At 33.4% G+C, this 69,845-nt stretch overlaps 3 protein-coding genes, 1 long non-coding RNA gene and 1 pseudogene across 8 annotated transcripts in view; 3 read left to right on the top strand and 2 right to left on the bottom strand.

Annotated features, from left to right (window-relative positions):
* Window positions 1–9,586: 9,586 nt before the first annotated feature.
* Window positions 9,587–12,020, top strand: LOC116403910 (annotated as a pseudogene).
* A 6,817-nt stretch (window positions 12,021–18,837) lies between these two features.
* On the top strand, window positions 18,838–22,852 carry LOC116404119. 2 transcript variants are annotated; one of them, XR_004217042.1, is made up of 4 exons: window positions 18,838–19,066; window positions 19,517–21,353; window positions 21,587–21,924; window positions 22,035–22,852. It is a non-coding gene; the product is annotated as an uncharacterized LOC116404119 (long non-coding RNA). The 2 variants fall into 2 exon arrangements; XR_004217041.1 differs by lacking the exon at window positions 18,838–19,066 and having other exon boundaries at window positions 19,080–21,353.
* Window positions 22,853–32,808: 9,956 nt separating this feature from the next.
* Window positions 32,809–38,527, top strand: LOC101222671 (protein STRICTOSIDINE SYNTHASE-LIKE 10). The gene is made up of 4 exons (XM_004150082.3): window positions 32,809–33,131; window positions 35,429–35,692; window positions 37,580–37,769; window positions 37,920–38,527. Exons 1-4 carry the CDS (start codon window positions 32,893–32,895, stop codon window positions 38,277–38,279), a joined length of 1,053 nt encoding a protein of 350 aa, XP_004150130.1. The 5' UTR covers window positions 32,809–32,892; the 3' UTR covers window positions 38,280–38,527.
* Window positions 38,528–39,416: 889 nt separating this feature from the next.
* LOC116404040 lies at window positions 39,417–41,641 on the bottom strand. The gene is made up of 6 exons (XM_031886209.1): window positions 40,990–41,641; window positions 40,503–40,856; window positions 40,213–40,425; window positions 40,036–40,128; window positions 39,845–39,961; window positions 39,417–39,761 (listed from the first exon to the last, which is right to left on the bottom strand). Exons 3-6 carry the CDS (start codon window positions 40,324–40,326, stop codon window positions 39,597–39,599), a joined length of 489 nt encoding a protein of 162 aa, XP_031742069.1. The 5' UTR covers window positions 40,327–40,425; window positions 40,503–40,856; window positions 40,990–41,641; the 3' UTR covers window positions 39,417–39,596.
* Window positions 41,642–62,126: 20,485 nt separating this feature from the next.
* Window positions 62,127–69,845, bottom strand: part of LOC101204821 (carbon catabolite repressor protein 4 homolog 4-like) — a 14,543-nt gene continuing 6,824 nt past the window's right edge. For 3 of the 4 annotated variants that reach the window (XR_004216784.1, XR_004216783.1, XR_004216785.1), the window contains exons 7-8: window positions 69,535–69,629; window positions 62,127–62,434 (exon numbers count right to left, since the gene is read on the bottom strand). Coding sequence is in view for 1 of the 4 variants with exons in the window: in XM_031885729.1 (XP_031741589.1) it covers window positions 62,890–62,935; window positions 69,535–69,638 (150 nt within the window). In the remaining 3 variants the exon portion in view is untranslated. Of the gene's footprint in view, window positions 62,435–62,465; window positions 62,936–69,534; window positions 69,639–69,845 lie in introns of those variants that run through there. The other variant, XM_031885729.1, reaches the window with a different exon arrangement.

Genomic DNA, 69,845 nt, shown 5'->3' with positions numbered 1-69,845 from the left:
TCCTTACTTCTTCTCGCCAAACTTCATTTCGCAAAGAACCTAACTCGTCCAACCTTTCTCGCGAACATCCTTATTGCGTAGTTACACTTTTACTCCAATAAATCTTCCACGCAAACTAACCAACATTTCCTCGCATAAAACTCTTACCGCAAACTTACACTTAAACTTCAAGGCTACCTCGTAGACTTCTTAAGACAACTTATTAGTTCACAACCTTAAATTTCCTATTTTTCTCGCAAAATCTTTCTCCACGAAATAGTTTATTCTTCTTAGGACCATTCTAAAACGTCAATCCTGAACACTTAACCAAAACTTTCGTTTCTTAACTTAAATTTTAGGTACAGGTATTACATCGTTGATATGAATCAAGAAACGTATCATTGCTATGTCTCAAGGTCTAATCAAATAACGAAGAGCAAAGACACTTTAAGAAACTTCCATTTTCTCGTGGTCAATCTTTAGTATGGATACTTAATTAGAAAGATATCATATAGCTTCATAATGGAATTATACTAATGCACTTCAACTTAATTGAACTTAATTAATTGATGATGCACTTCAAGTAAGTGCTTCTCAAGTTTCATTTAATTTAATTAAATCTCATCCATCAATGGAAACTATACTAAGAAGCTGAAATAATGGATGCATTATTGAGTTTCAAATTTAATCCCCTCTAAGTAAGTTTTTAGAGAGCTAAAATGAGATTATAAGATAAAAACAGTAAAAAAAAAAAATGGTTGGATTGAAAGATGGAGAAACAAAATGAGTTTGGTATGTTTTATTTTATTGTCTTGAAAAATGTTGAAAAAAATGAGTTACATATTTTTTATTGTATTGTTTTGAAATTTCATTAAAGTCCAATAAACACCTCCAAATGTGAGATATTCTCTTGAAGATATAGGTAAGGAGTAAGCTATAATAATTTTTGTTTCAGGTGTTAATAATTTTTGCTCCAAACGAATTCTTAGGTGATTAATTTAGGTTACAGTTTTGAAGGTTATAAGAAGCTAACTTTATTGTATCACAAAGACCATATTAGTTTTGAATGAAAATGATATATCTTTGCATTCACAACTGAGATTTATTTATTTATTAACTTGTATAATTAGATTTGCTTGCTATTTTAATTAAACTTGTATTTATCTTGATGGAAGAAAAAAGCTTTCTTTTTTTTTTTTTTTTGCTTTTTCTTTTTTTACTCTTTCGTCAACGTAAATTTCATTTTAACTTTTCATGGAGTTGATAGAATTTTAATTTTAACTTTATATTGTATTATTACTTAAAGTTTCTTTTAATCGACTTTCGTTTATAGTGAAGTATGCATCTTGTTTTGTTAGACTATTTCATTATATGAAATTTTGGATCTTTCGATGCAGCTTCACACAGTCGGGAGATAGGGCCTCTCTACAGCGTCGGGAGTTGGAAACCCATTTAGAATAATCCCTCTTCTAATATGTTTCACATATGCAAATAGGGGTTAAAAGAGAACGAAGGGTTTCCGAAGAGGAGATCGAAGAGAATGAACGACGTGATACCCACCACCTCGTCATTTGCCTCATCTCTTATGGTAAGTTTAAGCTATATTTAAAATTTTCCCTAATTTCTCTTGGGACATTCTTGTACATTTGATGTTTTTCTTTGTTCATCGTGGAAGGGTCCGTCATTCTTAGGTTTTACAAATCGGCATTCTTACGACAATTACTAAAATCATGCAAGGTAATTATTTCTTGATATATGGAGAAAATATCTAATCTTGGAAGTTTTAAATCATCATTCTTAAAGGCTATAAATTGTGCAGTGTAATTATCATAACAATGCTACTAAGTGTGCAGTGCATGGTTTGTTTGCTTGAACTATTTTTTCAAACAAGCAATTAATTGAAAGAAGAACCAATTCGATGGGAATTTTTCTAAAAATAATAATCAAACTCCCGTCGTTTGTAGTGTCGGGAGATCATAGAACTCTTACTCCCAACCTTGGTCCCAACGACCATTTTTCGATGCATTTTTTGAATATCTTCCATAATTATTTCATGAGATCTCTCATTTCTTATAAGGTTTGTTTTCCTTTCACAAAAGTGCAATCTCTGGTCTCAGTTGAGTTGTCAAATTAATATGTACTTCACGTTGAATTATAACTACAGTCTCACTTTGTAGCTTGCTTTCACATGGTGGTCACATCAATCATTCTAGTTTGATTGTTAATTTATTCATGGTCATTGTCATGTGAAAGTCGAACAAAAAAATACATCACACTCACTGTCAGACAAGACATCTACTTTTTCTCCTATTATTGATTTGACTTTAATTTCTCCTTTTAAAATCAAAGTTTGATTTAATCAAATATATAATAAAATTACCCAAAAGTTGTAGTGCTTTTTTTAAAATCATATCAATCCAGATTTTACATGTATTTCAAAACAATATACATATTTAAACTATAATTTAGATATGGTTTGCTATCCATTTTGTTATTTTAATTTGTTTTCATTTTTTAAAATTAAATGTACGAAAACTATTTCTAAGTGGAGTTTTCACCTTCTAAACATAATTTGGAAATTCAACAACCAAATTCGACCTGATTATTAAAATTAAAATCTATACCATATACAAATTTGCTAATTGTTTGAAAATACTCTAATTTGCAGAATTTTGGTTAACAATAGCAAATACTTCTCAATATCAAGATTTTCATTAACGTTTAGAAAATAATCAACATAGAGAATAATTAACTTAGAGCTACATGTTTCTTAGCTTAAAAGGAAGTGTAATATTATATGTTTCTTGCTTGAAAATTAAAAGGAAAATAAATATTTACCTTAAAGTTATTGCACAGATTTTATTTTATTTTTCTTCAAATTTTTATTCTCTAACAAATAAGGGAAATATCTTTTGTTTCATTTTATGTGTTTTTCATTATTGGAAAAAATAAATAAAGATATGAAATCAAGCGTTAATTGAGTAGATGATTCATCAATATAGCCTATCACCATAAGATTTTTACTACTTCAATAATTTTGTCCAATCTTTGAGCACCTATTGTCAACCTTTTAATAGTCTCTTTAGCTTTACCAGGATCTTGGAAAACATTTAGTTCATTTTCTTTAAGCACTTTAATCAAGTTATTTTTTTCACAACTATCTTGCTCAAGAAATCTAACTTTATCAAGCAAAGCATCTTTCTCAATACAAACATGTTTATCACTAGAGACATTCAATTCTTCAATTTTCTCAACATTTTCACTCTTTAAAGCAAACAATTGGATCAAGTAAAGACTTATTTTCACTAATTAAAACATTGTATTTCTTCTTAAGCACAACATACTTATAACTATGTTTTTCTAAGTCATTTTTCATGCTTTCAAAATTTTCAAATAATTCATCAATAGAAGGAGGTTCTTGAGTTACCTCATCATCATGTTCATCTTCTTTGTCACTATGAGCCATGAGACCAATGTTTTTCATTTCTTCAACTTCACTTTCACTTTCGCTACTATCATCCCAAGTAGCCTTCTTCATTGCCTTCTTCTTGGATTTCTTAGATGATTTAAGGAGAGGACAATATGTTCTTATGTGACCCGATCTTTTGCATTCATAACAAATCACCTCATCCTTTTTGTTTTTCTCACCTTTTGACTCTTTTTGGGTTGAAAGATGCTTTTTGAAATATTTCTTCCTTTTTATAAAATTTTTATACTTACGTGAGAAATAAGCAATGTCATCTTCATCAAGGCCATCCTCATCTTTGGGATGAACTTCTAAAGAGATAGTCTTTAATGCAATGCTCTTCTTCTTTTTGGACTCATCCTTCAAGTGCTCCTTCATAATGATCTCATGAGTCATGAGTGAGCCAATAAGCTCCTCTAGTGGAAGCTTGGTGAGATCCTTTGCTTCTTGGATTGTCGTTACCTTAGCTTCTCATGTCCTAGGTAGAGACCTTAGAATTTTTCTAACATTTTGGAAAGTTGTATAAACTTTACCAAGACTCTTCAAAGCATTTATGATGTTAGTAAATCTAGTAAATATGTTGGTGATAGTCTCATTAGCATCCATCTTAAACAATTCATAATTATGAACAAGCATGCTAATTTTAGACTCTTTAACTTGATTTGTTCCTTCATGAGTAATTTCAAGAGTATTCCAAATTTCTTGAGAAGAAGAACACATTGATATTCTATTAAATTCATCTTTACTCAAGGCACAATACAAACAATTAATAGCCTTAGCATTAAAAGAACACTTTTTCATTTCATTTTCATCGTACTCTTCTTCTAATTTAGGCTTATCAACATCATCAACCTTTTTCATGGGTACATAAGTACCTTTAGCAACAATTAACCACAAATTATAGTCAATAGATTGCAAATAAATTTTCATTCTAGCTTTCCAATAGGCATAATTTGAACCATCAAAATAAGGAGGTCTAGAAGTAGAGATGTCTTCAACAATCCCATTTGCGCCAATAGATTTGTCATAATGCTCTAACAATAAAGTTTGTCAAGAAATTAAAATTTAAATATGAGCAACCTCACTCTGATACCAATTGTTGGATCAGTATGGCAACTCTAGAGGAGGGGTGAATAGGGTTTAATTAAAGTTTTTAATTAAATAAAAAGTAAATTCAACTAATTAGATAATTTTTAAATTAAATAAAGAATCTTTGTAAAATTTGTTAAATAACAAGATTGATAAAAAGATATGAATGGGAGTATGCAACCAAACTTAACCAACAAGAATAATGTAACTAAAATTAAATGCAAAAATAATTAAAAAAGAGTTAGAGAAGAAGACACCGTAATTTTATTGTAGTTTGGTTAAACTCAATCTACGTCTACTTTCTCAAGCACCTCTTGGGATTTTGATTGAAGATTTTCTTTTGACTCTTTTCACGGACTTGAGCCAAACCGATTCTTGCTCCATTTTCGAGTTCAAGAGCAAACTCGATCCTTTCCACGGGTTAGGATGCAACCGTTACAATTACAATATGTTAAAGTTTTAAATCACACAAAAGAAAACTCTCTAAAAAAGTGAGTATACAATTTGAAGCTCACAAATTTAATCCTCGCAGCACAATAAAAATTCTCTCAAGAATAAGATGAAAATAATAAAAATTTGAAGCTTTAGAGAAAATAACAATGTTGGTTTTTTCACTTTTTGAGGATGGTAAAGTTTTAATAATGTTCTTGAAAATTTGGGAAAAATTAATATTTAAAAAGAGAAAAAAAGATAAATTCAAAATCATTTCGGACCATTGGATATAAGTAAAAAAAAAAGAATGGTTGAGATTTAAATTCAATTAGCCGTTAGACACAACACAAATAATAATATAATAATATATGTAGATACCGTATTTTGTATTGCATTTTTTATTTTTTCATTTATTTATTATTATTTTTTAAAAGAATTTGAATTTAAATTTAAAATTTAAATGTTAAATCTAAAATTTTAAATTTATGTTTTAAAATAAAAAAAAAACAAAAAAACAAAAACATATTTAAAAATAAAATGGTTTTTTCTTTTTCTTCCGTAGTCTGCACTCCACTTCACTATCTAAAAAAACAATCGACATTGCACTTCAATTACTCATTCAAATTATTTGCATTCTGCATTAATTAATTAATCAGCTTGCATCTTGCTATAAATATTTGATATACATTTGGCTACTGTGTTATTTATTTACATCTTGCACTAAATCTACTTTAATTACTAGGCACCCCAACATTTTGCAGTTAATTATTTACATTTGTATTAATTAATTAGCATCATTTTAATTACTTTGGCACTCGTTTGGCATGCTAGTTTAATTATTCATTACTTGGTCTGTGTTATTAATTATTTTGCATCTTTGTACATTAATTAATTATTTTGCATTTTTTTGCATTAATTAATTATTTTGCATCCTTCTATATTAATTAATTATTTTACATCATTTTGCATTAATTAATTAATTATCTAGCATCTTACTCCATTACTTAATCATCGTGTACATTTTGCATATTGCTTATATTATGTATGTATTTATTTTATCTCAACATATTACCCTTCAAGTATTTCTCAAATTTCATTATATTTTGTCAGGGTTATTATTCATTTTTCAATTTAAATATAAAAATATAAATTAGAGAAAAAATATTGTTTTTTATAGATTTTATAATTTAAATTCCATTAATACATGAAATTTCTCTGTTTGAAATTTAATTAATAGATTATTTTTAAATAAACACATTTCGTAGTGTTTTTTATGAATTTATTCATTCTTAGATACATGAAATTTCTTATTAAACACCTATGATAGAGATTAAAATATCAAATTTTGGTATCTTAATATTCTTGAGGTGAATATAAAAAAATATATATCTTTTGAAATAAAAATAAGCGTTATTTTTTTAATGGCTTCTATGCCACCCATAATTATCAATTCAGTCTTAAATTTTATTTTCTTCCATGTGAATTGAAAAATATGGGACATTAAAAAAAAACCTAAATAAAAAACCCCTATAATTTAGTTTTAAAAGATAAAATTATGTAACCATTTTATGAATGTTGGAGGGTGCTAACACCTTTCCGACACACAACTTACTCTAGAACCTAAATTTCATAAATTTACATAGACCATCTTTTTTATATTTGTTTTCTTTGGGTGACCAATCACACTTTAATATGGTTGGTGGCGACTCCAAAATTATTTATTTCTTGAAATTAAATAAACGATGGAGGTCGGCCGCTCCGCGTAGCGATCACGTCGCGACAGCTTGGCGACTCCACCGGGGACATTGCAATGTGTAAGAGAGTCGAGTCAGTACAATTTTATCTTTTAGTCTTATTATATTATAATATGTTGGTTCATAAAATCATTTATTTTTTATTTGATTCATATGTAAAATTTTGTATTATGTTATCGGTACATTTTTTTTTCAGCATGCATTTACACACACTCACAAGCCCTCTACGCGGGCTACAACCATATAGGACTAGAATTGAGGATGGAGTAGTGTTGACCTTCGAGTGGTTTCGACTTTCGTGCAGGCACATGAAAAATCCTCGCTCATATTAATTCTTTTGTTGTTTCTTAAAGAACATTAGAATAAGTTTGAGAGCCTTTTTCTTCTAAGAGTTTAGATGATACTAATATCATGTCATTTTCTTTCTGGCATATTTTATCCAAAAGTCAACTGTTCGAATTATTTTTATTTATTTATTTTAACAAAGTTTCATATTTTCCTAAAATTTTAAATAATACATATTTATTTTTTTTTTTAAAAAAAGTTCAATAACAATATTTTCTATATCATTATTATTTTGAGTTTGATTTTAAATTTTATGTATCTTGGTTCCCTAGAAATTGGGTCATTTGACTTCATGCATACTTTAAACGAAATAATGTTTACCTTGTAGAGGTACATAAAAACTTTTACATTATCTAAAATTAACTAAATATTAAAAATCAATCAAGTTAAAGTACATCAAATTCTTATTTCTTTTCTTTTCTTGTATTTTTTTTTTTACTTTTTAATTTTGATTTTTTTTCTTTTGATTTTTAATTTTTATTATATTTCTTCCCTTACTCTTTAGTCTTCAAAGTTTTCAAAATAATCAAAGGAAAACATAACTCGCCCACCTCACAATTCACCATCCTTACAATATGAGGCATAAAAGTCGAATCATGGAAGAACATGATAAAGACATGGATAAAATGAGACAAAATATTAATAATCTTAGGGAACAAGTTTAAAAAATACTGGAATTGCTTTCAGCAAGAAAAGGAAAAGTTGTCGTAGAAACAACACAAGCAAGCAATCTAGTTCAAGACACCGATGATCTCATTTATGCCACGCCACATGAATGTTGTTCCACAATCTCAAACCACTCAACACTATGTTGCTATGAATTCGCTTTTTGATATTCCACCTCCTGTCCCAGATATAGAACAATTGGAAGCTTAGGCTAAAATTCAAAACATGGGACAATATGAGAGCACTCCGACTAAGCAAAAAACTAGATGTTTTGGAAGAAAGATTGCGAGCAATTGAAGGGACTGACGTTTATGGAAATATAGATGCAACACAATTGTGCTTAGTGCCAGGCTTGATCATTCTAGCAAAGTTTAAAGTTTCCGAATTTGACAAATATGATGGATCATCGTGTCCAAGGAGTCATCTTATAATGAATTGTACAAAGATGGCAGCGCATATTGGTAATGATAAATTGTTGATCCATTGCTTTCAAGACAGTTTAACTGGTCCAACTACTCGATGATATATTCAATTAGATAATGCACACATCCATGTTTAGAAGGATTTAGCTGATGCATTTCTAAAGCAATACAAACATAATATTGATATGGCTCCAGATCATTTAGACCTCCAACAGATGGAGAAGAAAAGTTCAGAAAGCCTTAAAAAATATGCTCAATGATGGAGAGATATGGCTGCAGAGGTTCAACCACCATTAACAAACAAATAAATGACGTCTATTTTTATGAATAATTTGCGGGCTCCATTCTATGATCGAATGATTGATAATGCTACAACCAATTTTTCTGACATTATTGTTATTGGTGAAAGAATTGAATATGCGATAAAGCACGGGAGGTTAGCAAAGCTTCAGCTGAGTATGCAAGATTAAAGAAAGGAATAACATCTAGGAAGAAAGAAGGTGCGGTTCATGCAATGGGTTTTCCTAATTCAGGAAACCACAAATCGATTTTTGGCCAAAGAAAACATGACCAAAATTTTTCTTCATCTATAAGCAATGTTTCTCATGTCCCTCATAACAACTATGTACAAGCTCACTCTTTCTCTAGAGCCCCAAAACTTGTTAATCCAAACTCTTCTCAACCATTTGTACAAGGTCAGGGTAGCGAGACCAACTCAGATACATGGCGATTTGATCCAATTCCCATGACATATATATAGCTTTTACCTCAGCTAATTCAAAATCGACAGTTAGCTCCTATCTCAATAAATCCTATACAACCTCCTTATCCAAAATGGTATGATGATTCAAATGTTGGATGTGATTATCATGCCGGATGAGCGAGACACTCAACTGAAAATTGTTTGGCTTTAAAAAGGAAGGTGCAATCTTTAATTAATGTTGGATGGTTAAGCTTCAAAATAGCTGGTGATAAGCCGAATGTCAACAACAATCCATTGTCTAATCATGAAAATTCAAAAGTGAACGCTATAGATTGCTTTGTTGAAAAGTGTAAAAATGAAGGTGAAATAATTTATGCATGTCCACCTGATTTCGAGCTTAACAATTGGGATGTTGTATATCTACCTATATTTTCAAAAGAATTTCAAGAGTAATGATTAAACTTTTATTTGTCAAATTTCTTTAATTTTCGAGGGGTTTCACGCAAGGCCACAATATTTTGTTTGCTTTACAATATGAATGTACTTTTTTTTGTTATTTAATGAATTTTTTGCATTTTCCTTTCATTATTTCTAATTTCTTCTTCTCTCTGCTTTCTTTCTTGCATTTTGCAAATTAAACACAAAAGTTCTAAACTTTTTCATAGACAACATTCATAAGAACGAAGATGTTAGTAATTCAAGTTCTACTCTTGATACCTTAATATACACTATGGAATCTAATAAAGAGAGTGACGATGAAGATGTCAGGGAAATATCCTCAGAATTGTTGAGAATGGTAGAGGAAATAAGATAAGGTCTTAGGTCCTCACCAAGAGCTAGTTGAAGTAATCAGTTTGGGTTCTCCAGAGGAATCAAAAGAGGTAAAAATTGGTACATTGATGACCAGTGAAACTTGGAAAAAAAATGATCAATTTGTTACATGAGTACTCAGATATTTTTGCTCGGAGTTATCAGGATATGTCGGGGTTAAATACATATATTGTAGTACATCGTGTTCCTTTGAAGCCAGAATGCAAGCTTGTAAGACAAAAGTTACGTAAAATGAAGTCTGGTGTATTGATTAAAATAAAAGAGGAAGTACATAAACAAATTGAAGCAGGATTCCTCACAGTCTCCAAATATCCTGAATGGGTGGCAAACATTGTTCCAATATCCAAAAAAGACGAAAAAGTGAGAATGTGTGTGGACTACAAAGATTTAAATCGAGTCAGTTCAAAAGACAACTTTCCTTTACCTCATATCGACATGTTGGTGGATAACACTGCAGGATACTTAACTTTCTCCTTCATGGATGGTTTTTCAAGATATAATCAAATCAAAATCGCTGAAGAAGATAGAGAAAAACCAACATTCATATCCCTTTGGGGAACATTATGCTACAAAGTAATGCCTTTTGGTTTGAAAAATGTGGGGCAACATATCAGTGAGCAATGGTTACACGTTTTCATGATATGATGCATAAGGAAATAGAGGTGTATGTTGATGATATGATTGCAAAATCCAAGGCAAATGGAGATCATACAACTATACTCCAAAAATTATTTAATTGGTTGGAAAATATCAATTGAAATTAAATCCATCCAAATGTACATTTGGGGCAACCTCGAGAAAGTTGTTGGGATTCATTGTCAGTGAAGAATGGATCAAAGTAGACCTAGATAAAGTGAATGCTATCAGGAAAATGTCATTCCCTGAAACAGAAAAAGAAGTTTGAGGTTTTGTTGGAAGACTGAACTACATATCCAGATTTATCTCGCATTTGACACCAACATGCGAACGAATCTTCAAGCTTTTGCGTAAAAACAATTCAGGAAAATGGAATGAGGATTGTGAAGAAGCTTTCAACAAAATTAAGCAGTATTTGCAGAGCCCACCTGTATTGATAATAAGCCATAGAATTTTGACATCAAACAATGCATAAAGTGTAGAGAATATCCATATGGAGCTTAAGAGAATGACAAGCACACAATAAGAAGGTTGGCCATGAACTTTTTCATAAATGGTAAAGTTCTTTATAAAAGAAACCACGATATGGTGCTCTTTCGATGTGTTGATGTGGAGGAAGCAAAACAAATTATAACAGAAATTCATGAAGGAATATGTGGAACACGTGCTAATGAACATATGATGGCTAGACAAGTACTTAGATCTGGTTATTATTGGACAACGATGAAATCAAATTGCATAAAATATGCAAGGAAATGTAAAAAGTGTGAAATTTATATGAATAACATCCATGCAACAACATCTCCATTGCATGTCTTGTCAACACCCTGGCCATTTTATTTGTGAGGAATTGATGTTATTGAACCCATTGATCCTAAAGCCACAAATGATCACCATTTTATTCTTGTGGTCATTGATTACTTCACTAAATGGATAGAGGCGACATCTTACTGCAACGTCACAAGAGGAGTGGTGCTCAAGTTTATCAAGAAAAAGTTGATATGTCGTTATAGTCTCCCCGAGGGTATTATTACAGATAATGCCAAGAACCTTAATAACAAAATGATGGACGAACTTTGTGAGCAATTCAAGATCAATCACATAAATTCGACTTCATATCACCTCAAGATGAATGAGGCAGTTGAGGCAGCCAACAAAAATATTAAAAGAATCATTGAAAATATGACAACGATATATAAAGATTGGCATGAAATTTTACCATTTGCGCTGCATGGATATCGCACATCAGCTCGTACTTCAACAGGGGCAACACCATTTTCTTTGGTTTTTGGTATGGAAGTTGTCCTACCTTTAGAAGTTGAGATACCTTGTTTGAGAGTTCTCATAGAAGCTAACTTAGATGAAGTTGAATGGATACAAGGTCGTTATGAGCAGTTGAATTTTGTTGAAGAAAAACGTTTGACAACATTAAGTCATGGACAACTTTACCAAAGAAGACTAATGCATGCATACAATAAAAAAAGTGCACCCTCGAAGTTTTTGAGAAGGAGATTTTGATGTTAAAAAGGATACTTCCATTTCAAAAGGATCATTGACGAAAATGGACTCCTAATTATGAAGGTCCGTTCGTGGTGAAAAAGGCTTTTTCAAGAGGAGCTTTGCTATTAACCAATATGGATGGCATTGAGTTCAAAAATCTTGTGAATGCAGATTATGTTCAAAGATATTATGCGTGAGACCTTTCCATAGAAAGTTTCATAGTGTTGAAAGAAGTCAGGGGTATTTCTAGGAAACTTACATTTAGTTCTTAGAATGTTATTTCCATATGTATAAACTCCCCCTTACCTCCTCTCTTTGTACTTCTATTCCAAGAATCATTTTCATTTCTTCTTATATTTATCAAACAATTGTTTATTTGTCAATCCTTTCTTTCATCCTTTTTGAAATGTCATCAAATTATAGTAAACATTCATTATTCATCAGTCCATTATTCTATCTATTGTTAATTGACAAAGATTCAGTACAACTTATTGTATTTACAAACCAAGTAAAAGTTATGATTTTCTCTTGTTAAGACTTAAGGAAATATAGGTGTTTACAAGTCCAGAAAAATTTCTCTATGATTATGAGTTGCTGCAATTGGAAGTCTACATCCTAAAGGATTCATGTTTTGTGAAGTCCAAGACTAAAACAACATTAGGTCTTTACAACATAGTACAATCTTTCGTAGTTTGGATTCATTTGTTTGATATGAAGAGTGGCGAGTTTGACAGCTTAAAAAGTTCTCGCGATACATGTCTTATTCTATCCTATGACGACTATGCATATAAATTGTTAATGGTATTGGTAAAATGGAGTAGTGAGCTATTTATTTCTTTGAAAACCACAATATTTTCAAATTAAATTTTAACTCAGTTTCAAAAGAAGGATGAGTCCACTTTATCAAACCTAGTCCTAGAGCTAAGGTTGATGTTTTATTCAAATTTGGTTAAATCGAGCCCAGATCTGAAGCTGAGGCCGAAACCTGTCTATCAGGTCATTTCCCTTATTTATCAAACCAAGTCCTCAGCTAAGGTTGATGTTTTTTTTCAAATTTGGTTAAATTGAGCACAAATTTGAAGCTGAGGTCGAAGTCTGTCTATCAGGTCATTTCCTTTATTTATCAAACCTAGCCCTAGAGCTAACGTTGATATTTTTTTTTCAAATTTGGTTAAATTGAGCCCAGATCTGAAGCTGAGGTTGAACTCTGTTTATCAGGTTCTTTCCTTTATTTATCAAACTTAGTCCTAAAGCTAAGGTTGATGTTTTTTCAAATTTGGTTAAATCGAGCCCAGATCTGAAGCTGACGCCAAAGCCTGTCTATCATGTTCTTTCTTTTATTTATCAAACCTAGTCCAAGAGCTAAGGTTGATGTTTTTTGAAATTTGGTTAAATCGAGCCCAGATCTGAAGCTGAGGCTGAAGCCTGTCTATCAGGTCCTTTCTCTTATTTATCAAACCTAGTCCTAGAGCTAAGGTTGATGTTTTTTTTTCAAATTTGGTTAAATCGAGTCCAAATCTAAAGTTGAGGTCGAAGTCTGTCTATCAGATTCATTCTCTTATTTATCAAACCTAGTCATAGAGCTAAGGTTGATATTTTTTTCAAATTTGGTTAAATCGAGCCCAGATCTAAAGCTGAGGCCGAAGCCTGTCTATCATGTTCTTTCTTTTATTTATCAAACCTAGTCTTAGAGCTAAGGTTGATATTTTTTGAAATTTGGTTAAATCGAGCCCATATCTGAAGCTGAGGCCAAAGCCTATCTATCAGGTTTTTTCTTTTATTTATCAAACCTAGTCCTAAAGCTAAGGTTGATGTTTTTTGAAATTTGGTTAAATCGAGCCCAGATCTGAAGCTGGGGTCGAAGCCTGTCTATCAGGTCCTTTCCTTTATATATCAAACTTAGTCCTAGAGTTAAGGTTGATGTTTTTTTTCTCAAATTTTGTTAAATCGAGCCAAGATCTGAAGTTGAGGCTGAAACTTGTCTATTTGGTCTTTTCCCTTAACAAACCTAGTTTTAGAGCTAAGGTTTATATTTTTTTTCAAATTTGGATAAATCGAGCCCAGATCTAAAGTTGAGGTCGAAACTTGTCTATTAGATCCATCATTTATCAGGCCTAACTTTGGAGATAAGGCTGATATCATTTTCATTTTATAGTTTTTTTCTTTCTTTCTTTCTATCTCTCTCTAAAAAATAAAATAAAAAATCGACCCAAATACTTTACCTATTTCCTTTGTCCACCTTTAAATATTTACAGGATGGACAAAGGAGAGCAAATAGATATCGTATTCTGTCCTGCATTTTTATTTTATTTATTTATTTATTATTATTATTTTAAAATAATTTAAATTTTAATTTAAATTTTAAATTTATGTTTAAAAAAAAAACAAAAAAACAAAAACATATTTAAAAATAAAAATATAAATAAAAAGGTTTTTTCTCCTCCCTATTTTTTCTCAACCATCCCTTATTTTTTCTCAACCATCCCCTATTTTTGTTTTTCTTCGTCTCCCACTCTCTCATTTTTCTCCCACTCTTCCACTCTCATTTTTCTCCCACTCTTCCACCTTCTTCCATTTCTCTCTGTAGTTTGCACTTCACTTCACTATCTAAAAAATAATCGACATTGCCCTATGAAAAAGAAGAATGAGATTCTTTCAAAGAGGATTTTTGAAAATTCTAGGGTACACGTAAAAAAATATGTTCATGTGTTTGTGATTTGGGGGATTTTGAGAGGAAAGGCACACATAAAAAAGAGAAATCTTTTCATCAGTTTGTGGTTTGGAGAGATTTTACAGAGAATGCTGTTGGAATTTTTTGTCTTAAAACTCGTAGTTTGTAATCATATTCTGTTCAATAAAGTTGTTATTGAGAAATTAAATATTATAATTCTAAATCCAATAAATCAAGTTCCAAGGCTATTTTTTGAATAAACTTGAACTTTATGTGTAAACATAAACGTGGATCAAGTTCGAGTATATATAGTCTAAATAGTCTATAGTATGTGAATAAAGGTTGGACGCCTTATTTAGAGAAACTATGGATGCGACCCACTTTGTAGTACAAACGAGGTGATCCTGAATCGTTCATGTAGAGACATGAAAGTGGGGGCATCCTATGTAAAGTGTTTACATAAGACTGAACCATGAATTAGTCTGTTTTTACGTTATAACATTGTTTACTGTTTAAAACTGACTATCTCGATTATTGATGACCTAGGTAACTTAATCTTAATCTTGAGTTAACTATAAACTCCTGTTCACACGAGATTATCCTCAAATGTCTATAGGTGAAGACAACTCATCAGCATTGGCCCAATAAGCATCCCATTTCAGGGGTAAGATCGGGTGGATAGCTGGGAACATAGGGTACAAGATGGAATTCACTCCTACCCGCTTTAGGATTAGTAGATAGGTTGTTCTCTTAAGCACTGAATCCAAGTCTTGAACAAGGGGCCTCACCATCTCATTGGCTCGAGAGGGATTAAGTTTATAGGTTGAACCTTAAACCAATTGTTCAATAGTGGATTAGTGGGACTTAAGGAGCAAGATGTAATATTGGGGGTAAAACGGTATTTTGACTCAGCCAAGGTTACGAGCCACCTTTGAAGGATTAACTTACTTATTATGATTTTATCAAATGGACACAAATATATCTATAGTGAGGGGAGTGCAACTACGGGACTTTAGTGGAATGACCCGTCAGTTAACGAATGTTGATTAACTCGGTCTAAAAGAGTTTAGCTAGTTAATCTTGAATCGTTGGAGCCCATGATCTATAGGTCCATTAGGTTCCCCTGCTAGCTCATATGGATTAAACTTAGAACAGTGTGATGAAATAAGTCGAATTATTCAAATGGGGAGAAGAAAAAGAAACCGACAAATATAGTGATATAGTCGTCGGTCTTCTAATTAGAAATAGAGCTTTATGTTTTACATATTATAAGTATGAATGCATATTCATACTAAGAAGTTCGGAATTGATGGAATTGGTCAAAAAATAGTAAAAAGTCAAAAAGTTGACTTTTGACTTTGAAAAGTCAAACTTTGACCGGCCTTATATTCAAATGTGATTTGAATTTTGGAAAAATGAATGCGGATTCATGCTCGGGTGGTTGGAATTAGTCAAGACGGACAAAATGGTAAAAAGTCAAAATATTGACTTTTGACTTAGAAAAGTTAAAGTTTGACTTTTGATTTAAAATATCTAATGACCATTTTACCCTTGGACTAAGTTAGTGGGAAAATCCAACATTTTGTTGGATAATCCCACTAACTCTTAGTGGGACATGTGGCTATATGAGATGTAGACACTTAGCCCACTAAGTTTCACTAATTGTTAATGGAACGTTAGGTGTTGAGATTTGGCAAATTAATTACATGGATTTTTTCATATAATTAGGCTATAAATAGGGGAATTTTCAAATTGTTGAAAACTTTTTCCTTTTTTAAGATACTCCAATCTCTCAACCAATTTCCTTTTATCTCCATTACTTTCTACGTCAAATTGGGTCCCACAACCCGGTTCTTTGTCCAAAGGATAGTAGTTGAGCACTAGTGGTCGTCTCAGTTTGAATTGCTAAGGAGGTATCAAAGTTTTTGAAATCTTCAAAGGTAATATTTCCTAAAACCCTAATTTGATTAGTTTAGGGTTACTTGTTAATTATGACAATTAGGGTAGAAATTTGATTCTTTTTTCGCTGTGCATGTCTTAGCACTATCACATGCACATGTAAAAAAGATAAATATTTTCATCAGTTCGTGGTTTGGAGAGATTTTACAGAGAAGGCACACGTAAAATAGATAAATCTTTTCATCTGTTTGTGATTTGGGAAGAGATTGAGAGGATCAAGAAAGAAGCCTGCAGATCTGTCGGTAAGTTTTTTTTTTTTTTATTGAATTCATGGTTGATGATTCTGCGTTAATTAATTAATGTGTTCTCGTTAATTATTTGGCCCCCATTTAGGTGCTATGTTGATTATTTCATTTGGTTAATTAATTAGATGCACTCATTTGGGTGCTATGTTAATTATTTTATTTGGTTAATTAATTAGATGTTGTGTTAATTAATTAAATGCTATGTTAATTATTTCATTTGGTTAATTAATTAAATGTTGTGTTAATTAATTAGATGATGTGTTAATTATTTGGTTGTTGTGTTAACTATTTGGTAGTCATTTGTGCTGATTTAATTATTTGCATCTTTTTATTTCCTTAGCACTCATTTTACATTGTGTGCTAATTGCTTGTATCCATTTGGCATCCTCCGTTAATAATTATCTATTTGACACTGTGTTAATTATGCATTTGAAAATAATTATCCATTTGACATAGTGTGTTAATTATGAATTATTTGATTAATTAATTAGCATTTTTGGCATCCTTGGCATCGTGCATTCTGACTTAATTATTTGCATATCATTAACTATTTGTCACTCATTTGGCCTCATTTGTCAATTATTCATTCAAATTATCTGCATTCTGTATTATTTAATTAATCAGTTTGCATCTTGGTATAATTATTTGACATTCATTTGGCTACTGTATTATTTATTTACATATTGCATTAAACCTATTTTAACTACTAGGCACCCCATTTGACATCTGCAGATAATTATTTACATTTGTATTAATCAATTAGCATCTTTTTAATTATTTGGCACCAATTTGGCATACTTGTTTAATTATCTTGTCTCGTTTGTGCTGATTAATTATTTTGCATCATTTTTCATTAATTAACTATTTTGCATCCTTCTGCATTAATTAATTATTTTGCATTATTCTAAATTAATTAATTAATTATCTTGCACCCTACTGCATTAATTAATCATCTTGTACATTTTGCATATTGCTTATATTATCTCTGTATTTATTTTATGTATTTATTTTATGTATTTATTTTATCTCAACATATTACCCTTTACGTATTTCTCAAATTTCATAATGTTTTGTCTTAGTTATTATTCATTTTCTAATTTAAATATAAAAATGTAAATTGGACAAAAAAATATTGTTTTTTATAGATTTTATAATTTAAATTCCATGGATACATGAATTTTGTTCGTTTGAAATTTAATTAATGGATTGTTTTTAAATAAACACATTTAATATTTTAAATAAGACTGACTAGTGTTTTCTATGAATTTATTAATTCTTAAATACAAGAAATTTATCATTAAACACTTGTTTTAAACTTTTTAGTACACATATCCGTTACGAGCGGTATTTGGCGTCAGGTTCAGGATTGATCTTTAATAATGAGTCAGATCGTACCAATATCAATATGATGAAGATTAAAATATCAAATTTTGGTATCTTAATATTCTTGAGTTGAGTATAAAAACGTATATCTTTTGAAATAAAAATAAGCTTTATTTTTATAATGGCTTCTATGCCACCCATAATTATCAATTCACTAGAAGAAAACTGCCCTACAATGACAGTTATATATCTCAAAAAATGAATGGAAGAAAAAAAAAACTGTCACGAAATATAAAATTTCGCGTTTTTGGCGGGAAAAGACGAAATTTTTCGGAAAACACTTTTCGCGACAGTTATTAACTGTCATAGAATGTTAGGGTTAAAAAATTTTTCTTTTTTCCTTTTCTTTTCTTTTTCCTTTTTCTTTCTTTTCCCTATTTCCTTCTTCCTCCCCGTGCGTCCTTCCCCTTCTCCCCAGCCGCAACCGCCGCGCCTCTTCTCCTTCCTCCCGTACGCCGCGACGACTCCACCGTCTCCTTCTCCCTTCCCTTCCGTTTCCTTCCCGCCGCAGCCCAGCCGCAGCCAGCCGTCTTTCTCTTCCGTTTTCTTCCCGCCGCAGCCCAGCCGTAGCCCGCGATCTGCCGTCTCCATCTCCGGTTCGCGAAGCAACCTTGCAGCAGTCGTCCCGCGCGCCGATCTGCCGTCTCCATCGCCGATTCTGTCTTCGTTGAAGCCCGAGCCGCCGTGTGAACCAGTAACCGCCACGTTCGCCGCTCACAACCGTCGTGAAGCCAGCCGCGCAACCTTCGTTCCAACCGCTGCACTGCCGCGCAATTCTCCGGCCACGTCTTCTTTAGCCGACCGCTGACCGACCCACACTTAGGATTTTGCTGCGAGTTCGACAGTCGTGCGTTGAGTGTTGGGAGTAACCTTGGGCTCCCTTAAATTCACAACCAAATTGTGAATTGTTGAGGGTTCAGTTCGCCAATATTTCGGATTTGATTCATTGGATTTAGTCGATTGAAGAATTTGCATAGAAATCGAGGTAAGGGATTTTCTACTGGACTCAATTGTGATTGTGAACTGTATGTGTGTTGAATGTATACTGTGGTTTGACTGAAAATATATATGAATGCATGTGAATTGAAGTAGACATAACGTCGAATGTATATCGTGAATGTCATGGAAGATATATATAAGTGTGTGTATGTTGACAGGACAAAGATTGTAGATTGTGTTGGTATGAGATATAGATATGAACTTGTGATTCTCGTTTAGATTGGGTGTACGATTACGCTAAAGTATGATTGGGTTAATAAGGATTGGCCTGTTTCTTGTTTGTTGTTTTTTCTTAGTAATGGTAGTGTGTGAAAGGGAATTTGATAACTCTATATATTGTTTAATTATGGTTTTGAATTCTGTTTTGTGTCTTTAAAAGGACGTTGAACTTCAAAATCGTTTTAATAGGGTCCTTGAACTTTGATTTTTTCTTTAGGGGAAGGGGTGTGTAAGGGATTTTGATTTTAGTCATTGAATGCCAGTGTGTAGCGCCCACCTCCAGGTGACGGATTTTCAGCAGCCACCGTCGCCCTCTTCCAATTTTGTTTTCGACAACCCTCTCTATTCTATGTTGCTGTTTCCAATGGGGTTGTATTATCTTCTGGAGTATACATGTTGGATTTGTTGTAGATGTAGCCATGGTTGCTTCCTCCTTCGTTGCTTATTCTTAACTTCATGTAACTTATAGCCATCTAATTCGTTTCTTCTTCCTATTTTTTCTCCTCTTCTAATGGCATCTTTCATTCTCTACATCCAACTTGCGCAACCGTGATATATTCTCCAAGGTAAGTATCTCTTTAATGGACGTCAAAAGACTGCATCTTGAAAAATGATTTCATCCAAGATATATTCATATGGGCTTTTTTATTCCTTTGAAAGAATGCCATTCATATATTACACATCCTTATACCTGAGTTTACAAGGTTGTTATAGTACTTTCGCGTTTCATGAGTGAAAAGATAGAATCAAGTTGCGGAATTACGTTCATTTTTAGAGCTCTTAAGTGATTGAAGATAGTTGATGTATATTTATTTTCTCAAAAGTCACATTTTTTGCAAGTTTGGTTTACTTTGGATTTATTAAAGATAATACCAGTTCACTTATTGATTCCATTCATTCCCGAAAAAATTCTTTAAAAAAATTTAGTTTAACACCAAGAATCGCTTTGAGGATTTATCTCCTTAAGGGTTGTCGGAACCATATACTGAACATCTACAATACGTTTGATCATAGTTAACTTTACAATGATCTAGTTGATAGTCTTCCTATTTGTTGAGCTTCTCTTTTAGATTGAAGGAAAGGGAAAGACTTGGCTAGGTTGTGGCAAGCAAACTTCTTCGCTATTATGTGGAGAAATTTAGAGGGGAGGCTAGGGAGTTAGAGAGTTTTTTTGGAAAAAAAAAAAAAAGAGACGGGACTTTACATTAAGAGAATGAAAAAAAAGACCAATGTTCAAAGAAGTGAAAAAGAGCAACATAGCACAAAAAAAAGACATAGGAACATAATGCAAAAAGTAAGCTAGAGAGGTGATAAGGATAATTAGTATATTTTAGTTAATTGGTTAATTGTCTTATTTTCCTGTAAGGCTATAGATAGCCAATTTAGAGTGTATTTGAACCTCTTGAATATCTTTCCAATATAGAACGTTGTTCTTGGAGAGCTTTTTCTCATCTCTAAGGAATGAGATTTCTCTTGTTCCAGAATGGATTTGGCATGGTACTCCAACCTGCTGCATCAAGAGGTTTAATTATTCAGTTTGGGCATTGATCACTAGGACTTTTTGTAATTGTGATAATGATCTTGTTCTTTTTTATTAGATTGTTTTATGTGATTAGTCATTGACTCCTTTTTATGAGTATTACGTCTTTTTTTTGTTTTTCTTATTGCAATTTGGTTTTGGTATTTCTGTTGTATGTCTTTTTATTATTATTATTGCAATTTGGTTTTGGTATTTCTGTTATGAATAGAGTTTTGTTTGCCCTTGGTTCTTTTATTTTTTCAATAAACGTTCGGTTGCTTAAATAAAATGGTTCTCTGGACAGAAGTGAATTGTGAGTTTACTGAATTTGGTAAATTTAGAAGCATTCCTCTGTGCATCCTCTAGTAGATTTTGGATTTTCCTCTTCCACTGTAATGGAATTGGACCGAGAAAAGTTAATGTGTTCCAGTTATTTTACGGTGCTGGCACTTACATGTTTGGAATTGATGATGAACGAATAATTGATGCTACAAGGGCTGGAAGCATTGCTCATCTGATCAACCACTCTTTCGAAGTATGTATTACTTTAACAATTGATTTACTTTTTATTTTTTCCTTTTATGTTAATGTTCTTTATCCTCATGAGATGACTCATTAAATTATGTGTCAATAGAATTATCTTATATCATAGTGCTCTATGGAGATGAATGCAAGTTAGCTAAATTTTTCCTTAGATGCTTGAAAGTTAGAAGAGAAATTTAACTCCGGTTTTTCTCTCATGGACTAAGCTATCTTATTCTTACACAGTAACTGTTGCTCCTCACAGAAGTGTTCAAGGATAAATAAAGGTTCATATTAGAAGTGGACGTCCATTAGTTTTGGTATGTATGTAAATTATTTTAAATCTAAGTATCTGATTTCCTAATAGTTGAAAACCTTAGTTTATTGACAAGAAATCAAATGGTTACTTCTGAAGTTGGTTGATTGTATTTGGTTATGTCTACTAATGAGAATGACTTTACCTTAAGGGGATAGACTTTAGTTTTGGTATCTCCAATTGAGAATTTAGCCATTGTGCTTACTCTTTATGGAGTATCTAAAGACAAGAAATCGACACTCCAATGCTATGAAAATTTTCCTATAAGGTAACATTTATAGTCTCATGTTCATTTGGTATGTTATTTTATTTGCTTACTTTGTAATACTATTCTATTTTAGAGCTATTTAGTCAATTGATTGTAAATTCTGACTACAGCTGATGATATGTGGGGAAGATATTCATAGTTCATCTTTATTGGCGATGATTGCATAATACAAACTGTTTAACTCTAAGGATTACAAATTGTCGTACATGTATTGTCGTAGGCTGTTTTGTTCTAAGGACTAGGAACAACCCAAGAAGTTGTTCAATTTGCAGTGGCCATTTGGTTGGACGTTCTTCTTCTCCTTGATCTCTTTCTCCTCTTCTTAGGAACTTCATTTTCATTATCAGATTTGAAGAGGGACCACCATGAGTGGGGTAGTAAAATGAATAGAGAATGGGAGAGTGAGCTGGGTATGTTTTTGGTATGTGTATTCTAGAGAGAAAGAGTGAGCTGGGTATGTTTTTGGTATGTGTATTCTAGAGAGAAAGAGTAGCAGTATGTTTTTGTTTGCTGTGTTTGCCTAATATAGTCCTCATGGTCTTCTCTTTTCATTTCATGGAATCAAGTGTTGAAGTTCTTGTTTGTGTTCTGTATTTTGTTGAGACGTTGATTTAGTTATTCATTGACTGTACGTATGTGTTATGGATTCTTTGTAGGTTCAACTGGAGTCGACAAGTTCATGAGTTTTGTTTCAAATATCATTTCCAGAAACGAACATTCTCGGTTGGTCCAGTCAAATATATTCGAATGCTATTTAAGATATTTTTTGATTAAGGGTTAGTATTTCGTACATGTGGATTACTGAAACTTGTATTAAGATGTACAAATATTATAAATCGTATTATAGTGTATATATATTAAAGTGTTGGCTATTTTCTTGTACATTGGTGTGAAACTTGTATAATTTCAAATTTGTCATTCTCAGCTACATTATTGTCATTCTAATGGTTCGTGTAATGGTGGAGCTGCATGGAGAACAGAATAAAACTATAGGAAATTGAGAAATGTGATAGTTAATAGTTGTTGTAAATTGGAGAACGATGACAGTTATTTAACAAAATAAATTGTCACGATTGCTCTATATGTGACAGGAATAACATGTCGTCATAAGATAAACAATGACAATTTTTTTAAAAAAAAAACTGTCACGATTGCATTATATTTGACTGGAAAAAAATGTCGTCAATGGCAAAACAATGACATTTAATGTTATCGAAAAACTGTCACGATTGCACAATCGTTGACTGGAAAAAAATGTCGTCAATAACTAAACAATGACATTTTTACAAAAAAAAACTGTCGCGAAAAACATATTCATGACAATTAATACATGTCACGATAATAGAATTCGTGACAATTATTTAACTGTCGTTAATAAAGAAATGATGATAGTTATTGAATGTCATAAAATAAATTATGACAGTTATTGAATGTCGTTGAATGTTGATTAACGACATTTATTTCATGTCATAAAACAACCTATTGCGACAGTTTTCAAAAACTGTCGTCGAAGGCCTTTCCATGACTCCCGCTTCTATGACTGAAAATAACTGTCGCGAAATCCGTTCGCGACAGTAAATAACTATCGTCGTAGCCCACTTTTGTACTAGTGATTGAGGCTTAGATTTTATTTTCTTCGATGTGAATTGAAAATTATAGAACATTTAAAAAAAAACTAAATAAAATATTGTTTTGTAAACCCCTATAATTTAGTTTTAAAAGACAAAATTAGGTAACCATTTTATCGGTGTGGTAGGGTGCTAACACATTCCCTACACACAACTGAGTCTCGAACCTAAATCTCATAAATTTACGTAGACCATCTTTTTTTTTATTTCTTTTCTTTGGGCGACCAATCACACTCTAATATGGTTGGTGGCAACTTCAAAATTATTTATTTATTGAAATTAAATAAACGATGGAGGCTGGTTGCTTCGCATAGCGATCACGTCACGGCAATATATATTTTCAAAATACTTTGTTTAAAACCCAAAAAAGCAACTTCACCATCTTTTAAAAAAAAAACTAGCTCTTAGACACAAAGATAAATAATAATATTAAAGCCATTTTCTTTTTAAAATCATTTTCTTTATAAAAGTCAATAAAACAAAACCAAAAGTCACATTAGTTACTCCTCCATTGCTCCAAGTGGCTTTCTCTACTTGGTTCAAATTGAATACTTGGCCGCCACGTCACCATCTCGAGTATTTTTTCGTTAAGTTTCTTTTACTAAATTTTCTTCGTTTGAACTTCGATTTGGGTGATTCAAGAGGCGTTAGAATCATTGTTCCAAGCTCTACCTCATGGACTATCCAAAATATTAAAATTGTCAATAAAAAAAATCAGATTTGTTATCATCAAAGATTTAATTAAAGTTAATTAATTTGAGATTAAGGAGAAAAAAGCCAAGAGGTTCTTGTTAGCGGCTATGGTATCTTTCAACCCCACACGACATTCTCGACCTAAGTAATCTTTCAATGTTTCACTATTGTCTTCGAGTTTGTCACATCCGGTGAAGAGGACAATGACAAAGTCCATAACTTTTGTTCGGAACAAAGTTTTGAACGGTTTGAACAATGGTCGTTTCTTCTTCTGAAAATCGAGTCCTCACTAAAAAAAACTAAAATAAGTGCATAAATAGCCTCTTTGTCACTAAATATCCACACATTTAGCTATTTCTCTAGCAACATATTTTGATCCAACACTTGAATAAAACAATCCTGCATACATATATCCTATTAGATTATTCAAATCACCATTCCAATTACAAGGTAACATATGAACGTCAATATAAATATATATAGAATATTACGCTTCCGTGTGATTACAGTGGGTTATTCTTTTGGCTTTTGTTTAGATTTTTTCATTACAATTATTATTAATCAATATAAACTTGCAGTCAAGTTAATGAATCATATGCAAAGCTTAGATTTCATTCCACATGTCCATATTTTCAAACGGTTCAATATTGATCTGAAAGTAGATTTATTGATATTTTCATTTTACCCTTTTATAGATTTATTGATATTTTCATTTTACTTTTTTATCGGCTCATTTTGATCCTGCATTAACCATCAGTTAATTAATTTAAAATAATAATGATGTAAACTATTTTTTAATTAATTTTAATAGTGATGGAAGATTAAAGAAACTAATTTAATTATATTTTGTTACATTTTTTAATTAATTATTGAGAACTAAAAGAAAGTTTTTAAAGAATTTTTGGGCTGCCAATTTGTATATCTTTAAATAGAAAAAGAAAAGAAAAATAGAAACAATAGCAATAATAACAAAAGTTTTCGCATTTATTTATCTCTTATAAATTTTCAACATTAGTCTTTTATTTCTAAATGTCACATGCCTAATTATATCTTTATTTAAATTACATGTTCTTTAATTTTTTGGGTTATAAGTTATAACTATAGATTTCAACATGGAACTTTTTTTTCGTACACCAACATTTGTATGAACATCCTAAAATTTGAATCATTTCATTAGGATCTTTTAGATAGAATTTTGAACCAAATTAACATTAATTTGAATGGAAGGAAATCTGTAATATTTATTTGTTTCCTTGAGTACATATATTTTCATTTTTTTACTTTTAAACACCACCTTTTATAAATTTTCAATTGCATTCATTTAATTTCATAATTAGTGTGCGGTGAAAAAGTAAATAGTAAATATTTATTTAGTGAGTAGAAACTAGCTCCTAAGGTTGACCAATAAGCCATGAGTTTATTTATCTAAGTCGATTCATAGGGTCAGCCATAAAGTCATATTATCTAAGTATAGAAATAACATCAATTAATTTAGGTAGGGTTCTTCACAAAACACAAAACCCTATTGCATAAGCATACAAGTCTAACCCATAGGGAGGGTTCATAGAGCTTGAGGAGGCTAACCTTATAAAGGTAAAAATTATGCCTATGTATTGTATTCTATATACTTTGGCACATATATTACTTGTGGATAAACTAAACCAACCCCTTAACTTTTATACTTCGTTAAATTTGTATACGAAAAATTTGATATTGTCAATTCAATTTGAAGTTTCTAACAATGACTTTAGTCTACGCAATTGATATATTTTTGCTTTTCAATATTCAATTATTTCAAACATCATGAATTGACTTAGTAGTAAAAAAAAAAACATAACCTCAATAACTAATAATGTTAGTTATTGGAAGTGTCTCTCGGTTAATTAAGAGTTCATAAGTTCAATTTATGGTGTTCATCTTCCTACAATTTTTTTTAACACCAAAATATTGTAGGATATCAAACAGGTAGTTTCATGAAATTAGTCGAGAAACGCGTAAGCTGACTCAACACTCATAATTCCAAAACAGTATAAAATAATATAATTTACACGAAAATCATTACAAGATCCAAGTTGTGTATATGAACTTAATTATAAGTTTCAATATTCAGGTTATGTGTTCAAAGTTGAACCAACATTATGGTATACTAGTTGTTAAGATAACGAGCAATGTGATATATATATTTAATTTGAAAGAAAAGGGTAGGAGTTGGGTGGGAGAACACTTAAATACAATATGCTTTTAATTTTGAACCATCTTCTTTAAGACCAGACAAGTTGGAAGGCTGACAGTTGGAACTCTTAACAAATTTGATTAACAGTATTAATTTTTTACGAAAGAAACTTTGCTTTGAATCTATATTTAATTTCTTATATCCTAATACTTTACCGATTTGGTCTTTCAAGTTTTAGTTAACAAACCGTACAGTTTCTATCTTTTTAAATTTTGTATAGTAATTTAGGCATCTAACAAATACTTACACATCTAGGTTGATAAACTTATTGAATATCAAATTTGTATCTATAAATTACAAAGACTAAATCATTTATCTATAAAAAATTTACGTATCTAATTGGAGACTATCAAATAATACTTTACTGTATAACAATAAATAGTTGTTATTGTCTAAAGAGAGTTATTCTCCCAAATATATATATATATATATATATATATATATATATATAGTTATTTATTTATTTGGTTCAAATTTTGTTTTATTGAATTAAAAAGCAAAGGAAACAATTTCTGCCACAAGGAAAATCAACACGACATATATTTATGATGTTTTCTCTTTCCCATGATTTCATCTCCAAAACTGTATAACCAGAAAAGATAACAAGAAGAGAAAATGTATATCAATGGCATATTTGGATGGAAAATAAAATATGACAGGGCTTATTGTTTATTTATTTTCGTCCACCTTTTTCTTTTTACTATGCCGTAATAAAATGAACATTTTAAAAAATAGCAAAATAAATTAAAATATTTACAAATTACAGTAAAATTTTGAATTCTTTTATTATAGTATTTTATCACTATAACATATCAATAACTATGAATGATAAAATTTGTTATAAGGTGTAAATATTTTGTAAAATGTATTATATTTTTTTAAAAAAATTCTAAATAATGTATATTTATTTTTATTAAACAATTATAAAAATGTTTATTTATTGATTATTTCAATTTTTTTAAAAAATTTTTTGTTCTTATAATTTTTTTCTCTAATATATTCATCCACACCAATTTTTTATAGTTATTTTCATTGATATACTTTGGTTAAATTAAAGTACTTCAATAGTATTTTGGGTGCAAATTAAATTATTGAGTTATTATAGTCTATGAACTTTGAGTGCAAATTATTGAGTTATTATAGTGTTTGAACTATGTATTATTATAGTATGTGTTTGAAGTGTAAATTATTATAATTTAGTTTAAATAATTTGTATTTAGAGTGCATATTATTATAATCTGAATTATAACAATATGTAATTTAAACGTAGGTTATTTTAAACTGTGTATAATTTTTTTTACCAATATTCTTTATCATACAAATAATCATTTTTTTATTTACTTTTCTAGGTCGTTTTTATTTATAGTTACTATTATTTTGAAAAATAATTCATTTTTACTCTACACTCTCTAGTTATTAATGTGTTATTTTGATTTTAACTATGCTTTGAAATTAAATTTTCTAGATTTTTCTCCATTTAACTCATTTGAAAAATATCATGATTTTTCTAATCATAATAGGTTAACTTTAACTTCAAATTGAAATAAACTAGTATTTTAATGCTGATTTTAATTATTGAAAATTATAATTTTTTAAATTATATTGATGAATTAAAAAATAATTATTTTAAATATACTATCAATTGAAACTATTTACAAAAATATATATATATATATATAAAAACTTAGATAGAATTTAATAAATTTTGTTATATTTTATAAATAGTTTTAATTTTTTTTCTAACCATCTTTCTTAAAAAGTAAATTTTTATTTGAGTGTTAAGTGTTTTTCAACATCCTAATCTTCAAGTTTAAAAGCAATTCTAAGTGTTGGAGTTAGTTAAATTGATAATATATATATAACTAAATTAGGAATTTTTTAGCATATAACCTAAATCAATAAATATACTTAATAATACAACTGCACTTCAATGAGCTATTATTTTACAGAAAGAAAGAAAAAAGCATGCATGTGAAGTTTATTTGATGTATAAGCATTATATATATATACACACACTAGCTTTTTATAACTTCTAAAATGATGGACAATGTTACCATTTGATCATGCATTTTCAAAGAATAGGAATATTACGTTCTAAAGATGAATTAAATGATGAAATAATTCTAGGACCAGAAAAAGATAATCGTAGGTATCAACATTTCATGCAAATCTTATCTCTAATTTTGCCACTTAATTACAATAATTAATCTCATTATATGAATATGAAAATGGCACCCTTTCTGGAGACTTGAGAGGGATATATAACATTATTAATATAACCCCATGGCCATCAACACTCATTTGAGAGAGTGGCTGGTCAAATTAATTTTTTAAAAATATTTAAGGTTGAAGAAACGAATAGTTTATCAAAATTAATAATTTAAAACATATTAATGATAATTTTAATTATTTTAGAATCGTTTTAAAACATACGTGGTACCTTGTGTTTGATTGATTGTATTTTTTTAGGATGTGAAATTAAAGTTTGAAATTCTAACCCCTAATAAAAAGTTAATGTACACACTTGGGTTGTACAATTTAACTGTTGTAAATGTTAAAATCAATGTTATATGAATATCATAGGATGAAAGGACTCTATTAATATAACTACCTTATACCTATGCAGCATAAACCAAACCCTAGCTGGTGAAAAATGTCACCTCACAAGCCACAAGCCACAACCTGGCCATAGAAAGTTAAATTCCCTATACATAAAATCAAATGTGACTTTTGTATTTGTTACATTTAGATTTAATATGATATCAAACCAAATAGTTGAAAAAATTGTGTGTTCAAATTTCTAGTTTCTCAAGTGTTTAGATAATATATAAATAAATTTACTTTCCTCTGTTAGCTTAAAACAAAAATAGTTTTAAAAAAAAAAGAAAACAAAATTCTAATAGAAACCAATGAAAAAATAATTGACCATACAAACATTTGAATACGTGAAATATTACTACAATCCTACATAATTACCTCTCCTACCCCATTACAAAAAAAACTTTACGTCCAAACACATTATATATTATACTTAATACTTAACAAAAGTATTTCAAATTAGGATGATTTGAACCAAAATTCATAATACTCAATATTTTACTTTATTTGGAGCCAATCATATCATTTTTTTAAAACACTTTCAAGGCAAGGTCTAATATAATTTTATAATTTTTTTAAAAAATGTTTGAGTAGAATATATAAATTCGAACCAACTTCAATCTAACTAAGACATGTTTCAACTATTAATTATGTTCATTTTTTAGTCCAAATTGAAGTAAGGAGAATCGAACAGCTTGTCAACGAAACTATCGTGCGATTTGACTGTTGATGCTCATTGCTAAGGTTGAGTTCATATGAATATAATATCCACACACATATATATGAATTTATATATATGGTCAGATATATATTTAGATGTGCAGTTAGATGATGTTGAATGGGAATAAAAATGAATGAAACAGCTGAGGAAGAGAGTAGGTATGTGGAGACCAATAATTTCAAATAACGTTCTTTAATGACATATCTTCAACTTTCTCAAAATACAGATGGCCAAATTAATATCTCTCTCACACACATTCAAATTTTAGTCTTATCAACCTCAACTTTAATTTTCATTTCTCATCCTTTTCTTCACATTAATCACCATACTTATTACATTAATTAATTTTATTTCCATTAGATTATAATTTAAATTTAGTACTAATTTGAATTTATCTTCTAAGTATTTCAATAAATATTTTAAAATACAAAAAGTGAATTATGACATACCCTTTTTTCTAAAAAGATCTGTATGCACAAAATAATTTTTTGAAGGATTACATTTATGTTAAAGATAACAAAAGCATAACAATATTTTATAGTGGAAAGTTTGATTGTAAATTAAAAGGGTATTGAATTCTATATCCTACATATAAATTTATGAAACTCTAACCATTTTTAAATTGAAATTAAGAACACAATATTTCTCCTGCATGATAAAACTCATATGGAATATGCTATAATTAGAAATTTCTCTGAAACCTTCAACCTTAGCATAAACATTTGTTTATTTATATAAAGGTGGGGCAGGTGATAAATAGCTAATAACAAATAAGAGCCAACAACGACTTTTTCTTTATTTAATTACAATGTGAATGTTTTAACTACACATATTCTCATCTATGTTTGTCTTATTCGTATATTTTTAAATTTTAATTTGTAGAGTTTATAAATATGTATAAAAACAAAATCTTGATGTGAATATAGGCAAAAAAAAAAAAAAAAAAAAAAAATCTTAAAAAAGGAATGAGTAATTTGTAAGATGTGAATAAGTAAGATAATATATTTTTTTAGTATAACAATTAGAATTAACCCTGCATCTTCCAGAAAGAGAGCATGCCAATTAATTATTTTCTAAGCCTTAATTTCAAAATTCCCACATAATTTATTTGAAAATTTACAATCTAATAATTATACATATTATATAGTTTAGGGCTATATTTGTATTTTAATATTCTACGTTTTCTTTTACCATTTTTTTTCTAGAGTACAAAATTTTATTAAATCTAATCTTACTACAATATAATTAAGTTTAAGAAAATTATCTCCATACAATTTCTTAATAAAATAATTTATTCAATTTTTAGGATATAAAATATTTGACTGAATACTTCATCATAGCTAAATATCTTCTTCATTTATTTCAACAAAAAAGACAAGTATCCTAAATTGGACTAAATAACCAATACACACACAAAAACAAATATTTAAGAAACAAATGTGCATCATTCTCTTTATAATTATTTGAACAAATACTAGTTATACCATTTCAAGAAAAAAAAACTTTAAATAGATATGGAAAACATCACATTTTTGCAACTTGCCAACTTGTTGAAAGCAATAATAATAAATATGTCCCCCAATTTAATAAAAGTTTGCTAGCATAAGAACTTGACTATCAATATAGTATAATATAGTGTGTATGTGTACTGTTTCAGATGCTAGGTGAACTGTAGCCTATATTTTTCAATTTAGTCCAATTTTAGTAAAAACAAATAAAACATACAAATTAATAACTAAAAAAAATTAACTCAATTCAATTGACATTAAAGTTTATTAACGTTTATAAAGTGGTTGATTCAATCCAGGCTATTTCATTTAACTTTGAATATAATCATTATAAAAAAAAAAAGAGTACAACAGCATTAAATACATCATTCAATTACTGGAAATATTATCTTTACAATTAAATTTTACCATCTCTTTTGAACGGAAGTATAAGTCAAATGTTTATGAACTTATACATACAAATAATCCTTATCCATAAACTAATATTTGGGTGCATTCACCGATCTTCACATTCTCGATTTTTTTTATTTAATATTAACTTTGAAGTGTCAAATTACAATATATTTTAAATAATGTACTTTTTTATTATATTTTAATTTTGATATAGTCGTTGTATCCTTTTAAAACTTCAAGGTCTTGGGTTCAAGTCTCATATATTGGGTGTAATCTATATTAAAACTAAGTTCATATTATTTATCTTTCTTAATCTAAATGGAAAAATATGGTTTGGAAGAAGAGAAAAATTTGTGATATGACAGGTAATCAATTGATTATACTTTATACTTTAATAAAATATCAAAATTACTATAGTTACCCGCACACATAAAAGAAATAATGTTCAAAAAAATTAACGAGTTTTAAATAATTTAGGTAAAGCTTGAGTGTGCTTATAACTCTAGTCATTATGTTTTATCTAGTTTGAAAGTAAGAAAAAAGTGCAAGTTAAGTAATACAAATATTGTGAGAAAGTGATTTGATAAATTGAAAATTTCTAGTCCCTGGCCTTTTTTTGTTTGGATTTTTTCTAATGCATTAATTCTTTTCCTGCTTTTTTTTTCTTTATTAATTTGTTACATTTTACTTATTTCGGTCGAATATATATATATATATATATATATTTTCAATACACTACATTTCTAAATAGTATATGAGATATGAAGATAAATGAGTTCAAGATATATGTAAGAGGAGGTTTGAAACAAAGAATAAGTTATTATAGCCTTAAGTTATTATAATTTGATTATAATAGTTTGTATTTTAGGTATAGATTTTTTTTTTATTTGAACTATAATAATATGTGTTTAGTGAAAAAACTAAAAAAACTAATAAATTTTAAATAATATAACAAATTGAGAGTTTAAAAATATGTGACTAACTGAAACTTTGAAGTAATATATATTATGGGGAGAGGTAATTATTCTAGTTATAGATAATTTTTATCCCAACTCTAAATATTTATATGGGAGAGAATGAAAAGAAAGGGTAAAAATATAGATTATATATAGAGAGAGATGATGGGGGAGGAAATTAAAGTAGGTGAGAGAGTGAATAAGAGGGCATTAACTCTTAAGTATAGTGGAAGGAATAATGAAGAAGTGTGTGGGAGTTTGTTCATTGTTGGGTGCGGTGGCCGTTCTGTGTGTGGTGGCGGTGGTGGAAGGTGCAATTGAAGCCGTAGAGCTTCCCGGTGGTGTTTTCGGGCCGGAAAGTATAGCCTTTGACTGCCGTGGAGAAGGGCCCTACGCCAGTGTCTCCGATGGCAGAATCCTCAAGTGGAAAGGTCCTCACTTGGGTTGGACTCAATTTGCTCTTACCTCACCCAACAGGTATAATATTATATACCCAAACCTTTCACTTTTCTTTTCTTTTTTCCACTAAATTATAACAAATAATTTAAAATTTACACTATTATCCTCCCACTTTTATAAACATTTTTAAACTATTCTTTTGAAATTTTTAGGACTTCAAATGATGGGGCTTTGACCTAAACTAAAACGATGCGGTTGATTCGCATCTTTTTCAGTTTTTTTATTATATACAACACCAATTTATATCTCAACTTTCGTTCAAGTTTTGAATTTTTTTTATTCCAACCATGTTTTAGAAATGTTTATGGAAGTTTAACCATATTATTTCAACTTTTGAAATTATAGAGATATTATTTAATTAAAAAGTCAAAAAGTTTTTAAGAGTTTTTTTCTTCTTTAAATGATCATTCTTTAGATAAAAATAAAAAAAATAAAAAAATAAAATATGTGTTGTTAATCTCGATGTCAATAGTTTGAACTAGGCGTTGAACTAAAATAATGAAAATGACTAACCTACCATTGGATACCTATTTGGTTTATTTTTATTTAAGAATATATTGTTTGAAATAGTTATTCAACCAAAAAAAAATGGATGGGCAGACTTGTATGGTTGGAAAAAAAACTTTATAAAACATAAAAGTAAAAAAAAGTTATTGTGAATACCGGATGTGTTAAAAATATTTACACCATACACCAAAATTTAGATTTTTAAATCTATCAATAATAAAATTCTGAAATTTACTATATTTTATAAATATTTAAATTCATTAGATTAGGTTTAAAAATATTAAAAAAAGTTTTTAAATGACATTTATCTAAGAAGTTTTTTTCAAAAATAGAAAAATCTACAAACTATTTACATTCTACCTAACAAAACTATAAAAAAAAAAAAAAAAATTTTAGAAAGGGTAAATATTTGGTCAAATATTCTATTTTTACCCCCACCTACCTGCTTTTCTTTACTTTCTACCAACAGATCAATGTAATAAACATTTTAATTATTTTGCAAACAATAAAAGGCTTATTTATTAATTTAAATATATTCATTTACTTTAATAATCTTTCATGGAGTTTTTACATCAATATCTAGCCAATATATTTGGCAAGACAAGAACACACCATTATTTAATTGTAGGCATTTTCCTTATTTACCCCTATCTATATTAATGGTTGGTATATCATATTAGAGCAGAGGCCAGAAGTTTGTGCATAAAGAGGAAAAAGCTTTCCCATTACAACTTTTTCTGACTTCTTATAAATTCACAGATCTTCCGATTTTAAATTATTAGGTACACACAATATATATCTTTTGTTATTTTGCAAATTTCAATCAGTTCCCACAAAGTTTCAATAATTGGTTTCTACGAGATTTGGTTAAAGCAAAAATAGAAAGCTGAAATATTTTGTGAGATCTTAAGTAAAATTAAATTTAAGGAACCAACTAAAACAAAATTCAAATTACAAGCAAGAATTTTAATGGAAAATATAAGATCAAAATGGTCAAATCATTGATGGAACTAAAAGCATCTAGTCAAACTTGTGAGTTTGAAAGCTTTTGAAAGACCAATTGGAAAAAAAAGGGCATTATAGGATTTGGAATCACTTTTAAAATCAATTACGGGGCTGACCTTACTATTTTATTAAGATTTTGACTTGGTTGATTTTTCTATTAGGAGATTCTTAATGTCGGATTTCATTTGTGTTCATCATTCTTTGATAAGATCCTAAAGTTTGTTATTTTTTGGATCAAATGTCGGCTCATTGACTTTTATGAACTTTGATATCATATAATTAGATATGATAATTGCAATAAGTAACGTAATAATTAAGAAGAGTTACAAATATAAAAAAATTCATAAGTGATTGACTCTATAACAGATAATCTGTCATAAATGATCACTATGTTGCTGATAGATTTTTAATAGACTTGGGAGTTTATTTGATTGAAAATTATATTAAAATACTAATTTGAGCTTGATTGCTATATTTGCAACCATCTTGTTAGGTGAAACAAGATTTCATTTCAAAACCAATTCGACAATGAGAGAAACAATAATCCATCGAATCTGATTAAGATTTTGTGAGGTTTCTTAAGTTTTGAATAACATTATATTATATTGATAGTGGGATGTTGGAAGATAACATGATGCACGATAAAAGAAAATTATACACGCATGATGCAACATGTTGACCAGATTCTTCAACGGAATCATAGAAGAAGAAATTAAATTCAGAAACAAAAGTCTTAAAGATGAATGGGATGTTAGAAGGTAGAGAATGATATGGAGTGTTTTTTGTGTTGTTGTTTTCAAAAGGGAAGGGAAAGAATGCGATGGGCAGCCCCAAAGTGAGGCAGCATGTGGAAGGCCATTAGGGATCAAATTTCACCCTACAACTTGTGACCTTTACATTGCTGATGCTTATTTTGGCCTTCTGGCTGTAGGACCTAAGGGTGGCTTGGCTCGCCAGCTTGCCACTTCTGCTCAAGGCGTGCCACTTCGCTTCACTAATGCTCTTGATATTGATCCTCAAAATGGCATTGTTTATTTCACCGATAGTAGCATCCTCTTTCAAAGAAGGTAATCTAATCTAATCTATGTCTCAAAATTTTAGTTTTTACTTTTGCTAACTTACTTACTATTTATCTTTGAATGGTATGATATTTTGGTATGTTTATAAATATTTTCAAAATTTTTATTATTTAAGATAAAATTTCATATATATTATGTGTGTATAATATATATATTTTGTACTCATTTAAACTTAAAAATATTTAATTTTATACTTTTTTTCTCTCCTTTCTTATTCCTTCTTTTCCTTGTCTCTGCCTCCTTCCAACGTTTTTCTTCATGGTTACCACTGTCACTAGCCATTGTCCACCACAATACTTCTTTTCTTCTCACTCTTTCCCTTTCTCTTTTTCCTTATTTTCTCCTCTACTGGGGCGAGAAAGAAAGAAGAGAGAAAATAGTGGTGGGATATAATAATGGTCATCGAATTGATGGCGGTGAACAACAAACAGTGGCAATGACAGCCATAAAGAAAGAAGGTTGAAGAAAGAGATGGATAAAAGAAGAAGAAAGAGGGAAAAGAAAGAAATATCATAAATTTAATTTTGGTTCCAAAAAAATGTGTTATACTTCATATTGATATATAAAGTGTTGAAATGTTTTTGTTTTAGTCAACTATATACATATATATATATGAGTTTATTGTTTATATGACAAATAATATTTTAATATTCCAAATAATAATTAAAATAGCCCTTGGTTTTCTTTTTCTTTTTTCGTTTCATGGAAATACTAAACATTAATATTGCAATAATTATACCTCTAGTTTGTTGTTTTCTTTCGAAGTTGTAACTTTAAATACTATTTTGTTAAGAGTATAAAATAAAAAATATTATTAAATGCCATTTAATAAATGAAGTTTGACATTTTCCAAACCAAAAAAGCATTCCACAAAATGTGGATGGATACAAAGAAAAATAGGGTATAGCTTTTATGTGTATTTATTTATGAAAAATAGTTGGTCGGATTGGGTTATACCTATTTCTATGCAATTCCCCATTTACTAAATTAAAAAGTAAATTATTATATTTTTGTTAGGTAAATGAGGGACCAAGTTGTGATTAATAATTATTGTCTCTTATATTTTACGTAGCAAAAAGAGTATAATAATTTAAAGTTTTTAAAATTTTCGATATGAAAATATTATAATATAGGTAGACAATTTTGAAGTTGGATAAAATTCTTATCATATATATGCCATTAAAACTATACTTGTTGTTCTATATAATAGCTTATAATATAAGTAAAAAGAAAATATATTGCTTAGACAATAAAGTGGTGTATATGCATGTTACTTCATTTTCAACAAATTAAGAAAATTATTCTACGTTTACAGTTTTAGTAAAACTTTGAACCAAAATCCAAAAATTATAATATTTAATTATTACATGTATTTCTATAAAGTACCAATAAGAAGTATAAGTCTTGATATTAATTAGAAGTATATACAAAGTGATCCAATAAAAACTTTCTATATATTTAGATAAATACTTTAATTAATGTGTTGCAAATTACAATATTAAAAATAAATTTTCATTTGAACCATTAAAATTTTAAACCATTTATGAATATGTACCTTGAATTCCATTAAGGTGTGACACAATTTCAATTGAATTATCAATCATTTTAATGACATTGACACTTGAATAAAAATTAACGTGACATTAAAAAAAAACATTTATGTGAGATATCATCTTTAAATGCTTAATATCAATACACCCTACCTTGATTTTAAAACTTAATTTTCTTTAACATTTTTTTTTTCCAAACTATAACAAATTTTTTTATGGAATTCTAAAGAAAAAGTTAGATATTTAGTATTTTAAAAATGGCAACTAAGAAAATGAAATGATAATAAATATGGATAATTAATTGGTGTAATTTGTTGGGGAAAAGGGTTTGGTTGTTGTCGATAATGAACGGAGACAAGACAGGGAGGCTATTGAAGTACGATCCACGTACCCAAAATGTCACCGTGTTGCGGAATGGCCTCGCTTTCCCCAACGGCGTGGCTTTGAACGCCGATTCTTCCTTCCTTCTAATGGCTGAAACCGGCACTCTCCAGGTCTTAAAGTTTTGGTTAAAGGTAATTATTAAATCATCATAACTTTTCTTGCTATACTTTTAAAAGTTTTACCTTTTCTTTTTTCTTTTTTTTCAGTTGTATCCATTTTTTTTAAATCTTAAATTTAGAAAAATATTGTGAATCTTATTTTATCTTAATTAATGATGCAAGGGTCCCAAAGCTAACACGATGGAGATATTCGCGCAACTTGAACGGTTTCCAGACAACATAAAAAGAACTGATAACGGTGACTTTTGGATAGCCATGAACAGTGCAAGAGGGACACTGGATACTCAAACGTGGAAGGAGCTGTACCGGGGAGCAACAATGAAGCAGGGGGAAGTGAAGATCCCGTGGATTCAGGCCGATCCGGTGGCGGTGAAGTTGAACGAGAGAGGGGAAGTGAAGGGGATGGTTGATGGAGGGGAGGGGCAAGCATTAGAGTCAGTGAGTGAGGTTGAAGAAAGTAGAGGGAGGTTGTGGATTGGTTCAGCTGTTAAACCATACGTTGGTTTAATCATCAATGGATAGAACCATAGAGTACTCAGTACACATTGGCATTTGAAAAAGAAAAGAAGGAGAAATGGATAAACTTCTGTGTTAAAATTATATTATTGTATCAAGTAAATTCTTGCAAAAGATTGTGTGTGTGTGTGTGTGTGTTTTTAGTTTGTAACAAAAACCCACCAACTGGTAAATTATGATGGGGGTATATATCTTCCCACGAGTTGTAAGAATTAAGATGGAATATATTTCATGGTTATCTGATTTGATATATATATCATGATGTTAACTTTCATGAAGTTTAAATGGACGTTCAGTCTAAAATCGAAACTTGGAAATAAAGGAATAATGGTTGAATCTAGAAAGATAGACATATTACATCGAGAAAATAAAAGGAATTTAAATGGAAATGTGCAAATTTATCTTACTAATTTATTGCAGAAGTAAATATGTTAAATGGTCTGTGACATTATACGTACAGACAAAAATTAGTGGTTTCTAGTGTCCAAATTCTCAATTATACCTTTTGAATAGTGTCAATTTACGTTAGATTCTACTTTGAAAGTAAGAAAGCTAAGTCATTTAAAAAATTTAAAGTAGTGGACTGCCTATATATTAAAAACAGATTTTGAAATATTCTAAAATCTATTCTAAATTAAACCTTTTTTTTTTATGTATATAATACTCAACAGGAAAATTATATCATTAAATTCAATTTAAAGAAGTTTCATTTTAATAGAAAAAAAATTAAAATATTTGGCAAAATGTATTTCAATTTGTTTCCTATTAAACAAAAATGAATTCTTTAATTGAAAAAAAAAAACACTTATTTCTCAATTTAAATCTAATTAAACCAACTCTAAATTTAGGGTTATCATTAGCAAAAAATAATTATGATAAAAAGAAGAGAAAAATTGAAGCTTGCAGGAGTTGAAAGGGTGAAAAGATAAGGCAATAATTAGGTATATTGTAAAAATTTTCTTTAAAAAAACTATAAGGCATGAATTTAGATTTGTTTTTATAAGTAAATACAATTTTTTTTTTTGCGTTCATAATGTTAGGTACAAACAAAAGTAGATTAATACACCAAAACATAACCTTTACTTATGAACTATAATGAAAGTAAATACAAATATGAAATTTTAGGTATACAAACCTACCGTATTTAATAAACTACGGTATATTTATTAAGTGCACATAAAGATATGAAAATTTTACAACACAATAATCAATGAGAGAGGTATATTTCAATTTTCCAACAAATTTATCACAAAAAAAGAAAAGAAAAAATGATGATATATTTCGAGGTCTAATTATAATAGATAATAAATTTAAGAATGATAATTAAATAGTCTTTTTTACAGAATGAATGTAATTGGTAGGAGTAACATACCCACCGACCCCACGAACACGACCGTGATGCTCTTTTGTACCCAATGCGTGGGTTAACACATCGTTAGAAGAGTGTCCTTTTTGAGACGATGAAGACGTATTCATTGAAATCTCATCCTAAAACAAAAACCAATCTAAGTTATAGAAATGTGTAAACAAAACCAATCTAGTTCAAATGTTCAATATACAAAAAGTCTTACAATTTTATGGACAACTTGTTGAACGTCGTCGTTCTCATACTCCCATTTTTTTGTTAACTCGAGCCTTTTTCCACATGATGACTCGATCCAACTCCGGTTGATTTGAACCTTCCTTTTCTACATTCCAATTCCATAATAAGATTAGAACAACCTTTGATAAAGTTTGATAAACTTAATAAATTAGTTCTTACCATTTCCTCGATAAGATTGACATAACCCTTCCTCGAAATCCTATGGTTATACTTGTTCTTAGATCGTCTATCTTGTTGCAGAAGTCTTTTTTCCTATTTTCCAAAAATATTGTTAGTGAGAAAGTAACACACAATCTAAACCTTACAAATATATTTGTTAGTGAGAAAGTAACATACCTGAAAAGTTTCACACAATCTAGACCTTACAAATTCTGCCCAATGATGTTGATCAATGAATGAATACTTTTCTGGTGGAACTTGTAGCAGTTGTGGTTCATCCTTGTGTGGCATAATATATTTTGTTGTTAGCCAACACTTAAACTGACGAAACGAAATGCCTGCAGTTTGTATAATATTTTTCCTAGATCTTGGATCAATGACGAATGCGGCCTAAATATTTAAAAGTGATTAATAAAGTATACATCAGGAACATTATCAATATAAGCACATTGAAATTATATATATACCTCGACCGTACTGAAGATTTTATCTTTCAGCTCTACAGGCACACTTTTCTAGGATGAATATGTGATCGGGACATGATAATGTGTTGTTGATCCTATGAAAGACTTCAACTTTGGTCCATTCTCACCAATGGGTACTCCGTCTTCATTGTACATCACCACCTTCTTCTCTCCCAAACTTATAATGCGAGTGACATCAAACATAATAGTTGGTCCTCGTGGTCTACATATCTGCTTTGGGGTTTCATTTTCAGTACGAAGATGTTCATCATCCTCAATTCCAAATGTTGGTTTGAACTCATTAACACCAGCTTCTTCATCACTAAAGTTGTCCATGTGTGATGTATGAATCAAAGGCTACCAATGAAAATGAAGAAACAATTAGCATAGTATACAAGTTTTAAACAAAACTAAAAACTGATCAATTAATTGAGATGGATGAGCATAATAAACGAATGGTACTATTAGTTTGAGAACAGTAGAACAAAACCTTATAATATTATGTAGGTATCCATGTGCCTTCACAATCTGCTCGTACGTATGTTAAGATGTTGTCATCCAAGTCATTATTTAAGTCAACATCTGGCATACCATTGGGTATTCCTTCACACTGTAGTATTGTATCACCAAGTTCATCGTTGTTATATCGATCTTCAAAAAGTCTCTTTGTGGTGGAGTAAGCACAACTGACCATCTAACATCGCTTGGATCCTCAACTTAAAAAACTTGTTTTGCTTGACTTGCTAGTACGAAGGAGTCTGACTTGTGTCATACTCTATTCAAATCAACTAAAACATAACCAAGTTAATCAATCAGAACACCGCCGTTGTTTTGAACCCAATCACATTTAAACACAGGAACATTAAACGTATTATAATTTAGTTTCCATATCTCTTGTATGACTCCATAAAATGACATATCTCCGATGACCGGATTTTTATCTTTAGAACTAGACACTTGCATTGTTTTTGCAACTAAGCTAACTCCACTGTTTTGTACACTTCGTTCTTTATCACAAGATTGTGTGTGATAGCGACATCCATTGATTGCATAACCACTATATCTAATAACAAAAGGATGAGGGCCATGAGCAATCCATCGTAAGTTATCTGAAACTCCAGCATTTCCAACTTCAAGCTCAGTTGATACCTAACATGATAATTCTATATTTAAAATTGGACACATAACATGTGTAACTAAATTACTATGTTCAGCACTATACCTCTTCCCGTAGCCAGTGTATAAAAGTTCGATTATGTTCCTCTTGAAGCCATTTCTGATTTCTAGACTTATTCCGATATTGTAGTTGCAAAGCCTTCATATGTTTTCTTTGTAGTCATCAATTCAAACATTGTAATATAGTTAGATTAAGTATATAAAAGTCAATAAAACAATCAAGAAAGCAAGAAAAACTTACTCTGTATATGGTTGGACATCGACTGTATTTTCCAAAACATATTGATGAGCTTGATGTAGAAGTTCTTGTTGAGGTTTGAAAGGAACTCCCATGGACAATGGTCTACCAATGTTTGAAGTATCTAAATGGTCTTGTGACTTGCGAGTCCCAAGTCCAATGGGATCTACTCCAGATAAGAAATCAGTACAAAATTCAACAGCTTCTTCTATTAAATAACTTTCAGCAATACAACCTTCTGGACGATATCTATTCCTCACAGAGTTTTTAATGACCTTCATGAATCTTTCAAAGGGATACATCCATCGAAGATATATAGGGCCACAAAGTTTGACTTCTCTAACTATGTGTACTGTGAGATGAATCATGATTGTGAAGAATGAAGGGGGAAAATACTTTTCAAACAAACACAATGTTACCACAATATCTTCTTCCAACTTGATAGTTGTTGTATGTCTAATACCTTGTTGCATACAAAATTAAAAAAAACGCACAACCTAGTTATAGCATAACGAACATGTTTCGGTAGCCCTGATCTTATCGCAATGGGAAACAACTGTTGTATGAGCACATGACAACCGTGAGATTTTAAACTATTAAGTTTTAAATCTGTCATTGACACAAGGTTTCTAATATTGGAAGAGTAACCTTCAGGAACCTTTATTTCAGACAAAGTCTTCAAAACACATCGTTTTTCATCCTTTGTAAGAGTATAACACGCGGGCGGAATGAATATTTTCTTTTCACTTGCTGATAGGGGCAAGCTCTGGTCGAAGTTTTAGATCAACTAAATCGCGTCTAGCATTCAATCCATCCTTACTTTTCCCAGGAATATCAAGAAGTGTACCTAAGATATTCATGCAAACATTTTTTTCAATGTGCATCACATCTAAACAATGTCTAACATGAAGATCCTTCCAGTATGGCAACTCAAAAAAAGAAGATAATCTATTCCAACAAATTTTGTCACTTCTGTTCATCAACCGTTTCTTATGGTTCTTCTTCCCTCTAGAAAATTCAAGATCTTTCAATTTTAAATACACATCCTCCCCAGAAAGTGGCTCTGGAATTGTATCAAGTTCTTTTTTACCATTGAATGACTTCTTTTGTCGTCGATACAGATGATTTCGTGCCAAAAATCTACGATGTCCAAGGTATGCCATTTTCTTCCCATACTTTAACCTTATAGAATTTGTATTATCTCCACAAATTGGGCATGCTTTATACCCTTTCACACAACATCCACTAAGGTTACCATATGCAGGAAAATCATTGATTGTCCACAACAAAACTGACCTTAAGTTGAATGGTTCTTCTCGATAAGCATCATAACATTCAACATCACTTTCCCATAAAAGTTTTAAATCTTCAATTAGTGGTGCTAAGTATATGCCTATGTCATCCCCTGGTTGTTTTGATCTTGAAATTAGCATTGATAGCATCATGTACTTTCCTTTCATACACAACCATGGTGGAAGATTGTAAATAACCATCACTACCGGCCAACAACTGTATTTAGAACTCATGTCACCATGAGGATTTACTCCATCGGCTGATAATGCTAAACGAAGATTTCTAGGTTCAGAACCGAAGTCTGGCCATTTCATGTCTACTAACTTCCATGCTGGAGAGTCTGCTGGATGTCGTAACTTACCATCATTAATTCTTTCAGTAGAATGCCAAGTCAAGTTTTCAGCACATTCAATGCTTCTGAATAGCCTTTTAAATCGTGGAATGATTGGAAGTACCATATCACTTTAGAGGAAATTTGCTTTCTCCTTTCATTTGTATCCTTGACGTTTTTCCACCTTGATTGACCACATTCAGGACATTCAATTGCATTAGCAAATTCTTTTCTATAGAGACAACAATTATTCGGGCATGCATGAATCTTTTCGTATTCCATTCCTAATGCACCTAATGTTTTCTTTGCTTCATACAATGAATTCGGGAGCTCATTGGTAGTAGGCAGAATTTCCTTCAAAGTTTCAAGTAATTCTGAAAAACTAGTATCACTCCATCCATACCTAACTTTTAAATTATACAATTTGACTAGAGTAGACAACTTTGTGTACTTTTTGCATCCTTCGTACAATGGTTTTTCAGCATCAATAAGCAACTTCTCAAATCCAGTTGGGTCTTTTGAATACTCCTCATGAGCAACTTCAATAATTTCTTTTACACTTCCAACATCCTGATCTTCACATGTATGGATGTCAAACTTTGAAGATTCATCATAGAAGGATGAGTTAGGAAGTTCTTCCCCATGCCAAAACCAAATTTTATAACTTTCATCAATACCATTAACATACAAGTGATCTCTAACACCCTTTCTACTATGTTTTTCACAATTCCCACATTTCAAACAAGGACAACGAATATAGGAGCTAGTTGTATTAGAAAATCCAAATTTGATGAAGTTTTTCACACCCAACTCATAATCTTTAGACAATCTACTCTTGTGCATTCAAGATTTATCCATCATTGTAAATCTAATGAGAAATAAAGTTATTGTCACTATTGATAATTAAAGTGGAAGGACAATGATAAGTAATGCCATGTATAACCAATGTTGAGAATGTGAATCCAATCTATACAAATCTTCTACAATTATGGTCTTCAGTTTCTACTACTAAGAGATTTTCATGCATTACAAATGAAACTTAAGAAAATTAAAAGAACTAACTAAACTCATTTCTTTTTTAAAGTGATCATAAGAAAGAAAATAATTGCACGACTGAGTAAGTCAAACAAAATGAGCATCACTAAACAAAGATTCCAATCATGAAGATCGTAATCAACCATACAACAGAATACCTGAGGAAGACAAAGCAATTACAACACCAAATCTTTCAATGGATAATACAACATAATCATTCAAATAAGAGTGGTTTTACTTTTACCTTAAAATGAAATCTATAACCAAGCTCAAGGTTATGGTTCCATAGGAAACAATTAATTATATTTAGCATAAAAAAGGTCAAAACAGAATTCACCCAATAGAAAAAAGTAAAAACACACAATTGAATTATTCTTATCTAAGTTCTCAATTAGTAGTATTGTTATATGAGATCTTCAAAATTACTGAAAGAGGGAAGTTGATTATATGGCCTGCACTCCCAAAAATATGTTCATACATTCATTTGTTTTCTTTAAATCCTAATAAAATTTGATGGTGAAGAAAAACTACAGTACTTTAAAGATTGAATAAAAGTATACTAATTTCAATCAATTCGAAGTTTACACCTCCATCCTTCCTATCTATTATTGCCAATCACGCCATCTGAGTTTATATAATGAAATTGTTATATGTTTTGGGGAAATAAAAGCCTAACCTCAACTTAGTGGATGATGGATTTTGAAGCGACGAATGTAAGGCACTCGTTGGAGAAGTCGAAATGACGGGTGCGCAGCAGCGTGAGGCACTGAGGGATTTTGGAAAGATGGAATGCAGCGGACGGAGGACTTTGAAACGACGGACGTGAGGGATTCGAAGAGGTGGAACTCGACGGTGAAATCGAACGGACAGACGTTGAAGGCGAACGGACAGGCGTTGAAAGCGAACGATGACCGCTGAACACAGTTTTTTCGAATGGGAAGGATTTCGGCTAGAGAGGGAAAGGCTTTCGGCTGGAGAGGGAGAGGATTTCGGTTGGAGAGGGAAAGGATTCCGACGACTACAAAAGCTTCCCTTCGAACGCGCAAAAAATTAGGTTTTAGAAAAAAGAAAATGAACTTAAATGAAACGATGTCGTTTTACGATTAAATTCTTGACGTTTTTCAAAAACGTCAAGAAATTTTAAAAATATTCTTGACGTTTTAAAAACGTCAAGAATAGTTTATCAATTTCTTGACGTTTTAAAAACGTCAAGCAGTTTTTACAATAGTCTTGACGTTTTAAAAACGTCAAGAATATTTTATAAATTTCTTGACATTTTTGAAAACGTCAAGGATTTTTTTATAAATTTCTTGACATTTTTCAAAACGTCAAGGATTTTTTTTATAAATTTTTTGACCTTTTTAAAACGTCGAGTAAAATTTTAAATTCTTGACTTTTAAGAAACGTCAAGCATGTCGAATTCATACGCTTCTTGACATTTTAAGAACGTCAAAAACTTAATAGATATTTCTTGATGTTTTAAAAACGTCAAGGAAAAGTTTATTTTACTTGACATTTAATAAACGTCAAGGAAAAGTTTATTTTACTTGACGTTTAATAAACGTCAAGAATGATGTTTTAGAAAACTTCTTGACGTTTTTTTATTAAAAATGAAATCTTTCTTGACGTTTTTTTTTTAAAAACGTCAAGAAAAGAAGACTGCAAACGTCAAGAGAGCCTATTTTTGTAGTAGTGTTAGGGCTTAAGGCTTTTAACGCTTAGCGCTTTTAGGGCTTAGGGCTTAGGGCTTTTAGGGCTTTTAGGCCTTTTAGGGCTTAGGGCTTAGGGATTTTAGGGCTTTTAGGCCTTTTAGGGCTTAGGGCTTAGGGCTTTTAGGGCTTAGCGATTTTAGGGCTTTTAGGGCATTTAGGGCTTTGAGAGCTTTTAGGGCTTAGGGCTTAGGGCTTGGGCTTTGGGCTTTTATGACTTTTCGTGCTTTTACGGCGCTTAGGGCACTTAGGGCTTAGGGCTTGGGCTTTAGGGCTTGGGCTTTGGGCTTTTAGGGCTTAAGGCTTAGGGCTTGGGCTTTTAGGGCTTGGGCTTAGGGCTATTAGGGCGCTTAGGGCTTTTAGGGTGCTTAAATCTTTTAGGGCGCTTAGGGCTTAGGGCTTAGGGCTTTTAGGGCTTATAGCTTTCAGGGTTTAGGGCTTTTAGTGCTTTTATGGCATTTAGGGCTTAGGGCTTAGGGCATTTAGGGCTTTTGGGGCATTTAGGGCTTTTGGGGCTTTTAGGGCTTTTGGGGCTTTTAGGGCTTTTGGGGCTTTTAGAGCTTAAGGCTTAGGGCTTGGGCTTTTAGGGCTTGGGCTTAGGGCTATTAGGACACTTAGGGCTTTTAGGGCGCTTAGGTCTTTTAGGGCGGTTAGGGCTTAGGGCTTTTAGGGCTTATAGTTTTTAGGGTTTAGGGCTTTTAGGGCTTTTAGGACGCTTAGGGCTTTTAGGTTTTAGGGCTTAGGGCTTTTAGGACTTATGGCTTTAGGGTTTAGGGTTTAGGGTTTAGGGCGCTTAAGGATTTTAAGGATTTTAGGGCGCTTAGGGCTTTTAGGTTTTAGGGCTTAGGGCTTTTAGGGATTATGGCTTAGGGCTTTTAGGGCTTAGCGCTTTTTGGACTTAGGACTTTTAAGGCTTTTAGGACCTTTCGGGCTTTTATGGCGCTTAGGACTTTTAGGTTTTAGGGCTTAGGGCTTTTAGGGCTTACCGCTTAGGGCTTAGGGCTTAGGGCTTAGGGCTTTTAGGGCTTGGGCGTTTATGGCTTAGGGCTTGGGATTTGGGCTTTTAGGGGTTAAGGCTTAGGGCTTGGGCTTTTATGGCTTGGGCTTTTAGGGCTTGGACTTAGGGCTATGAGGGCGCTTAGGGCTTTTAGGGTGCTTAGGTCTTTTAGGGCGCTTAGGGCTTAGGGCTTTTAGGGCTTATAGCTTTTAGGGTTTAGGACTTTTAGGGCTTTTAGGGCGCTTAGGGCTTAGGGCTTGGGCTTTTGTGGCTTGGGCTTAGGGCTTTAGGGCTTAGGGCTTAGGCTTTTAGGACTTGGGCTTTGGTCTTTTAGGGCTTTTCGGTTTTAGGGCTTATGGCTTATGGCTTTAGGGTTTAGGGTTTAGGGTTGAGGGGTTTTGGGTTTAGGGTTTTTAGAGCTTTAAGGGCTTAGCGCTTTTAGGGCTTTTAGGTTTTAGGGTTTAGGGCTTAGCGCTTTTATGGCTTAGGGCTTAGGGCTTTTAGGGCTTTAAGGGCTTTTAGGGCTTTTAGGGTCTAGGGCTTTTAGGGCATTTAGGGCATTTGTGGATTTTAGGGCTTTTAGGGCTTAGGGCTTAGGGCTTGGGCTTTTAGGGCTCGGGCTTTGGGCTCTTTGAGCTTTTAGGGCTTTTATTGCTCTTAGGGCTTTTAGGGCGCTTAGAGCTTTTAGGGCTTTTAGGGATTAGGGCTTATGGCTTAGGGCTTAGGGTTTGGGCTTTTAGGGCTTGGGCTTTAGGCTTTTAGGGCTTTTAGGGCTTAGGGCTTCAGGCTTGGGCGTTTAGGGCTTGGGCTTTGAGCTTTTAGTGCGCCTAGGGCGCTTAAGGCGTTTAGGACTTTTAGGGCGCTTAGGGCTTATGGCTTTTATGGCGCTTAGGGCTTAGGGCTTAGGGCTTTGGGCTTTTAGGGCTTTTAGGGCGCTTATGGATTTTAGGGCTTTTTGGGATTTTAAGGCTTAGGGCTTGGGCTTTGGGCTTTTAGGGCTTTTAGGGCTTTTAAGGCGCTTAGGGCTTTTAGGTTTTAGGGCTTAGGACTTTTAGCGCTTAGCGCTTTTATGGCTTAGGGCGTAGGGCTTTTAGGGCTTTTAGGCCTTTTAGGGCTTAGGGAATTTAGGGCATTTAGGGCTTTTAGAGCTTAGGGCTTAAGACTTGGGCTTTGGGCTTTTAGGGCTTAAAGCTTAGGGCTTGGGCTTTTAGGTCCTGGGCTTTTAGGGCTTGGGCTTTGGGCTTTTAGGGCGCTGAAGGCGTTTAGGGATTTTAGGGCGCTTAGAGCTTGTGGCTTTTAGTGCTTATGGCTTTTAGTGCTTAGGGCTTAGGGCTTACTTCTTTTAGGGCTTATCATTTAGAGCTTGGGATTTCAGGGCTCGAGCTTTGGGCTCTTAGGGCTTTTAAGACTTTTAGGGATTTTAGGGCGCTTAGGGCTTTTAGGTTTTAGGGCTTAAGGCTTACCACTGAGGGCTTAGGGCTTTGGGCTTTTAGGGCTTTGGGCTTTTAAGGCCTACGGCTTTTAGGGCTTTGGGCTTTTAGTGCTTTTAGGGCGATTAGGGCTTTTAGGGCCTAGGGCTTAGGGCTTTTAGGGCTTACCGCTTAGGGCATACCGTTTAGGTCTTAGGGCTTAGGGCTTACGACTTAGGGCTTAAGACTTTTAGGGCTTTTAAGGCTTTTAGGGCTTAGGACTTTTAGGGGTTTTAGGGCTTAGGGCTTGGGGTTTAGGTCTTTGGGCTTTTATGGTTTAGGGCTTTTAGGGCTTAAGACTTTTAGGGCTTAGGACTTTTAGGGCTTAGGGCTTGGGGTTTAGGTCTTTGGGCTTTTAGGGTTTAAGGGTTTTGGGGCTTTTAAGGCTTTTAGGGCTTTCAGGGCGCTTAGGGCTTTTAGGTTGTAGGGCTTATGGCATTTAGGGCTTAGCGCTTAGGGCTTAGGGCTTTTAGGTCTTTTAGGGCTTTTAGGGCTTAGGGTTTGGGGTTTAGGGCTTAGATCTTGAGCTTTTATTGCTTAGGGCTTAGGGCTTTTAGGGCTTAGGCTTTGGGCTTTTAGGGCTTGGGCTTTTAAGGCTTTTATGGCTTTTAGGGCGTTTAGGGCTCAGGGCTTTTAGGGCTTATGACTTTTAGGGCTTAGGGCTTAGTGCTTAGTGCTTAGGGCTTAGGGCTTTTAGGACTTAGGGGTTTTGGCTTACGGCTTAGGGCTTGGGATTTTAGGGCTTAGGGCTTGGGCTTTTAGGGGCTTGGGCTTTGGGCTTTTAGGGGCTTGGGCTTTTAGGGCTTGGGCTTAGGGCTATTAGAACGCTTAGATCTTTTAAGGCGCTTTGGGCTTAGGGCTTTTAGGGCTTATAGCTTTTAGGGCTTTTAGGGCGCTTAGGGCTTAGGGCTTGGGCTTTTAGGGCTTGGGCTTTGGGCTTTAGGGTTTATGGCTTAGGCTTTTAGGGCGCTTAGGTCTTTTAGGTTTTAGGGCTTATGGCTATAGGGTTTAGGGTTTAGGGTTTAGGGTTTAGGTGTTTAGGGTTTAGGGCGCTTAGGGCTTTTAGGGATTTTAGGGCGCTTAGGGCTTTTAGGTTTTATGGCTTAGGGCTTTTAGGGATTATGGCTTTGGGCTTTTAGGGCTAAGCGCTTTTAGGGCTTGGCGCTTTTAGGGCTTAGGGTTTAGGGCTTTAAGGGATTTAAGGGCTTTTAGGGCTTTTAGGGCTTAGGGCATTTAGGGCTTTTAGGGCTTTTGGGGCTTTTAGGGCTTTTAGGGCTTAGGGCTTAGTGCTTGGGCTTTGGGTTTTTAGGACTTAGGCTTTTTGGGCTTGGATTTTGGATTTTAGGGCTTAGGGCTTAGGGCTTTAGGGCTCAGCAATTTTAGGGCTTAGGGCTTAGGGCTTTTAGGACTTTAAGGGATTTTAGGGCTTTTAGGGCATTTAGGGCATTGAGTGCTTGTGGGTCTTTTAGGGCGCTTAAGGCGCTTAGGGCATTTAAGACGCTTAGGGCTTAGGGCTTTTAGCTTTTAGGGCTTATGGCTTTTAGGGGTTTTAGGGCTTAGGGCCTTTGGCTTAGGGCTTAGGGCTTAGGGCTCAGGGCTTGGGCTTTTAGGGCTCGGGCTTTGGGCTTGTATGACTTTTAGGGCTTTTAGGTTTTAGGGCTTACGGCTTACCACTTAGGGCTTATGGCTTTTAGGGCTTAGGGCTTTGGGCTTTTAGGCCGCTTAGGGCTTTTAGGTTTTAGGGCTTATCGCTTAGGGCGTACCGTTTAGGCCTTAGGGCTTAGGGCTTACACCTTAAGACTTTTAGGGCTTAGGGCTTTTAGGGCTTTTAGGGCTCAGGGCTTGGGGCTTAGGTCTTAGGGTTTTGGGCTTGGGCTTTGGGCTTTTAGGGAGCTTAGGGAATTTTAGGTTATAGGGCTTAGGGCGTTTAGGGCTTATGGCTTTTAGGGCTGAGCGCTTAGGGATTAGGGCTTAGGGCTTTTAGGGCTTAGGGCTTATGGCTTTTAGGGCTTAAGGTTTATAGGGCTTAGGGATTTTAAGGCTTAGGACTTTTAGGGCTTAGTGCTTGGGGCTTTGGGACTAGGGCTTTTTGGGCTTAGGGCTTAGGGCTTGTAGGGCTTTGGGCTTAGGGCTTTTAGAACTTAGGGCTTTTAGCGCTTTTATGGCTTTTAGGGCTTAGGGCCTTTAGGGCTTTAAGGGCGCTTAGAGCTTGGGGGAAAAAACTTTAATATTACTCAAAGTGAGCCCACCTAGTAGTTGTATGTGAATTTTTGGGACTTTTTTCACATGGTTAAAAATCGTTCGATTTTCGTAGGCTAACTATTGGCCATTTTTGGACCGTTTTTGGCGCTACTGTTGTGCACCACGAATGAGCCCCACCCGACCCATAGGCCCTGAGGTTTTTTTTGTGTCATACAGTGTGCAATATAGATGAGTTTCCACACTTATCCGCCGACTATCATCGGTCTAAATAGGTTCCGCAAAATTAAAGAAATACAACCAAACCATTCGAACAAAAGTATTGGTAGAAAAATAAAAACTGAGTCTGGGAATCTCCGAGCAGTTTTTGTGGAAAAAAACTTTAATATTACTCAAAGTGAGGCCACCTAGTAGTTATACGTGAATTTTTGGAACTATTTTCACATGGTTAAAAATCGGCCGATTTTTCGTAAGCTAAGGCATTGACCATTTTTGGACCGTTTTTGGCGCAACCGTTGTGCACCACGAACAAGCCCCACCCGACCCCTAGGCTCTGGGCATTTTTTCTGTGTCATACAGATTGCAATATCGATGGGTTTCCATACTTATCCGCCGACTATCATATATCTAAATAGGTTCCACAAAATCACAGAAACACAACTAAACCGTTGGAAGAAAAGTATTAAGAGAAAAATAAAAACTAATTTTAATTTACAATTTATTAAAGGTTGACAAAAAGATGGAGATATCTTTTTAATCCCGAGACATTAGGAAAAGGTTAGGATATGGTTCTCTACGTTATTAACACGTATACTCATAATTGCATGTCATAAATTAATTATAATGAAAAACTTTGATAAACTCATAACTGTATATTGCAAATTAATTACACATAAAAGACTTTTGATAAGACCGTAGTATATTGAAATAATTACACTTTTAAACTAATATTGATAGAAATTATAATTTAATTAATGTTATTAAGTCAAATGAACATGGTTTAAAAATCTTCCTAAACACAATTAAACTAATTGTTTTATATATATATATATATATATATATATATATATATATATATATATAATATGCTATATTTTTAGAATAAGTTAATTATAATTTAATAAGAAACATTGGAAAACAAACAAATAAGCAAGTTCTCACTTGAAAAAAATGACAATAAAATTTTAATTCAAAATAATAAATTGGTTATTTTTGTGATTGAACTCAATGTTGTTTTGGTATTAAAACATTGCGTTTTAAAATCAATAGTTGAGATTCTCCAATTCAAAAATTAATAAATTGATTATTTTGAAATTTATTTTAAAATAAAATTAAGGTTGAGATTCTCCCCATTTCAAAATAATAATTGAGTTATTTTGGTATTCAAGCCATTAATGTTATTTTGAGATAAGATAGCAAACAAAGTGATTTTTTTTTTTTAATTTTGAAATTTAATTAATGTTATTTTGATACAAAATCTATCGTTCAGATTCTCAAACTCTGAAAAATAATAATTTTGTTATTTTGAAATTTAATTGGGTTATTTTGAAATTCAAAGTCAATTTGGTTATTTTGAAATTAGTAAGAATTAATAAAGTTATTAAAATGTGGAATCAATTAGTTGAGTCCCGAGATATTAAGAAAAAAAAGTTATGATATGGGTTGTTGTATCTTTTCGAGGTAAAAAATAATTAAAAGGAGATAAATGCATAACCTAAATTAATTACAATATAGAAACGAAATAATTATAGTTGGAGAAGGGGATATTTTGGTATTTTATAAAATATAATGCACGTGCAAAAAATGCTATCGCTTGTTATTCCAAAGAAATTGGCTCACGAAAAATGACTAAATTTAATCATCCTTATTCCTTCTACATCCGCTCGACCAATGGTTCTCTCTTCTTCTACACACTTTTCCTCTCTCTATTTTGCCCAAATCTATTTCCCCAACATAGATCTATCTCTCAACCTACTTCCCTAGATCTTACAGTATTTTTACCCTTTTCGGCACTCACTGATTTTTCTCCATCGTTCAACATCATCTTCTTCACGGTATTTTGATCCACACCGATTTTCTAAACCTTACATTTTCCCCTATTGTTCGTCGGTCTCCGATGTCCCCATGGGTTTGGTTGTCGTTGACAGGCTACGTTTAGTAATAAACGGCCTCTGATGCCTTATCTTCGGTCGGGCGTTGGTCAACTAGGTGACTACTTCCTTGCATGGCTTGTCCTATGGACTTGCTTCTCGGACATTATTCATTGTATTTTCCTTGCCGCTCGATTAACCTTTGTGGCTGCGATGACCTTCCCTCAAATGATGAGTGATGGATACTAACCGAGGGTTCTGGCTTTGGTTGTTTCGAGCAAGGTAGGGCCGAGGTAATATTTCTTCCTTCTATTCGTCTGCCGATGATTAGTTATTTTCCCGGATATCATATTGTTTTGATTGAAACAATCATTCCATGTGTTCTCTTTGATCTTCATTATTAGTGGTTTTATTTTGTTCCATGTTCGATCTTAAAGTGTTCACAATCGTTAGTCTTTGTCAATGGTCATTTTCTTTCTTCATTTGTTTGTCAGTGGCTTATATTTTTTTCATTCACTTATTATGTGTAGAAATTGGAAAAGAAGTTTTTGTGTATCTGTTTGTTGCATTTTGTCTCTGTACTAGTCTCTCTTTTTTCATCTTCCTTTTATTGTACACTATATTTGTATTTTTGGCTTCTTGTGTGTCGAAAATGGGAAAAGAAAACAATAACTTTCACAAAGATGTCTATTTATGTAGAAATTCGACTGAGATGGGGATTCTACTTTCGTTCTTCCTTTTTGAATAAATTAGAGTTTTTCACATTCTATGAATTCAAGTACTTTTGTACGATGGATGAAGAAAGCACCCAAGTGGAAAGGCTCATGAGTTAGCGATCAGCCTGCTGCTGCTTTCTTTTCACTTGTTATCGAACTGGAATACCCCATAAAGGGTCTCTATTGAGCGCACGACTTTTAAATCCTTTGACTCGCATTGTAATGGTCGGCCGGGAAATGCCAAAAATCTATTAGTTCATATGGGCATAGCAAAGGAAGAAAGATTAGTGTTTCGGATGGTCCAGAGGCAAAAAGTATATTTCAAAACCGCTCCATTAGGCTCATATAGAGCGATAGATCAATGAAATTTGATGATGAGAGAACTAAAAAAATGAAGGACTGAATAATGGAAAAAATAGTTGTCAATCTTAGATTTCAAACCGAGTTTCTTTCTTAAATGCTATAATGAACTATCTGATGGTTTCAATAGCGACTTCTGTTATGAAAACGACGGCTCGAGTACTTGTTCATTGAGGCTAAGATAACTTTACTTTACTTATGAGGGAACCATATAGGGAAAAGATAGAGAAGGAGTCAATTGAGTCATCATTTCTGAAACCCATCTTGAATAATCCCTTTGAACACGAGCATGTAGTCTTTTGTTCTTCGAAGATATTTTAGAATGTTCTAAACGGTTGTCCAGTGATCACATCCAGGATTGGATTGATACCTACTGACCACCATGTCAGGGCTAGTACATAACATTGCATACATCAAACTTCCAACAGCGGAAGCATAGAGTATATTTCTCATATCCTCAACTTCTTGAGGTGTCTTAGGAAATTGTTCCTTTGACAAATGAACTCCATATCTGTACGACAACAGACCCTTTTTGGAATTCTGCATTTTATACCTAGACAACATTTTGTCTATATAAGATGCTTGAGACATGGCTAGTGTTTTGTTATTTCGGTTCTGAAACAATTTGGATTCTGAGAATGTATTGGGCATCTCCCAGATCTTTCATTTGAAATTGTGCGTTCTACGAATCTTTCCAGTTTGCTAATGAAATCACTCTCCTTGCTCAAAGGTTAGAAGCCAATCAACGAAGGTGGAGATCCCAAAACCAAAAGGTGCTCTTTCGACAGATGATTTAGATCAAGCCCTAGCTTATGTCCCTAATTAAGGAGCCAACGGAGCGAGCGAGTCCTTTCTCTTCGGTTTTGAAGTTCAAAGGATTGAATTGGTGGGACATCTGTACTTTTTCGTATGTATTTTCATTGAATTAATTAGCCTTTGGGAACTCATATTCATTCAGCCTCCTTCTACGCGGAGCGAAATGACCTAATCAGCAACCTATGAGATGAGGCTAGGATGACCAGACAAGGTAGGAGAGGAAGGAGAATTCCTTTTGGTGTCCTTGCATAGCTTAAAAGCGACATATTTTCTATATACGAATGAATGCAGAAGTAGGATGACCAGACAAGGTAGAGGAAAGAAACTCCCAAACCTCCCCAAGACCCGAATTAGATCTCTCATAAGGCCCACTACATGGGAAAGGCATCGTCTATAAATCACTCAATCACTGGTTGGAGACAAGCCGCATTTCGAGATCTCCCATTTCCTTTCTAGCTCTAGAGAAAGGAATGCTCCATTGAGGACGCACCCCAATGTTTACGATAGAAGTGCTCTTCTTTCAGACTTTCCATTCTTTCTTCTTTAAAGGCAGAGTCATTGTCTACTTTAATGAGTTTGTCTACTTTACTTGTTCATCTGTGTCAGTTTGGGGTGGGGACATGACAAGCTTTGAATTCAGAGGTAGTGGCTCAATCAGTCCCTCTTACTTGTGATTGCTAGGGAGCTGCATCCTCCTATTGAAAGTGAAAGCTGATTGATCGACCCTACTAGGAAACTTCTCCTTTCAAGCTCTAGTCGTCGATTGCTTCCAATTTGAGTTCTGAATTGAGTTATTGAATAAGGAAAGAAAGCCCCTTTATTAAGACGGAAACATCTGATGATGATCTACGCGTACCCGAGCAAATAACTGATCCTTTGAGTGGGTAGTTCACCCGTCTCATACCTTCCGCTCCTCCCCCATGGAGCAGCTTCCCATCATGTCGATTCATGACTTTTCATTGGATAAGAGCATTGAATACCAAATACTTGGGAGAGCTAGGTAGGCATGGGCGAAAGGAAAGACAAGAGGTCGCCTCACCCTTGTTCATTGAGGCGGTTGTTCTTGTTGAAGAAGTGGTAGAGAAAGTAGGAAAGCTTAGTGAATTCATGAGATTCATAATCTCGTTTATGATCATTCTCTATTCTCAATCTCACATCAGAAAGTGGACGAGGAGGTGGTAACTCGATCAGGTGGAGGCAACCCATATTGTAGCATAAGTGTCAGTATCTCTAAAGTAAGTATTAGAGGCTTAAAGAATGATCAAAGTTCATTCAAAGTAAAATCAAGTGTGTATCGTCCGTCGCAATTGATCTTTCCCCCCTTATTCATTGAGGCGAGAGGTATGAGGTGCAAAGAATATTGTATGAGGTCTTTCCTTCTTGACTTATTTCTTTTTTATAGTCTTTTTCGAACTGAAGAGGGTTTCATCCATGGTGGGATCGGTAAGGGCGTCGCCTTTCTTCTTTCTCTTTTTCCTGGAATTGCAATTCACTCCTTTACTTCTCAATATTCTTTGTCAACTCCTACTTCGCCTCTCCTTTAAGTCCAGTCGTTCTATGCAGCTTAATATGTGAGCGAAAAAAAGCCTAAGAATCGGAGTTAGGATAGTCAGACTCATATAAGAATGTATCGATAGGTCGGGTCATGAATTCCATGAAAACTTCTTCCGTTCACAGGGATAGTGTATCCAGTCTGCCTTTCTCTTCTCTCACTTTATTTAGCTCGACTCAATTTCATCTCATCTGGAGCTTGATTTTTCTTTAACTCTATATGGGTCATAACGAATGGGTTGCAAACTTTCATAATTCATTTTGGAGATTTGACCTCTCACATTGGATGGAAACCGGGGATTATAGTCCATTTGGTACATTCATGAGAGTTAAACCCATAAGAAAAAGTCGTTGGAGCATGAAAAGAAGAAGTAGGTCAGCCTAGACAACCATCAAGAGATCTTGCGCAACTAGGAGAAGTAGAAGTCGCATAGGAAGTAGCCCTCGATCATTCTTTGACCCTTGTTCTTTCTCTTTAGTTCTATTGATTAGGGTAGAGTCTCATCCCCCCATAATCAAGTAGCGTCCACTAAAAAGGAGCTCCACGGGAATGCGCAAGATCATGGAATTGTAATGCCAAGGTCCTAGGCCTTTCACTCAATTCAAGGGTCCAAAAAGGTTTTTTATTAGATGAAAAGGAAAGAAATAAGGAAATAGGCCACCTCTTCTCGCATTCACCGATCTAACCATGGATGATAACAAAGGCCTTAATTGAAGACGAAAAGCATGTGAGGAATACTAGAAAGTGGGATCTTTTACCCTCTTAAGTATTCCCCGCCCCTAAACCCAGAAACGAAACCTTATTGATGACAAAAAGATTTCATAACGTTTTGCTCTTTTTTAGTGGACGCTACTTGATTATGGGGGGATGAGACTGATTTATCCATATAGATCAGTAGAAGAGAGAACGAAAGTCCAATTAGAAGGGGTCCAAACTTAGTGGACAAAATCAACTCAGAGAAGAAAGTCCCAATAAATAGAGAAGGAAGAAAGGTCGATCACAAATCAGACATGAACGAGCTTACCGATTGAGCATCCGACACTTGAACGACTTCCAGGGCAACTAAGATTGCGACCCTTAAAACCTAGCCTGCAACTGGTCTCGCAACCGCTCTGCTTCTTTACTTCTACTTGATTTTGAATTTCTTTCATGCTTTCTTCGTTTAGAAAATCAAATAGAATAAGCAATTATTGATTGAGTGCATTACCTTTTTCAACGTATAAGAAGTTCAACTCATCTAGAGCTTTGATTTTAGGCTTTTCTCTTGCTGGCGCACCCAAGTCCTAACAAAGAGCAAAGGTCCATAAACACCGGCATCTTACGAAACCAGTTCTTTTGAGGAGGTTAGTTAAATAAAGAGGATTGCAATTTCTTCGCCTTTTAAAGATAGGTAAAAATATCTCGACTGATTTAGGTACAAAGTCAGCCCACTACACGGGAAGAAAGAATATCCTTAGCTGACGTGAGTTGCGTGAGAAAGAAGATTTCTGCTTTATTTCTCCGTGATGTAGAGTAGGATCAGAGGATCGAGTCAGTCGATCTTCTGTAGCAACTCTGATTCATGAAAGGACTCATATGCTCCGCTCCATGGGCTGAATAAGGAAAAAGCACCTAAATCTAAAACGTTTGAGCAATATTCTTTGTTCTCGCCTTATGGCGCCTTCTTGTTCGTAAACTTAGTTGAGCCACTATCCTTCTCCTTCGAGAACAAATGCCTCAACCGCAGAGTGGGGGTGAAGACTGAATACCGCTACATGGGCTACTTTTTCAAGCTCAATGAGTGAGGAAAGAGTCTTTTCCACGTTTGAGAGGGTCGACGACGTCTAGTACACAGAACCTAAAGAATCTCAAAGGACTAGGATTGGGAATAGACTAAAGAGTGAATTTCTTTATGAACTATAAGAATTCTTGCCCTTATTCATTGATCTGTCTCAAGCCTCAAAGGAAGAAAGGAAAGTTCCCTGGAGCTCATTTCACAGCGGATGTGGAAACTTTTCAAGTGCTTTCTAAATCCATAGAAAGGCATAAGGACGGTAGTCTACACTACCATGTAGTAGTAAATCACAATAGTGCTAAAGAAAGCCCTATCTTTATGCCTGAGAAGAAAGGACTTGAAAGAGTGGGACGAACCCCAATGTAATCTTTCCTTTGAGGAGGTACGAAATTCTTCCATCCATTAGGTTACGATCACTGAAAGTGAGTAGTCAAAAGTTCTAACGATAGGGAATATCTTTCCCTTGGATCCAAATTGAGTAGGGAATATCTCTAACGATAGGGTCTATCTTTCCTTATGTAACCATTGTCTAAATTACAGTTGTTCTCATCTTAGATCGATCACAAAGCATAAGAGAGGCGGACTTTGAGAATGAGAGGTTAAATGAGGAGACCCCTTAACTAGCCCCTTAAGCAAATCAATGAAGAATGCAATATTCCTTTCACGTTGCTGCTGAAGGACATTCTTTTGCTGCTGTGGTTGATTTTGCATAGGCTTTCTCTTGCTTTTGCAGAACTGAGATCCCTGAGAAGTTGCTACTCCTATTCTTTGACTTTCTTTAGTTGGAAAGAAGAGGTGCCATAAGACAGAGATATTCTTGAGAGAGGATTGATCACGAAAAAAGGATTATAATAATAAGGGAATTTCTCTCTCTCTTTACGACGGTGTGTGTTCATAACTATTTTGGATTCTTGACTGATCTCTTTGTTTACAAGATTTCAAGAGAGGTTTGAATAGCTCGACCTATAGAAGTCGCTAAAATAGGGTAAGTGGTTGCAACTCTTTCTCTTTCAGTGGCCTTAGACATCAGCGACTCTTTTATTTTTGTACTCAACTGTATGTGCCCTATATATAGAGGCTGGCAGCTATAAAGGAGTTTCATTAGAAGAACTAGAGTGAGAAATCCATCAGTTTCAGTTTTCTTAGTCTCAGAAGCCCAAGTAGTTGTAGTATCTCTTTTAGAATAGGTCAAAAATTCATCAGATTAGGGTGCTCTCGTGGAGGATTGCTTAGATCGATTGGACATCTTGAAAGGATTTGTTGAAATATAAGTCGATAATATAGATCAAAATAGAAGTTATGCTTTCTTCATAGTAGGTTAGAACGAAAGGAAAGCCTATCTTTAAAAGTGGGAACCTACTATTATTTTTATTTGGAGATTAAGGATGCCTTGGTGAATGAAGGAAATAAAGATGTAGAGTAAGAGGTTCAAAGAATATTTCATGAAAGGAGAGGAAAAGATGGAGCATTCTAACGGGTAGTCCTTCAATTCCACTCAAGCACTCAGAGACCTTTGCCGGTGTATTGTTTACAACTCTTTCACTTCTATTGTGTAAAACAAGAAAAAAAAAAAGAAGTTTTTTCTGTCCTTCACATGCACTGACTGTCTCTAACTTGTGTGGCATGCCTATGAATGCTTCTTTCACCATCTATTTTCTATTTCTTGTCCCGTCAACACATCACATTTAACAGTGGTATTAATATTTTTTTTAGGTTGTTGCATCATTAACTTTGATACTCCATTCCTTTATATATACCACCCCTCTTCCTCACTTGATGTTATTCTGCTTTGTTGGTCACTCTTTCATCCATTGTTGTTCATCTTTCAATATGACAATCCATATTGGTACGCATTTTTGTTTTCTGTATTCAGTTTCTCCATCGAATGTTCTTCATTGTAATGCATTTAATGTGTGTTATGCATTTTTGCATCAATGATTTTCTAGCGTATGCTGCATTACATTTTATCCATGCCCTTCATGTCACCGCATTTCATATGGATTCAATGCCCTTCATATCGCCACATTTAATAAGATCTCTTTGGATTGGTATGTCCGTGATGAGTTTATTTTTGTCATTTGAAGTTGGATTTCATATAACTAAACAAACCACCATTCTCTGAGGCAGAGTACAACAATGTTTTACATTTTGTATAATTTTTCCCATTTACATGTTAACCTTTTCATTTGCCAACTGTTGTTACGCGCCGTTAGGTACGAACTATAAGGTACGCTCTCACATCATTACCTACATTTTTATATACAAACATATATTCTAATACATGGTGTCCTTATGTCTGTTTCATCACTGTCTTATGTAGTGCGGTCGAGTACGTAGAGTAAAGTTTCGAGGTACAAGGCAAACATTGACATTCTCTTAACGTAGGTCATTTTCTGTTGAATGTATATGACTTCCCTTTAATACGTAACATATATGAACACTATATACATTTTTTTTTTGTAATATGGGACATTCATCTGACATTGCATAAACTAAACATTTGGGAAAATTACTATTTTATTGCCATTATGATGCATTTCATTTTTCACTTTCTATCCTTATTTTGTTTCTAAATTGTTTGTTTATGTTGTTCAGTTAACTGTTGGTACTCGTACACCATTAATTAAAAAGAAAAACTTAATAAATATATTTGTGACACTTGTTCATTAGACTCTATAGTGTTGGAATTTATATCCTAAAACTCGTAGTTTGTATTCAAAATTTTGTTCAATAAAATCGTCTTATTGATACTATAGTCTGAAAGTCAATAAACTAATGTTCCGAGGCTATTATGTAGACTTGAACTTTATGTACAGACATAAAAGTGGATCAAGTTTGAGTCATAGCCTAAATGGTCTATAATATATGGATAAGGTTGGGCGCCTTATTCGGCAGATACTATTGATGAGGCCTACTTTGTAGTTAGTACAAACGATGTGATCCTAAATCGTTCATATAGAGACATGGAAGTGGGGGCATCCTATGTAAAGAGTTGACATAAGACTGGAACCATGAGATAGTCGCTTTTAAGTTATAATACCGTTAACTTTGTAAAACTGACTATTTCGTTTATAGATATCCAATGTAACTTAATCTTAATCATGAGCTAACTATGAACTTCATGTAGTTTGCGTTAACTTGTTACGTTTTTCGTTTCCATTGCATATTTTTTGTTATTTTCTGCTAGACAGATTAACTATGTAACTAATTTTTTCGTTAATTGCAATTCATTTTGTATAGGGTTCAGGAAAAAAACAAAGAATTTCATTCACAGGAAAAAAACAATTTTGCATTTTTTCTCATATTCGGGTTAATGTATAAATAAAAAAAATACAATTTTGGTTTTAATCCTTCTGGCATAATCTTCTCCCAGATTATAAATAATCTCTCACAATCATTCCACTCCAAACAAATATTATAAATAATCTTCGTAATTCTTCCACTTAATCCTTCCCTCAAACAAGGATTATAATAATCCTTTCCTCCACTTAATCCCCCATTTTCCTTATCCTTTTCCCACTTATTCATTTCTTTCCCCTAAACGGCCCCTTACAGTTGCATTTAGATGAAAAACTTTAATGTTTTGTATCATAAAATACTCTTGTTTCGAAAATATAACTTAATAAAATATAAAAAAATATTGTCACTATAAGTATTTGAACAGAAATGGTTAATTCATTCGTGACAAAAATAACTTTAGAAGAATAAAAAGGGCCATTAATGTGGTAATCAATTTGCTGGATGCTTTGTTAGGTTTGAAAAGAACCAATTTGATAGCTTAGGAAATATTCTATATATTTCCACTTAATTTAGGTTTGTTCCGTGATTTTAAGATCTTGTTTGATTGTGTTATATGATTTAAGCAATTAAGAGATGAAATTTGGCGCTAAAATCATTTTGGAGCTAATTAAGTCAATTTGAAGTCATGCAACATCAACCAATTCAAGTTGAGGCATTCGAGAAAGGATATGAAGCTAATTATGCTTCAGCCTTACAATATAATGCAGCGCCCCACGACGTTCAGTTTAATATCGTTAGGAAGAATGTAGCTATTTGTAGAAAAATGGCCAAGTGCTTGAAACTCATGAGACAGACATGCACACGCATAAAGTTTGGGCATCATGGCGCTGCTTTTGAGAAACTCATCCACTAATGGACAACATTATCTCATAGGCCCAACCTACAAATGCAACAATTACGTGAATAAAATAATAACAAAAACTATAGGTATTGAAAAAAAAAACGATAATTAGCATAAAACTGGTAAACTAAAATCCGAACAGGAACCTATATAGGCTATATGACTCAGGAGATTTGTTATTCAAACTGCTAAGCGTTTTAACCCATATGAAGTTACCCTAGTCGTAGCTGATGAAGCCCTTACAATTATCTGTGAGGCCCAACATGGTCCAATTCAATATATTGCCTCCTCTCTACCCCCATCACTGCTAACTCGATGAAATATAATAGGGATATCTTCACCGTAGGCTTGTAACTCTCAAATTGAAGGTTTTGGTAATCTTTATCCAATTTAGACCCGTTCATGTTTGCCCTACCAGCCAAATATAAGCGTCTCAATCTAAGAGCTTTTATCCTGTTCAAACTCAACAACATGTCTTGACCTATACCTCAACCTCAACCTCGTAATAATGCCAAAATCTTCTTGTCTGAAAGACACCTTCTGAGTAAATTAAAATTAATAACGTCACATCGATCATCCTCAAACTCTCTTAAGAAGACGTAATCACACAAAGATCCACTGAACATCAACCTAATGTCCAAGAAATGATTGAATGTAGTTTTCCTAAACATATACAATTGCCTAGGAGTTAACTTGTTTTTAATATTGGAGATAGTTTTCGCCGAGTGAGAACGACATGTCAATTTTGGAAGGAAAATGTTTGAATTGCGAATTTTAGTGACAAGAGGCATTTACCAAATAGAGAACACAGGTAACATAAGAAAATAAGTACTTTGTCTTAGAACTCAAGGTAATCTTGATCCAATCTCGGTCAAGAACAACATAAATTCAAGATGCACTTGGGTTAGTTACATGTGATGTCACGATATTAGTGTTTTATATGCATCCTATGATGTATCTTGGTTAATCTCGGGTGAAATCTACCCCGATAACCAATACATAATGCATATGAACACAAACCTTGAACAATCTCAAGACTCATTCAACAAATCTCAGTCCAATTTCAACAATCTCAGGCGAGATTCTTAATCTAAATGAGCCTAGGTTGATAAAATTTATGACATTCATCAGATAACCACCTGAAAAAATTTAAAAATGAGATATGCACACATCCAACTACTTATATTCCAGCCACCTCATATTTCACAAAAAAAAAAAAAAAAACCTATAACAAAACTTTAAAAAAGCTCTAAACTATCAAATCGTTCAAGGCAGAATACATGTAAAGACTTAAAAACTTAAGGATACACAGAATAATTTTGAGAGTAATGAAGTTCAAACTTAACCTAAATGAGTTCCTATTTTCACAACTATGAAATTGTTTGCTGGAAAATATTTTGGTAATTGTATAATAGCATTTATTTTAAATTTTAAATAAAAAATAAGAAATCTCATAATTGAATTCGGCTAAAGCTATGAAAAAAACAGACTCTGTGAGAAAAACAGCTGTGGGACTTAAGGAGCAAGATGTAGCCAAGGTTACGAGCAAACTGTGAAGGATTAACTTACTGATTATGGTTTTATCAAATGGACACAAATATATCTATAGTGAGGGGAGTGCAACTACGAGACTTTAGTGGAATAACCCGTCAGTTAACGAATGTTGATTAACTCGGTCTAAAAGAGTTTAGCTAATTAATCTTGAATCGTTGGAACCCATGATCTAGGTTCATTAGGTTCCCCTGCTAGTTCATATGGATTAAGCTTAGAACAGTGTGATAAAATAAGTCGAATTGTTCGAATTGGGAGAAGAAAGAGAAACCGACAAATATAGTGATATAGTCGTCGGTTTACTAATTAGAAATAGAGCTTTATGTTTTACATACTATAAGTATGAATGCAGATTCATACTAAGAAACTCGGAATTGATGGAATTGGTCAAAAATAGTAAAAAGTCAAAATGTTGACTTTTGACTTTAAAAAGTCAAACTTTGACCAGCCTGTGATTTGAATTTTAGAAAAATGAATGCGGATTCATGCTCGGGAGGTTGGAATCAGTCAAGACGGACAAAACAGTAAAAAGTCAAAATATTGACTTTTGATAAAAAAAAAAGTCAAAGTTTGACTTTTGACTTAAAATATCTATTGACCATTTTACCCTTGGACTAGGTTAGTGGGAAAATCCGACATTTTGTTGGATAATCCCACTAACTCTTAGTGGGATATGTGGCCATATGAGATGTAGACACCTAGCCCACTAAGTTCCACTTCTACCTTCCAATTTCCTTTTATCTCCATTACTTTCTACATCAAATTGAGTCCCACAACCCGGTTCTTTGTCCAAAGGATAGTAGTTGAGCACTAGTGGTCTTCTCGGTTTGAATTGCGAAGGAGGTATCAAAGTTTTTTAAACCTTCAAAGGTAATATTTCCTAAAACCCTAATTTTATTAGTTTAGGGTTACTTGTTAATTATGGCAATTATGCTAGAAATTCAATTCTTTTTCCGTTGTGCATGTCTTAGTTCTATCACACCAGTTAGATGTGAACTTTCGGGACCTCTGATATTGTTCTAAGCTGATTGGTTTCTTTCTAGGCCATAGCATCGACCCTTTTTTCGACGATTCGTGACAGAACTAAAAAACCGAGTCCGGGGCATAGTCGTTTGGCTTTTGTGGGCAAGAAACTTTAATATTACTCAAAATGGGGCCACCAAGCAGTTAGATGTGAACTTTCGGGGCCTCATACATTGTTCTAAGCTAGGTGGTTTCTTTCTAGGCCATAGGATCGACCATTTTTTCGACGTTTCGGGACCGAACTAAAAAACCGAGTCTGGGGCATCACCGTTCGACTTTTGTGGGCAAGAAACTTTAATATTACTCGGAATGGGGCCACCCAGCAGTTAGATGTGAACTTTCGGGACCTCTCACATTGTTCTAAGTTGGGTGGTTTCTTTCTAGGCCATAACATTGGTCCTTTTTTTGACGTTTCGGGATAGAACTAAAAAACTGGGTTTGAGGCATCGCTGTTCGACTTTTGTGGGCAAGAAACTTTAATATTACTCGGAATGGTGCCACCCAGCAGTTAGATGTGAACATTCGGGACATGTGATATTATTGTAAGCTGGGTGGTTTCTTTCTAGACCATAGCATCGACCTCTTTTACGACGTTTCGGGACAGAACTAAAAAACCTAGTCCGACGCATCGCCATTCGGCTTTAGTGTGCAAGAAACTTCAATATTACTCGGAATGGGGCCACCCAGCACTTAGATGTGAACATTCGAGACCTCTGACATTGTTCTAAGCTGGGTGGTTTCTTTCTAGGCCATAGCATCGACCCCTTTTACGACGTTTCAGGACTAAACTAAAAAACCTAGTCTGGGGCATCGCCATTCGACTTTAGTGTGCAAGAAACTTCAATATTACTCGGAATGGGGTCACCCAGCAGTTAGATGTGAACTTTTGGGACCTCTGACGTTGTTCTAAGCTGGGTGGTTTCTTTCTAGGCCATAGTATCGACCCTATTTTCGACGTTTCAGAACGGAACTAAATAACCAAGTCTGAGGCATCGCCGTTCGGCTTTTCGAGGCAAGAAACTTTCATATTACTCGAAATGGGGCCACCCAGCAGTTAGATGTGAACTTTCGGGACTTCTGACATTGTTCTAAGCTGGGTGGTTTCTTTTTAGGCCATAGCATCGACCCTTTTTTCAACGTTTCGGGAAGGAACTAAAAAACCGAGTCTGAGGCATCGTCGTTCGACTTTTGTGGGCAAGAAACTTTAATATTACTCGGAATGGGACACCCAACACTTAGATGTGAACTTTTGGTACCTCTGACATTCTTCTAAGCTTGGTGGTTTCTTACTAGGCCATAACATCAGCACTTTCTTCGACGATTCGAGACGGAACTAAAAAACTGAGTTACGGGCATCGTCGTTCGACTTTTGTGGGCAAGAAATTTTAATATTACTTGGAATGGGGCCACCCAGAAGTTAGATGTAAACTTTCGGGAGCTCTAACATTGTTCTAAGCTGGGTGGTTTATTTCTAGGCCATAGCATTGACCCTTTTTTTCGATCTTTCGGGAAAGAATTAAAAACCGAGTCCGAGGCATCGTCGTTCGGCTTTTGTGGGCAAGAAACTTTAATATTACTCGGAATTGGGCCACCCAGCACTTAGATGTGAACTTTCGGAACCTCTGACATTGTTCTAAGCTGAGTGGTTTCTTTCTAGTCCATAGCATCGACCCTTTTTTCGACGTTTCGAAACGGAACTAAAAAACTGAGTCTCGGGCATCGTCTATCAGCTTTTGTGGCCAAGAAACTTTAATATTACTCGAAATGGGGCCACCCAGCACGTAGATGTGAACTTTCGGAACCTCTGACATTGTTCTGAGATGGGTGATTTCTTTCTAGGCCATAACATCGACCCTTTTTTCGACGTTTCGGGACGAAACTAAAAAACCGAGTCTGGGACATCGCCGTTCGACTTTTGTAGGTAAGAAACTTTAATATTACTCGGAATGGGGCCACCCAGTAGTTAGATGTGAACTTTCGGGAGCTCTGACATTGTTCTACGCTGGGTGGTTTCTTTCTAGGCCATAGCATCGATCCTTTTTTCGACGTCTTGGGAAGCAACTAAAAAACCGAGTCCGGGGCATCGCCGTTCAGCTTTTGTGGGCAAGAAACTTTAATATTACTCGGAATGGGGCCACCCAGCAGTTAGATGTGAACTTTCGAAAGCTCTGACATTGTTCTACGTTGGGTGGTTTCTTTCTAGGCCATAGCATCGATCCGTTTTTCGACGTCTTGGGAAGCAACTAAAAAACTAAATCTGGGGCATCGCCGTTCAGCTTTTGTGGGCAAGAAACTTTAATATTACTCGGAATGAGGCCACCCAGCAGTTAGATGTGAACTTTCGGGACCTCTGACATTGTTCTGAGCTGGGTGGTTTCTTTCTAGGCCATAACATCGACCCTTTTTTCGACGTTTCAGGAAAGAATTAAAAAACCGAGTCCAAGGCATCGTCGTTCAGCTTTTGTGGGCAAGAAACTTTAATATTACTCGGAATGGGGCCACCCAGCACTTAGATGTGAACTTTCGGGACCTCTAACATTGTTCTAAGCTGATTGGTTTCTTTCTAGGCCATAGCATCGACCCCTTTTTCGACGTTTCGGGACGGAACTAAAGAACCGAGTCCGAGGCATTGCAATTCGACTTTTGTGGGCAAGAAACTTTAATATTACTTGAATTGGGGCCACCCAACAGTTAGATGTGAACTTTAGGGACCTCTTACGTTGTTCTAAGCTGGGTGGTTTCTGTCCAGGCCATAACATCGGCCATTTCATCGACTTTTCGAGACAGAAGTAAAAAACCGAGTTCGAGGCACTGTCGTTCGGCTTTTGTGGGCAAGAAACTTTAATATACTCGGAATGGGGCCCCCCCAGAAGTTAGATGTGAACTTTCGGGACCTCTGACTTTATTCTAAGGTGGGTGGTTTCTTTCTACGTCATAGCATCGACCCTTTTCTCGACGTTTCGAGACAGAACTAAAAAACCAAGTCCAAGGCATCGTCGTTCGACTTTTGTGGGTAAGAAACTTCAATATTACTCGGAATGGGGCCACCCAGCAGTTAGATGTGAACTTTCGAGACCTCTGACATTATTTTAAGCTAGGTGGTTTCTTTCTAGGCCATAGCATCGACCCTTTTTTCGACGTTCCGGGACGGAACTAAAAAATCGAGTCCGGGGCATCGCCGTTTGGTTTACTGGGCAAGAAACTTTTATATTACTCGGAATTGGGCCGCCCAACAGTTATATGTGAACTTTCGGGACCTCTAACATTGTTCTAAGCTAGGTGGTTTCTTTCTAGGCCATAGCATCAGCCCTTTTTTCGACGTTTCAAGACGGAACTAAAAAATCGAGTCTGGGTCATCGCCGTTCGACTTTTGTGGGCAAGAAACTTTAATATTACTCGGAATGAGGCCACCCAGCACTTAAATGTGAACTTTCGGAACCTCTGACACTGTTCTGAGCTAGGTGGTTTCTTTCTAGGCCATAACATCGGCCCTTTTTTCGAGGTTTGGAGTCGGAACTTAAAAACCGAGTCTGGGTCATCGCCGTTCGACTTTTGTGGGCAAGAAACTTTAATATTACTCGAAATGCGGCCTCCCAGCACTTAGATGTGAACTTTCGGGACCTCTGACATTGTTCTAAGCTGGGCGGTTTCTTTCTACGTCATAGCATCGACCCTTTTCTCGACGTTTCGAGACGGAACTAAAAACCTAAGTCCAGGGCATCGTCGTTCGACTTTTATGGGTAAGAAACTTCAATATTACTCGGAATGGGGCCACCCAGCAGTTAGAGCTGAACTTTCGGGACCTCTGACATTGTTCTAAGCTGGGTGATTTCTTTCTAGGCCATAGCATCGACCTTTTGTTCGACGTTTTGGGACGGAACTAAAAAACCGAGTCCTGACGGAACTACATGGCCTAGAAATTATTGTGTTAGAATTTCTCTTTTGAATCACTTGAATCAGAATTCCAATTCTTCATTTCGAAGAAATTTTGACTTTCTTGTCTATTCCAACTAACCAACTACTATATTTTTTTCTTCACCTCTGTCTTCCTTGATGGGTACTAATGCATCCATGCAAAATTAATATGAATTTCTTTTGCTTTTTTTTTTAAAATTTCAAGGGTTCTTTTAGTTAGATGTGTGTTGTTTAGCAATGAGAACAACTCACAAAGCTCCCTCTTGTGATCAGCGTCACGAAAAGTTTTCCAATTTTCCATCGATGGCAATCAAAGTTGGTCAAAACGGTTGCTCTAATACCGATACCAATTTGGTGTAGACCAAATGAGAGAATTTTGTTAATATTTAAATTTGTGAATACAAGAAGACAAGTACTCTATTAAAATCAAACTAATCCTAATTCTAATTAATACAAGAAACTAATCATAATCTTAATATATTAAGAATTTGTCCATAATACCCTAATTCCTACTCCATAAAAAATCTTATGAGTTGTAGTTCGTTCTTTAGTCCTCTTGTAATCAAGTTGTCAAAAATGATGGCAATTTTTAAAAAAATTACTATAAGTGATAAGAGTTATAGTTGGCAAAAAGAAAGATGGGCACACACCTGAGACTCCGTTTGTGTTTCACTAAAGCCGTCATATATGCCCACGGTCCCATCTTTAGTATATTACATACATAAGTGTATAACACAATGTGTACCTGCCACAACTTGATCATATATTCTATATCAAAAGATTGTTGGGGTTTCAAATCTCAACCCATGTGAACTAAAAGAAAAAGTGTATGTGCATATCTACACTATATACACACATCAAATATGATGTGTCAAATGGAAGACTCTTCTTATATCAACTTTACTTAACACTAATTGTGACAGAATTCTACTTATCAAATTCACTAGTTAACTTATCAATT

The sequence above is a fragment of the Cucumis sativus genome, chromosome 5, assembly GCF_000004075.3.
Source record: "Cucumis sativus cultivar 9930 chromosome 5, Cucumber_9930_V3, whole genome shotgun sequence".
Lineage (NCBI taxonomy): Eukaryota > Viridiplantae > Streptophyta > Magnoliopsida > Cucurbitales > Cucurbitaceae > Cucumis > Cucumis sativus.
Note: the sequence above shows the minus strand (reverse complement) of the source record. Positions and strands in the feature narration are given on the sequence as shown.

Bases quoted from the DNA above. Each gene is read 5' to 3' on its own strand.
- LOC101222671 (XM_004150082.3), top strand. From the start codon at position 32,893: ATGAAGAAGTGTGTGGGAGTTTGTTCATTGTTGGGTGCGGTGGCCGTT. The intron at 35,693-37,579 runs GTAATCTAATCT...GTTGGGGAAAAG, and splicing joins AGCATCCTCTTTCAAAGAAG to GGTTTGGTTGTTGTCGATAA. The intron at 37,770-37,919 runs GTAATTATTAAA...TAATGATGCAAG, and splicing joins TCTTAAAGTTTTGGTTAAAG to GGTCCCAAAGCTAACACGAT.
- LOC116404040 (XM_031886209.1), bottom strand. From the start codon at position 40,326: ATGCCACACAAGGATGAACCACAACTGCTACAAGTTCCACCAGAAAAG. The intron at 40,129-40,212 runs GTATGTTACTTT...TTTGGAAAATAG, and splicing joins GATTGTGTGAAACTTTTCAG to GAAAAAAGACTTCTGCAACA. The intron at 39,962-40,035 runs GTAAGAACTAAT...ATTGGAATGTAG, and splicing joins TCAATCTTATCGAGGAAATG to AAAAGGAAGGTTCAAATCAA.